This window comes from Calidris pugnax, unplaced genomic scaffold (genome assembly GCF_001431845.1).
Source record: "Calidris pugnax isolate Ruff unplaced genomic scaffold, ASM143184v1 scaffold364, whole genome shotgun sequence".
Taxonomy (NCBI): domain Eukaryota; kingdom Metazoa; phylum Chordata; class Aves; order Charadriiformes; family Scolopacidae; genus Calidris; species Calidris pugnax.
Window position 1 is genome coordinate 89,136 of NW_015091109.1, and position 71,714 is coordinate 160,849.

The 71,714-nt window shown below is 39.2% G+C and overlaps 2 protein-coding genes and 1 long non-coding RNA gene across 5 annotated transcripts in view; 2 read left to right on the forward strand and 1 right to left on the reverse strand.

Moving 5' to 3' along the window:
- Positions 1-843: 843 nt before the first annotated feature.
- On the reverse strand, positions 844-35,653 carry KIF15 (kinesin family member 15). The gene is made up of 33 exons (XM_014958033.1): positions 35,450-35,653; positions 34,237-34,313; positions 33,080-33,117; positions 32,078-32,175; positions 31,505-31,684; positions 30,596-30,805; positions 30,357-30,482; positions 28,594-28,716; positions 27,735-27,858; positions 25,502-25,593; positions 24,495-24,704; positions 23,237-23,414; positions 22,682-22,820; positions 19,715-19,856; positions 19,226-19,423; positions 18,147-18,254; positions 17,098-17,203; positions 16,370-16,535; positions 14,734-14,884; positions 13,388-13,473; positions 12,874-12,949; positions 12,520-12,606; positions 11,484-11,588; positions 10,514-10,636; positions 8,860-9,006; positions 7,787-7,891; positions 7,327-7,491; positions 6,760-6,857; positions 4,528-4,600; positions 3,930-3,967; positions 2,308-2,473; positions 1,742-1,873; positions 844-1,269 (listed from the first exon to the last, which is right to left on the reverse strand). The coding sequence occupies exons 1-33, from the start codon at positions 35,651-35,653 to the stop codon at positions 1,198-1,200; spliced, it is 4,143 nt and encodes a 1,380-aa protein (XP_014813519.1). The 3' UTR covers positions 844-1,197.
- Positions 35,654-39,003: 3,350 nt separating this feature from the next.
- On the forward strand, positions 39,004-57,849 carry KIAA1143 (KIAA1143 ortholog). Of its 3 annotated transcripts, XR_001413773.1 has the most exons (5): positions 39,004-39,218; positions 40,656-40,815; positions 48,034-48,116; positions 51,835-52,038; positions 55,156-57,849. XR_001413773.1 is itself a non-coding variant. In XM_014958048.1 (4 exons), the coding sequence occupies exons 1-4, from the start codon at positions 39,111-39,113 to the stop codon at positions 51,847-51,849; spliced, it is 366 nt and encodes a 121-aa protein (XP_014813534.1). In that variant the 5' UTR covers positions 39,004-39,110; the 3' UTR covers positions 51,850-52,311. The 3 variants fall into 3 exon arrangements, 2 of the variants coding, with proteins under 2 accessions (XP_014813534.1, XP_014813533.1); XM_014958048.1 differs by lacking the exon at positions 55,156-57,849 and having other exon boundaries at positions 51,835-52,311; XM_014958047.1 differs by lacking the exons at positions 51,835-52,038; positions 55,156-57,849 and having other exon boundaries at positions 39,008-39,218; positions 48,034-50,117.
- A 13,467-nt stretch (positions 57,850-71,316) lies between these two features.
- Positions 71,317-71,714, forward strand: part of LOC106897432 — a 16,236-nt gene continuing 15,838 nt past the window's right edge. The window contains exon 1 of the long non-coding RNA XR_001413772.1: positions 71,317-71,437. This is a non-coding gene — a long non-coding RNA (uncharacterized LOC106897432). The remainder of the gene's footprint in view (positions 71,438-71,714) is intronic.

Here is a 71,714-nt window from a genome sequence, read left to right on the forward strand (position 1 = left end):
AAAGGAAGGAAAAAAGATATTTATAGTTGTATTTACAAGCCTATTACTAAATTCACATTCATGCTTTACTGAACAAACTTCAACACGAAAATTAATTTTTAAGCAACCTCTAAGTATGAATAGTTAATAAATTTGACAAATTCATTTAAACCCAGTAAAAATACTCTATGTTTAGCAAAAAAAAACCCCAAACCCCCAAACCATAAAGAAATAGTGCTTTTTAAAATTTGGCTCTGGTGGAAAAAGTACCAATTCAGAAGAGGTAGGAACCTGAATAAAAGCACAAAAGGAAACAAAAATCCAGATGCATTTCCAGTGAGAAAGCTTTTCCTTGGCAAAGTACAAAAGTTTCAAGGAAGTATCATCCAGCACCTACACAAAATCGGTTTTTGGAAAAATTATAGGAAGGTGTTAATGTGTCATGGAAAGCTGCCCACTTGGCTGGCATAAAATTCTTCACTAAAAGTTATCACCAGCAGAAAATCCAGGAAGAAAAATACCTGATTAATCTAGGACCACAGCAAAAGTCAAGTTTGACAACTGGCTTTTGCTTATTCTGTAGACTTTAAAAATATGGCTTTGCCGTTTTGTTTGTGGTATTACAGCATTATAATCTACATACGTCACATTTTTTTAATTCTTTCAAAAAAGCGTTTTCAACTCGCAGTTTTTCAGTCTCCTGTAAAACAGAAAAAACACGGGGGTATTAAGGAAATTATACTCACTTCTTTCAGATTTCTAAATTGACTTTAACCCAGCAAAACCACCCTATGTTTAGCTAAAAAGTAAATCATAAATAAAAAGTGGTTTTTAAAATTTGGCTCTGGTGGAAAATGTACCAATTCAGAAGAGGTAGGAACCTGAATAAAAGCACAAAAGGAAACAAAAATCCAGATGCATTTCCAGTGAGAAAGCTTTTCCTTGGCAAAGTACAAAAGTTTCAAGGAAGTATCATCCAGCACCTACACAAAATCGGTTTTTGGAAAAATTATAGGAAGGTGTTAATGTGTCATGGAAAGCTGCCCACTTGGCTGGCATAAAATTCTTCACTAAAAGTTATCACCAGCAGAAAATCCAGGAAGAAAAATACCTGATTAATCTAGGACCACAGCAAAAGTCAAGTTTGACAACTGGCTTTTGCTTATTCTGTAGACTTTAAAAATATGGCTTTGCCGTTTTGTTTGTGGTATTACAGCATTATAATCTACATACGTCACATTTTTTTAATTCTTTCAAAAAAGCGTTTTCAACTCGCAGTTTTTCAGTCTCCTGTAAAACAGAAAAAACACAGGGGTATTAAGGAAATTATATTCACTTCTTTCAGATTTCTAAATTGACTTAACCCAGCAAAGCCACCCTATGTTTAGCTAAAAAATAAATCATAAATAAATTGTGCTTTTTAAAATTTGGCTCTGGTGGAAAATGTAGCATTTCAGAAGGGGCAAGAACTTGAATAAAAGCACAAAAGGAAACAAAAATCCAGGTGTGATCCCAGTGAGAAAGGTTTACTTTGGCAAGGTACAAAATTTTCAAGGAAAAGTGTTTTATACACTATAAAGTGGGGTGATTCTTGTCTGGGGCCTGTGAGGAGACAGACCAGCCATGACCTACACAACTGCATGAAACCAGAGGTATCTATTACTTTCCAACAGAAAAGCAAGAATTTTAGGTTTCCTTCTCAAAGCTTTTCTCTCTTCTATCTCAGGCCATTACTTCACCTGATTTCTACTCTGCAACTCACCTCAGCAAGTTTAGCGTAATCTTTCTTCAGTTTCACAAGATACTGAATCTTCTGGTTTACGTTTTGATGACCAAGTAATTTCCCGTTCTCCTCAGCGAGAAAGTCAACTTGCTTCCTCAGCAGGTCCGCTTCCTGTAATTAGTAAATACATTGTGTACCTCTTAAATGTAGCCCCTCCTCCTCCTCTTTGCAGAAGAAACAGCTTCTTTAAAACCATTAAGACATTAATGTTGAAGTTCATTGTAACATATAATGCAAGAGTTGGTTCATTCAGGAAACATGTATTTGTTTTATTTTATGCCTCCTTAGGTACTACGTTTGATCCCTCTAAAGGGCAAAAGCACCATTTGATTTGTATTAGGAACTGCAGTAGTGATTTCCCTACCCAGACTTCCACTAGCACAGGTAACAGCACTACAAATGCAACTGAACCGCAAGACAAAACATTTTCAGAGGCAGGATTTGATTGCCAATTAACTCTGAATATTCTCCAGTTAACACCAGCTCTACCTCTGCTGAGTAAGATTCTATTGTAAAGACAATAAAAAAAATTATACATATAGAACCTTTCTAGATCTGTCTCTCTCTTCACACGTTTCCTCCAGTTTTGATCTGATTTCTTCTTTTTCATTAAATGCTTTCAGCTCCAAAGCTCTCGTTCGTTCCATCTCCAGAGCCATGTCAAGACAAGTATTCTCCTTGATTTTGAGGGTATTTTTGGTCTCTTCTAATCTGCCAATATAAAAGCATCATATAATATTTAAAAAACAACTAAACAGCATACAACTGAATTAGTAAGTCATCCTTGGACATGTAGGAAGCCTCTTCTAAAAACACCCTTTTAAGACAATTTCTTTTCCCTAGAACTTAGTGCTAACAAGGAGAAATTACATTCTGTTTCACAGCTATTGAGTATGATACAATGTCTTAAGTGGTGGGTGTTTTGGAGTTGCTCTTGTTTTTGGGAAGTCTGCTGCTTCCATACAGGTCAGCTCGTGAAAGAAAACAGAAGCTTCACCTGCAAGAACACTAAGATGCCAGATGAACTTCACAGCTCTTCAAGTTTCCCCTAAATCCCTTGTTTGTATATAGCTTTTCCCCAATAGCCTTGCTGCTCAGAAACATCTCTGAGCAGCCCAGAGATGGTCTGAGCCTCGTTGGCCTGGTAACAGAAGGACCACCGCTTTAGACAGATGGCTTTTCTGCTGACAATATTTTAATTCCATCAGGTTGAAAGAATATTAAGCTGTGCCATCACACTTGGCAGCCTGTCGACTGATTATATGGACTTTAGTATAATTTTGCAGGTCCGTTGAAATATTGCATAAATGAAAATGTTTTTGTCATCAGATTTGTTTCACTGAAGCCTGGTGTTTCATACCTGCTGTATGAAAACAGCATTCACTCACTGCATTTGTCAAGACATTTTCTTGATGACAAAAGAATCCTTTTCCTCTTTGTACATTATTTATTTTTATGACACTAACACTAATAGTAGTTATTTCTATAAGCCTATTTCAGTGACCAGACAGGTGTGAAAACTCAATGCATCGAATAGCAAAAGAACTCCTGATCAAAACTAGGGCTTCTGAAAAATTTAGTGTTAATCACTTTGGAAATGACTACATTCATAAAACTTACTTTCATCCTTATAAGGATGAATTTCTAGAACTACCTGTACAATACTGCAAACACAATCTAGGAATGCTCTAATAATAAACAATTTTCATTATTCAAACTGAAGTGCAAAAAGAAAAATAGCATAAAAGAGCAAAGAATGAGATTAAGTTTAAAATGAGAATATTTCCAACCAAAAAAGAAATGAATAGTATTTCCATTTAATTTGTGAAGGAACGTGCTTAGAATTCACTGCAAATAAAAGAAGTCAAACCCCTATGCCATAGATAATTTTAAACAATTAAAAACTCCTTTTCAATTTAAGTTTTTCTATGGTTCCACCTGTATTTCCCAATATAATGCTACCCTTTTAGAAAATGTAATAATAGGTGCTACTACCACCTACTGATGAGAAAGAGTAAGAACTTAATGTGTCTTGCAGAAGTGTAAACATTTTTAAACTACATCTTTTACAATTCCAGATCTTGGACTTCAATTGCTTAAATAGGCCTTTTTGGTATTAACGAGTTTGATACAAGTCTCCAGTTAAACAAACAATATTTAAACTTACTCTGCTTTGATTTTCAGCATCTCCTCCATTGCTTTATTCTGTAAAAGTTCAAAAATAGTAGTTACATTCTTAATGTTTAATATACATATATTTAAAATTGTCACAACTGATGCTACATATCTCATCCCAGATCCTACCAAAATCATCCTACTTGTCCAGTAGGTTCATGTCTTTGCTATATGCACATATTGCCCATTTTGTACCAGTCCAAGTGCCCCACAGCAATATCTCTGCCCATTCATACACAACAGAGCCCTAACGGGGGGTTCTCCTGTCCAGGAGATCCACGGCAACCTCTGCTGTGACATTAACTTCCCCTTTGGCAGAGCCCTGACATTAGCAAGAGACACAATCTTCACTTTCCAGCTCTGTGGAAATGAGTCAGATTTAGTGATCTGAATGTGGTTTTGTTTATTGCACAATCTAACACCCAGTTCATCGGTGCTAGACCAAGATAAAAACCTTAAGAGAGAAGTATCAGGCTCCGTGTCTGTTGAAATTCACTAGAAATCAGTGTTTGTTTTACTGCCATGAAATAGAAAATATGTTAATATTTCACAGCAGGGAAACCACAACTGACATGAGAAGGGTAACATACCTTGGCAAGTCGTTCTTCAGCAATCTCCTCCTCTTTCTTTTTGAGATATTGAACATCAGTTTGTTTCTGGTCACTAGGAAATTCAATAATGAAGAAAGTTTCTTACAAACAGAGGAAACCAGTTGTAAAAACAACATCTTACCAAGATTAAGCCAGTAAGTGTGTGTAGTTGTCTTGATACACACTTGTACTCAAAATACTAAAAAACTCTGGAAGGGTTTAAACTTTATATTCCAAGAACATCACATTTTCCTTTGTTAAGAGTATAGACGAACTAATGTTTTAATTAAAACAATTAAAAATGTAAAAAATATGCAAGTGTATATTAGACAGCTTCAGGATTGACGAAAACATTTTATTAGTTCATGATGTCCACATGCATATAGAGTGCAGAAAGCAACTCCTTCCTACAAAATCATTGCTCAGTGGGCTTGGCAAGCTAAGAAGGTAAAAGATTTTTGTATTCAGAAGACTTGGAAACTTTTTATTTTGTTAGTTTTAATAAACATGATATTGGATGGAAGTAAGCAAAAGCAATAAAATTAAAATAACCCCAAAACCAACACATCATTGCAACCACTTCTTTCTTGTAGTGTGCCATAAAGGAAGAACTTAATTGATTAACAGTTATTATAATTTGATGCAATTATAAAAGATAGCTATTATCAGTAACTTAAAATATTTGTCAGCATATCTAGCCAGGGTGATTTAGTTTTTATATCTGGTATAAACGGCCTCAGAGAGTAAGCAGACACTTAAGTCTCATCTTGTATGCTCAAACATCCTCCAACGCAGTCCCATATCCTCACATCTCATTACCTTGTCACACCAATGATCAAATCATCTCACTCTCTAACACTGGGCCACACAGAAGATAACTGCCACCTGCTGCCATCAGCTGCTCCTATAAAGCATGAGGCATGTGTCTCGTGAATACCCCCACCTGAGACGTATAAAACTGATTTTGGAGAGTGCATGCAATATACTACTAGCCTTTGGCCTATTGGAAACACAGCTCTATCAATTAACAGCAGCTGGAAATTGTTAGTGCTAATCAAAATTGTAACACGAGGTCCCAAGTCAGGAATCTAGCAAGTGAGGAACAGAAAAGTAATGCTTGGGTCCAAGTAACCTGCTCAATAAGCTGTGAAAAACAAAGCCACAGAACCCAGTTTTCCATGGCAGGGCAACTGCTGCTTGTTTTTCCATCGTTCCCATTACAATTCACAACAGACTTTCAAATGTCTGTTGCAAACTAAGCAAAAGGCCCTAGAGGCATCATCATCGTTCAATATCCAACCTGGTCTGCCACACCTTATGCACAGAGTGTTTTCCACAAATTAATCCCTTCCTAATTTAAGATTACTGTATAATACATATAAAGCAAGGACAAATTGCAGGCACCTGCAATTACAGCATCTTTTAATCAGAATAAGTATTTAATGCAAAATTAAGTATCGAAAAGTCAGTTCTAGAACTAACACTTCATTGAATAAAGATAAAAGTTCTGGAAAATATTTTTGATACATTTAATAGGAAAAAAAAATAATTAAACCCCTACCTAGCATTAAGTTACTGTTTACTAAGTTGCCCCTTAAAAAAGAATCATCATTAAATAAATATCAACAGAATTATTTGCTGCCAGTTAAGATTTCTTTTCATGAGATGTAAAGCAGCAGATTTAATTCTTTACAAAATTGAAAACAAAAAAGGTAAGCCATAAACCAAAATATTTTCTGTCCAAAACTAAACTGTACAGATTACAGCTTAAACCAAACCTCAAGGTATCTCCAATCTGAGGTACACAGCTTTTGTGAGGTACCATCTTCTCAGAGGAAGTTCATTTTTTACCCTTAAAACCACAAGATAGGGAACTCCTTCCATTTATTTCTATGTTAAAACTTGTGTTGACTTTATTGGGACATTTCCTGTCCACTGAAACCATAACTGCGCAAGCGATATGGAAATACAACAGTACGCAGGAAGGGCTACGCATCTAATTAGTTTACAGCCCATTTCCATTTCCTTTATAAAACTTTAAACCACAAATTCTTAAATACAACAAAGACAAAGTTTACAAGCCCGTAAGCAGTTTCAAAAGAAATGGCTGAGTCAATCTCTAATTATACAAACAATATGTAAGATAGCATTTCAAATAAAACCTGTAAATCTGTTTATCTTACTTAATTGCTTCAAGTGAAGACAGGTTTTTCTTGTTTTATTTTACTTTACCTGTTCTTGCTTAGTCTCTGAGCTTCTACGAGGCTCTGTAAATTCCTGTTGTTCTCCATCAATATCTGCATTTCCAGACGCAAATTACTTACTTGGTCCTAAGTAAGTGAAATAGGAAACATTTTAACTGAAGACCAAATTGCAATTCCCGCTTTCAGGAATTTCAACTTGCAACAATTTCCAGTTGAACATGTTTTTGAGTAAAACAGAAGACAAAACTATTTCTCAGAAAACAAGCACAGTTCTCTGACAAAGATCTGCATCACCCTTCCATTTACAGTTTCGTTAGAAACTTGATTTAGAGTAAGTCAGAACAGTTTAATGAGCAAAAATGATGTCACTATTTGATATGCATGAACACAACTCAGGCCTTGGGAAAATGTGATACAGGGACATCTCAAGCAAGTTGTCACCATTCGTTACCAGCCTAGGTAAATAGAAGACCAAGAAGTGCCTCCTGCTTTAGTGGACCGACTACTGAGCAGAGCTCATTAAAAATCTGAACTCTGCATTCTGTCTTATTTTAACTTTACAAATTGCCTGTAGAGATTCTCTCATATACGGTACCTTCAGCCTCAGAATTTCATCGTTTTTAGCTCTGCGTTCTTCATTCAGTTCATGTACAAGGTGCTCCAGATTTATTGCAGAAGCCCTCCGATCAGCCATTTCCTGCTCATGAGTTTCCAAGAGCTTTGCCAAATTCACATCAAAATTAGGGGGAGTCTTTGGACACTGGCAAATTAAAAGAAATAAACAAAACCACCCACAAACCATTAGTAAAAAACTGTTTCCCCTGTGTATTGGTTACATGTTTTAATACTTAATTGAAGACATACGCTAATAAATTCCTGGCAGACAGATCATCAATAATACATTTAAGTTACAAACAAGGGGAATGGGATTTGACCACTCTCAATACATTGTCATTTCTGTTCCCAGCCTGAAGCCATGTTGTAAAGTTTATTAGTCTCTTTCAATGAGTTTTAACAATCATTACAATGAAAATGTTCTCTCACAAACGCCATACCTGGGAAAATGTTACTGAGGACGAGTCCATAAAGCAATCTATTTGCTTCATTTTTATTTCATATTCATTCTTCCTCTTCTCCATTTCTTCTGACATTTTGTCCAACTATTAGAAACCCAATTAGAATTAAATTAGCTCATAATACACACAAGATAATGAAGAAAACAGAAGCCAGATACCTGTTTTGAGCAAGCTTAAGTACACCATGTTATTTTAGATTACCTCAGACTTCACTTTCGTGATTGTTTGCTATATTTACCTAATAACTGTTAATCATTCAATAGTTGCATGTAATAAGCATTTTTTAAAATCATATATGCTGCATACTGCGTAGTTCATCTGAATTTTGTTCTTGGTGTTGGTATTAGATTTTTTTTGCCTTGCTAAAACAATCTACCTTTCACAGGGCTTGCCAGCACAGAAAAACTATTATGAACTTTGTTGGCAGACATTACTGCTCAAAACATAAATTGACACAAGCTAGGATTTTACTGGTATAGATTTAATCAGTTTCCTCAAAGTGAATACGCCAACATGACATAAGGACTCTTCTTTCCAAAATAACTTATCCTTATTAGAGTTTTTGCCAATACAAATAAATCACTTAGCACTATACTATGCCAGTTGTGGCAACTAAAGCTAAGATTTGGACAAAGGCTTAACATAGCTATTTGGTCTGCAAATGCTCCAAATCACTCTCAGACTACATAATTTAGGGAGCTCAACAATTACTTCCATTAGTTTGTAGATTAGCGTTAAGCAGAGGAAAAAGTAACCCCCTAGGTTACACTGCTTATAACCTCAGGTTACTCTGTTATTATAGGTACTGATAATTTTGCTCTGCTTTCAAGAGCAAAATATTTCAGAGTAAACATTTTTATGATCTCTAGACACCATTTCCGAAGTTCTTAAGGGTTATCTAACCCTTGTTTAGAAGCTTTTGAACTAGTACTTTGCTTTACAGGAAAGAGCAGGAGTACTGCATACAAGATGCTCCAAACCCAAGTCAAATCTTTTCCAGAAGCTACAATTAACCACAGTTCCTTTCAAGAAGAACAATTTCCTTACTTTACCTGTTCCCTAAGTTCCTGGATGAGAGCTTCTTTTTTTGTTATGTCTTCCTGAGCACAGTGAAGCAACAAATCATGTTTCTTAGAGGCCTCTGTCAGTCTTATCAGCTGCTCAGTGGTATGATTCAAGTCTTCACACAGAAGGTCTCTCTATTTTAAGTCAATGGATGAATAAAGAAATGTTCAAGTTATTACTCTAAAGCAGTTGTTTCCAGTTGTTTTGTCATTGGTGCTCAAATTGCTGACAGCTACAAGAATCTCCCTTTTCCCTCCACTTTTTCATCGTGAATTGTAGAAAGCATTCATCTATAAGTTTCTTATTGTAGCACATTTTCTGTATCCATTGTCTTGGTTGCAGAACAAAAACTCTCCTACAGTATAATTACGATTAAGATACTCGTGGGAGATATTTGGAATGAACCACAGTTTGAAAGTATAATTTATACTTAAAAAGAGATACGATTCTTTAAAATAGGAAACCAGAAAAGAATGTATAGATTTAAATCCATGCTGAATCAGTGATTACAGTTTTATTGCACTGCTATTCTGTAGATACCCCTGGGTTTATTCTAGAATCTAGACTCCCATCTTATCTGATAAGGCATCATACCTACACAAGGTGTGTTACCCTCAAAGGAGAAACAGTACTTAGCATTTTAAATGCCACCTTGGATTAGTTCTTCTTGTGCAGCCAAGAAAGCATAAGGGAAATTAGTAACTGATGCACATTGTCAAAGAAGGAGAAACACTATGACTTTTTCAGGAGCCAGATACACCCAGGGATAACGATCGAATAAGAATTGTTACTTCATTTAAAAAAAAAACCCCACAAAAAACCAACAAGACAACAAAACCAACCAAAACCACAATCCCCTCCCCCTCAAACTGAGTGGTCCAAATGGATCTTAGTTTAGGATTCCAGAATGGCAAATTTACATACACTTATTAATGAAGATAGTCTATTTATTAAAGGTAATGGAAGTCCATTTAAGAATAGTTTTTCAGAAGCAAAAACTACTCTGGAGACTCGACTGGTGCTGTATGATTAGACTACAGTATATGTAATATGACAGATGACCTTGTAGAAATTGCTTGTAAGGAGAGGCTGGTGGTTGTGACTGATGGACGCGTTCACCAAAATAATGGTGAGAGCAGTAACAGGAAAGACAAAGTTAAAAAATAAATACAAATTTAAAAAGCAAAACCACAGTTGAAACAACCGTGCATCTTAGACCTATTTCCAGCAGGTGGAGCTTTTAGTTAAAATTATGAGTAAAGAAAAGATGTTACTGAATATGGCAGTGGTGGGGGAAGGGAGAATATTAAAAATAACGTATTCTTCTACCTATTTTAATTTCTCAGCTGCATCACCTAATGTTGCCATTAAATTCACCTGATGACTCCTTAGTGGCCTTAAGAAAATTAAACCAAGCTTTTAGCATAGGCTTTTTTATGAAGTAGCTTATAAAATATTTATGTCAAGTAATGTGATAGTTTAACACAATTTGTCAGGTATCCCATTCCTTTAAAGGACAGCTTAACTAGCTTTAGTTTGAACAAAAATGAGGTTAAGTTTTACACAAGTATTTTAAGCAAAACCATATGCAATTGGCCTGGTGCACAAATAATCGTAACATACAAACATCAATGTTTTTACCTCAATGCTATCAGCTATTTGTCTTCTCTCCAAGGTTTCCCTCAGTTCTTCAATCTTCTTTTCCTGATCCTTTATGATTCCTTTGCTTTCTTCTTTTGCAGCCACAGCAAGGTTATACTTGCACTACAAAAAGGATTCAGTTAAGTTTTAAAATATTTTAGGAAAACATGTTATCAAATAAAGTTGGCAAACATAACACAAATAAATGTTTATCACAAATCTCATGACAACTACAAATATTTAAAATCTCAGTGTCAATGACTAAAATCAGAATGATATACTTGCTAAATTGTACAAACTGTTATTAGAAAAGAATTGTCAGAATAACGGAAAAAGATTAATTTTCTATGTACTAGCCACAATATATATTAAGCACTAAAACCATTATTGAAAAAGAACCCAGAGAACAAGATTATGTAGAAATCTGTCTCATTGATATTTTGTCTGTAGAACCTTTTGAGTTCATAGTTCATACACCTACAGTATCTAAAGCATTCTGTGGGTTGCTCTATCAGTTTGCAAACCAGACCTATTTTAATAAAAAGGATGTATCATATTTATTCAGTTATTCAAATACATAGTTTTAGTTCTTTACACTTATGTTTACCGATGTAGAACATCGTAACATCAGCAACATAAAAATTCACTCCCTCAAAAATAAATTTACAATTCAGCTTCAATTGTTGAGGTCTTAAATTGCCAATTTCTGAGAAAATCTAAATGTGACTGTCAGCTGAGCGTAGTTTACAGGACGTGAATAAGTCCCTTTAGAGACACTGCTCTTTACCCACCACATGGAAAGAGTTCAGTTTTCAAGACAGCCTTAGGCATAAAATGTTCAGAAGATTTCAACATGTCAAAACAAAGAAGTTTCCTTCTAAAATGCTACAGCAAGTTATGCTGTTTGAGACCCACGATAAGACATGTCATTGCCTTCCATTACCATGTCCTTCAAAATGACAGAACATACATTTATATCCTCGAGCTCTCTTGTCAGCCCATCTATGGTCTCAGTTTTATGATTAATTGAAGACCTCAGCTCCTGGATCTGTCTCATCAAGTCAGTTACAACTTCCTGCAACATAAAAAAAAAGTTAATCCTGATACATTAAAGATATACTATATATATTTTATTACTGGTCTGTCTTTGGTATGTAATTTGTCAATCCCAGATTTCAAACAGCCATTTGAAAACAAGGCCTCAATGTGCACGTGTAAAAAAGTAATAGGAAATTTGTTGCTAAATCTTTGGTTTGTTCTAAGCACTTACATAAATAATTAAATGAACTGCTGTCTTCATTAGAAGAGAAGACTACCCCTCTGATTTAGTCTCAGGCTCTAATGGTTTTCTATGGTTACATTAGTTTGTAATGGAAAAAGGCACATTCAAGAAATGCCACTGCATTGACAATACCAGCCAGAATACCAGATTCTTCTGACCTTAAAAATGGCAAATTTGGGGGTTTAACATGAAAAAGACTTAATGCATCATGCTGGACAGTAAGCACACTATATTTCTTGTGCCTGTTTTACATACAACGTAAGTGCTTGTACTATGGAAAATGTTACTATTTAAGCTTTCAGAACACCGGAGCAGTCTTTTCATGTAAAAGTGCTTTGATTTCATTAATAAAGATATCCACAGTCACATTCTTACATCACCTTTCTTACCTTTTCTATTAGCCCATTACAAGATGACACTGACTAGAAGGCCCTATTAATCATCAGGGGAATTATGCATTGTTTACGTTCTGTCTAGTAGACAGCTTTACCTTGATTTTTTGTTTTAACCTTCAGTTATTTTGTTTTCTCTGAATGCATACCTGTTTCCTACTATTCTGCAAACTCCATGCCAGTAAAAGGTAGGATTTATTTTACCTAGACACACAGCCAGGATTGCCTAGAATCACCAAATTACTAGGTATGATAGTCTCTGGGCTTTTAACTCTACTACAGAAAATGGTTACCCACAAAACTAGGTATCAGTAACAGAAATAAGCCCAAACCTTATCTGCGTCATTTGTCTTCTTCAAAGAAACAACAGTCTCTTCAGCAGCAGCCAGCTCCTGTTCCAATTTCTGCAGTTTTGCTTCCTAGAATAAATAATAATTGTGAAGGAGAGACTTAATTACTTTTGAAGTATGTTTTGTGAAGCACAAAGCTGGGGGGGGGGCAGGAAAGAACTCAGTTGTTTACCTTACCAAAAAAATTAAGCTTAATAGTAACTTAACAAAACAATCTGATACTTGAGAAATCTGTATTTATTTTGCTGGTAATCTACAGAACAGTCAGTTCACCAATAAAATTGCTATTAATACAAAGGAAATCCATGACCACACTATTCAATTTTGCTGTTATACCTGCTGCTCACACCGTGTCACCATTTCAGAGGATGGTTTCTCCACCTGTGCTTTTTCAAGTACTTTCAAGAGCTCTCTGGAGAAGAAAACATTTCCAGTGAGAAATATAATCAGAACGCATGGCATCTTTAACAAGAATAAAGTCATGTAAGTTTAGTCTTACTTGCACTTTATTTTTCCTGAAGAATTCTTTAGCTATTACCTTCTCACTGCTATACAAAAGATTAATAGCTCAGTTCCAAGCCAGACACTGCTGGCAGTAGTGGAACTTTATCTTTGACATGAAGAACTATACTTGTCATGAAATTACTGTTGTCACGTTAATTGAATACATTAAAATGAAGTGTTGTTCTAAGTTGGATAAAATGAAAAGTCCATTATGTAATTATCTCCACCCAGCTGGGGAAAAACACCTCTACAAACAGTATTCCCATCTGAATACAAAACCTAACATAAAACCCCTCCCCACAATGCAGTCAGATGAAAACAAAACCCACCGCTAATTAAAACTTACTTTGAATTGTTTTCTTTGTCTTCTTGTAATTGTAATGTTAGTTTTTCATTGTGTTCTTTTTCTGTTTTCAGGAGTTTCAAAAGGTTCTAGAATATCAAAATATATATTGTTATAATAAATGACAATATAAGGTCTTTAGAATAATTTAAACTAAAACTATAAGACTCCTAAAATGAATGAAAAAACCCACAAAACCTTAGATGGAAAGAGAAAGATATTTAACTTTGTCCTGGACAAGGTCAAAAGTAAACTCTTATTTATATTAAGGAATCAGGTCTTTTCACTTGCCATTGATAATGAATTCATATAGCTGTAATGTTCCTTAGTATCCAAGGCTTTAAAGGAAGAAATTAGAATTTTCAACTGTAGATTAACTGGGGGGGATTTTTCAAATTCTAACAAGTGATTCAAGATACTAGACTATAAGGAGTTTAAAATAATAATTTTCAATCTGTCGGTATTCCTTTAAATGCTAAAAAGGAAAATTTGGAGCAAACTTGCTGAGCAGGCACAGCGTACACTGCAGAAAAGCAGGCAAAATAATTTGCAAAAGCCCTTGAGCAACCTTACTGCTGTTTTGCAGTCACTGCAGTCTGACAGGCTTTCAAGGACAGCATCAACTAAACTGCAGGACAGCGATCCACCACAAAAAGGCACAGATCATTTTAACAAGATCACATCCACTATGGAAATTTTAAGAAACTGCTTTGCAAAGACAGAACAAGCAAGCTGGTCTTATAGCTAGCACTGAGATGAAAGGTCACCGGCATTTTGATGGCAGGATTCTTTTCCAAAGCAGTTTCTTATCTCTTTACTAATTCTGCCATCTCCCTCAACGTTTCCAGAGCACTTCCTTCAGCTGAAAAACAATATACCATAGAATTGTAGAATCATAGAATGTTTATAATTGGAAGGGACCTTAAAGATATCGAGTTCCAACCCCCCTGCCCTGGGCAGGGACATCTCCCACCAGACCAGGTTGCTCAAAGCCCCATCCAGCCTGGCCTTGAACCCCTCCAGGGATGGGGCAGCCACAGCTTCTGTGGGCACCCTGTTCTAATGCCACACAACCCTCACATCAAAGAATTTCTTTCTAGTATCTAAATAACACAACCCTCGCATCAAAGAATTTCTTTCTAGTATCTAAATATCATGCTATTGGATATTTCTTGTAGCCTGTGGTTGCAATAATCTTGCACTAAGTTTTGCATACGTCTTCCAAATGATATCACGAGGAAACCAATCATTATTGTGGAATCTATTATCGATGATACAGTAACAGGAATTAAGTGATTTGGCTACACGAGTAACTGTATAAAGTCCTTTAAAAGCCTTGGCTCTCTTACACAAAGCTCAGTTTTCATTGCTTCTGCTTCTTGTTTTCTGTCCTCAAGTTGTTGCTTCAGTTGGTCTGTCTCAAATTTTGCTACTTCCTGCAAGTTGTCATAGTCATCCTGCAGGCTTGCTTTCTCTTCAAGAACCTTCTCATGTTCTAGCCTTTATAAAAAAAAAGCAAACAAAAAACAACCCCACCCACAATATTAAGACGAGCATTTGTTTCATTATAAAAATACTCCAATCAATTGTACCCACAATATTAAGACGAGCATTTATTTCATTATAAAAATACTCCAATCAATTGTATATTAGAATCTTCAGATAATACACAGAGTACAGTTATTTTATAAAGAAGTGACTGACACAACTGGTAAATTTGTTTAAAGTCGGAAACCCCAAATACACGAAGGGCACAGGAAATTTAAGCAGCAGTGGCTGACTGACACAAGTGGTAAATTTGTTTAAACTCGGAAACCCCAAATACATGAAGGGCACAGGAAATTTAAGCAGCAGTGGCAGAGAAAGCAGAGAATTCTGTCTGATCCCTAGAAATAATTTACTACTTACAGACGTTTCAGTCACTGTATCTTAATAATGGAGTTCACCCATTTTTTATTTAATTATTTTTTTTGTCAACAGTTGGACACAAAACTCTGACAGAATGATTCTGACTACCTATATCTGCTTAGTTGATATCTGAGTTATTTATCCCATATAAAATCTTTATATATTGTATGAAAGTCTGGGTTATTTCCTTTGGGAAAGTCCAGGTTATTTCCCTCTAAAAGGTTGCCTCAAAAACTTACTTCATTTGATCTTTCGCAAAAGCAAACGTCACTGATGGAAAGTCTATAGAAAGAATGCCCTCCAAGAAGTCAGTACTTTTGCTGAGACAGAAGACATCAGTGAAACCACAACATTTAATTTCAGTTCCCCGTTCCTAGTCTCACAATGCATCACTCAAAAAAATGACTCCAGCTAAGACATGACCTGCTAAAATGCAGTAAGTTAAGCTTTTCAGGAAAAAAACCCACAAAACCAAAACCCAAAGAACCAAACAAAACCCACCACTAACAAAACTTAACATGACTAAGTCACAGTAATGATTAAAAATCTCACTGATTTTCATCTCCCAATAAAAATGTTAATTACTGAATACAACACAGTGAGCTTTTCAGGCTTCAATAATCAAGCTTCAGTTTATTTTTATGGCTTCTTTCTGCTTGTATTTTTTGAGCAGCGTCACTATGTCACCTGCTTCATTTGACCAGACTGAGAAGTAACAGTTAATTTTTAAGACTAAATTGGAAAAAAACCCAACAAAACTATGCATCTTCAGCTACCTTACTTTTGGAGATCAATAAGGTTATAGGTATATCCTACTTAGTGGGAAAATGCTATAGCAAACCAAAATGAAAGAAGCCTTATCTTAGTTCCTTTCTGCTAATTTCACCATGTTTCATCATGGCCCTGAAATAGGGGTGAAAAGAATTGAGGAAAAAAAAAATAAGCAAAGGACATAAACACAAAATAACAACTTTAAATAAGAGATGTGAAGTGCAAGTTCACATGCAGAAAAGAAGAACTAAATCACTTGATGCATCCAGAAGGAGGTTAAGGCATTTTACCAAACTGTCAACATACCTGACACTGTCCAGCTGGAACTGTACGTCCATATGTCTACCAGAAAGCTGACTCATTTCTTTCTCTTGCTTTTCCCTGAAGGCACCATATTCCAGTTTTACAGCAGACAGCTCCTTGTCTGCAGACTGCAGGACAATGCGCAAGTCACAGACTTCACTCTTTAATACTGTCAAAAGCCAAACAAATATTTTACATGTTATTTGGAAAACTGGGCTAGATGCAGGATGTCTAACACTACAGAACGTCCCGGGAGAGTCTCACTAAACTTTACACCTTTTCAGTGGAATTAACCTTGAAGGTTACACACAAAAAGGATTTGTAAATGGAAAAGGTCAATGAAACATCAACTTTTAGAACTAAAGAGTATACAGGCACAATAAAAAACATTCCAGACAGTATCACTCCATGTCCGTAGACCAATAGAAGATTTTCCCTTTATTTATAGTTAATATTTTTCTTTATAAAATACTGTATACTGTAGTCCCTTCACATTCCAAGTTGAGAGAGAACAGTTATCAGTATTGTATATTGCACAAGACTAGGCAGAGAAAAGCTATTCTGCATTACAGACTTTTTCTAAAAAAAAAAATAATTAAATAAAACAGTATCAAACCAGTATGACTTCAACTTCTTAAGCCCAAATAGCTACTCAGTATGTGCTATTGTTGATTCAAAATATTAAGACACCTCAAAACTTCATATGGAATTTCAGTGCTGCTTCAACTTACTATCAGCCTTGCTTTGACTGTCTTGAAATTGCTTCTCAAGTGATTTTATCTGTTCAAGGAACTCCTGGCGCTCTTTATTCCAGTCATTCCTTTCAGATGAAAGAAGCTTGAGAAAAGAAGTAAATTTTTTTAAATGGAAGGAAATGTAGGAGTGGCTAAGTCACAAAGCAGTAACAATAATAATGTAATCATAATAATGTAATCAGGTATTTCCAGCAGCTAATTATAAATACAAGATGCATTTTTCTTTAAATCTGATGTTTGGTTATTCTGAAATCCATAGTAGTCCAAGAACAAAAATATTTCAACATAACTGAAGAAATTACCTTATCTAAAAAAGTTAACTTAAAAGCAAGCCACAGCATAGGACCCAAGATCTACTTCAGAACAGAGCTATCAGAAATGAGACTGATCTGGGAAGGAAAAACAGGCCTTATTTCTTTTCCTGTGTTAAATGAAAACTAGCAATTAAGTGAGACTTGTAAATATTTTATAGAGTAAGGATGTTTCAGTTCAGTTCCAACTGAGACAAGTAGTATTTTCAGCATTCCAAAGTTTAAAATTTCCTTGTGACTATCGCTGTTTTCCAGAAATCATGAAGTTGGCCAAAACCAGGCATAGATATATTGAGTGTCTATTTGCTTATGTTTAAGATCAAGCAGGCTCAGAATCACAACATTTTAAACAACAAACCCCAAACCTCCAGTGTTATGGTAAATGAAATCCTTGTCTTCTTTTAAACAATAAACCCCTGACCTTCAGTGTTATGGTAAATGAAATCCTTGTCTTCCTGCACAACCCTAAGCTAGGATGCTGTGTAACTTTTGAAAAAGTCAAAATGTGACACTGTAGACCTCATTAGACAACACAGTAGTAGGAGTGTAGTACATATCATCTTGTCATACATACACACTCAGTATAGCCCTGTATGATATTGTTCTCTCACCTAACACTGTAGACCTCACTAGACAACACAGTAGTAGGAGTGTAGTATCATCTTGTCATATATACACACTCACATATAGCCCTGTATGATATTGTTCTCTCACCTCCTGTATTTGTGCAGAATGATGCTCCAGTTTATTAACATGCTGCTGGAGTTTTAGATTCTTGCTTTCCTCTTCATCCAGCTTTGTCTGCATTGTGCTCAGTTGTTCCTGTGACACAACAGACACTCAAAATTAGAACAGCCACCTTCCAGTTATTTTCACATACCATATGGCAGCCTGTGCATATTAAATACAAAAGTGTCAGCTACTTTCTTTTTTCATAACCTGAACCAACCAGAAACAGAACAAAAACTTATCTTAAGTAGCTGATTTCTCCTATTGCTAAATAAACTGCCAGAACACAAGAAAATCCATGAGGGAATGCACAGACTGAATCCAGTAAACACTTAGGTTTCAGACACATGTTTATCTTGGAGAAATAAGGCTTTAAAAAGAAGTTATTTAAAATATACACTAGCTAAATTCCTGACAGGATCTCTGCACTATGATAAGCATCAGAGGGGTTTTGGCTGTTGTGCCAGGGTTTTACATTCACTGAAGTCAGTTCCAGCTTCTAGACAGTAGCTCAGAAAACTTTGGAGCACTCTTCTCTGTGAGAAAAGTCCTTCCCTGCCTTTCAGGAAAGATACAATACAATTAAGGTATAATGGTGGATAAGCAGTATTTGGCAGGTTTCTTCAAATAATGCATTATAGGAAAGATACAATACAATTAAGGTATATAATGGTGGATAAGCAATATTTGGCAGGTTTCTTCAAATAATGCATTATATGTTAAGCCTGGGCATGGTTCCAAATTTACATGTCACCAGAGACTTATGAAGAAGTTTCCTCAGAAACAAGTTAAAATAATAAAAGGTTAAATGCCCTGTGTATCTTAAACTACTTGCAATACTCAACTCTCAAATCCCTTTCAATATTTTCATTGTGAATCCTCTTAAGTACAACATATAATTAGAGATCTCTTTAGTAAATCTTTAAGTATTCATCAAGAGCTTCAGTTTCCCATGCAAATTAAAATATATGGGAGGGATGGGAAGGTAGGGAACACTTATTTCATGCCAAAACCCACCTTACAACAAAGTTACACACACTTGAGTTTTTATTCAGAACATTCACCTGTGCCACTTTAAGCTCCTCAGCAATGGCCTCATGTGCTTGTTCGTTCATCTCTGGGGGAATTGGCTCTTTCAAAATGTCATCCACCATCTCTCCGGAACACTGAAAATCTTCAGAATGATAATCTAAGATTTCTGGGCTGATTCGCGGCACTAGGCGAGATCTGAGCTGGTAAGCTTTTGTTGGAGTGGTTATGTTCTGTTACAAAGACACAAAGCAATCTTTATTTTAACTGTAAAATGGAATTAAGACTTTGTCTGGTATTGCATTTCATAGTTCTATAAGCAGAATGATGAAATGAAATGCTCAAAAGCTTTTTCAGATTTGTCATTTGATAACAGCAGCAGCACAATTATTTCAGAACAAAAAAGCAGGGTATCTGCTTTATCACATATGGATTACATGCCAGAACATTAGTTAGGTTAAGGGATCATCCAAATGAAACTCTGTTCTTACTACGAATGGTTTTAAATAAACTTATTCTCATACCTGAAGAGTTTCTCTGTGTAGCTTATGTAATTGAGAGACTTCTCGGCGCTTGTGTGCTTTGGTTGCCTCCAGAATGTTTTCGAGGTGTTGGTTTGCTTTCTGAAGGGACTGAAGTTCTGATTCCAGTTCCATATGCTTTTTCCTGTTTAGGAAATATTTCACTACTGTCAAAACCACTCCATCAGCGTGGCCTCCCATCAGTAAGAATAAGCTGCAGTATTGCCAGCGAGTAAAGCAAAGCTGAACTCTTGCCCAAACACTGAAATACATTATTTTGCAAAGAAAGCCACCACTGCGCTGTATTAAAAAGTTAAAAAAAAATATTAAAAAGTTAAGAAGCTTATTTGTGCTTGCATAATGAAGCAAGCAGATGGATAACTAAACTTGTCAGAAAAAAAATCCATTACACGGTAAGAAATAAGCTGAGAGCTCTGCAATTCCTTTTATGAGAAAGTGACATCACCCATACCAATATGGTTTTAAGCTTTTAAAATGTTATCCAGTTATATGAGAAGTCTGAACTGGTGCTTGCTAGGATTAAAGAAAATCCTTTAAAGATTTTTTTTTTCGTTAAGTGCTGCTCTGTTAAGATTATTTTGCCCTCTAAGAGTACTTTGACTGAAAACCAGCAGTTGAGCAGAAATTTAGGAATAATTTTTGTTAGGTATTTTGCAGAGCGACATGCTCTTACTGTGATAGGTGGCCTTACTGACATAATTATAGGGTCAAAGTCTACAGACAAAAGAAAATATACTATTTAATCTTTTGACAGTTTAATGCTATCACTTTCCCCTATGTTTTTAGCATTTTTAACAAAGCTTATGTAACAGAACAGAACTTTAGTTCTGACCGCTACTGGACAACAGAAAAATTACGTTTTTAGCATTTTTAACAAAACTTATGGAACAGAATAGAACTTCTGACCGCTACTGGACAACAGAAAAATTAGCAATACATTGATTTTGTGAAACTTAAATTTTACTCTTATCCAATTATGGCAAACAGTTACACTTGCAAGTCAAATTCAGCATCCAGTTATTCTGAAAATGGAAACAAGTTTAAAATTTGGTGAAATCCAGAGGTAAAACTAGAAGCTCAAAAGCACACTTCTGTTTGACTGCACTCCGCTACAAAAAAAGTCAGTAATTGATAATAAAAACGCATTCATACTATCAAGAAAGCAAGACATGCACAAAACATGGAATACATTAAATTGGAATATATCGAATGTGCAGGAAAATAATCAATATATGAACATTCAAATAAAACAATGAGTAATGATACAAGGTTGTTGAATTGATAAATGGAGTAGATAATAATATTACCATCTATAAAGTTCATAGGATTTGCTACATTGTTGAATTGATAAACAGAATAGATACCATCTATAAAGTTCATAGGATTTGCTACACAGAAATCTAAGGATAAAAATACTGATTTGTACAATTGACTGAATAAGCAAAAAGGAATTACAAAGCTACTTTGTAGAAAACAAAAAAAAGTGGGGAGGCAAAAATGGAAATATCTTGGGCCCAGTGCTTTTAGAATTACTCCTTAGATTCACTGAAATCGATAAAAAACACTGATGGTAGGTACAAGCTAAAAGAACCCCAGTAATTTTTTAAAAAAATCAGGTCCCTCTTGCCTTCCAGGTTCACATTGCATTTGCTGGAAATGCAATTTTTTTTTTTTTTTTCCCCCATCTCCAGTAACAGGAGCTGAATTTTTCAGAAATGGGTTTGATCAAGTTCAGTCACTGGCATGTATATATACATGTACAAACACACCCCCTCTTTATCTCATGTTTAGATGCCAAAGCAAATTGACATGAATGAAATGAACTGCTTCTGCCCCCTCTGCTCTGGCGAGGCCCCACCTGGAGAACTGTGTCCAGTTTTGGAGTCCTCAACACAGGAAGGACATGGGCCTGTTGGAAAGGCTCCATCAGAGGGCCACAAAAATGATCAGAGGGCTGGAGCAGCCTGGAGAAGAGAAGGCTCCGGGGACACCTTATAACGGCCTTTGAGTACCTAAAGGGGACCTACAGGAGAGTTTGGGAGGGGTCTTTATCAGGGAATCTAGTGATAGAACGAGGGGTAATGGTTTTAAATTGTAAGAGGGAAGATTTAGATTAGATATTAGGGAGAAATTCTTCACTGTGAGGGTGGTGAGACGCTGCAACAGGTTGCCCAGAGAAGTTGTGAATGGCCCATCCCTGGAAGTTCCAAAGGACGGGGGGTTGGAACTCAATGACCTTTAAGGTCCTTTCCAACTCCAACCATTCTATGATTATAACTGATGACACCATGTCTTTAACTTGAATTAAATCCCTGTTCCAGTAACAAGTCTCAAGATACTGGTATCATTGCCTTCTTGAACAACTTTGAAGTGCAAACAAAAAATTAACCAACAGGTTAGCCAAAATTTTCTGGGGTGCTTGGATTCTACATTTATATTGACTCAAACTTGCAGTTTTAAAGTTATTATATTAAAAACTACTGTTGCACTGAACCAAACACAAACCCCAAACCCATCAACTCTTTGTCACTGCTTCCATCTGTAATATTTCAGTTGCTGAAAAATACTTGCTCAACATGGACACTATGCCAAACTCTCCCTGTCCCATTAAGGAGGTGACTATCAGAATTCCAGGATATGTGCCACCACCTGCATGTTGTGAAGCGTTGTTTTGCATCTCAGCATAAAAAAGAGCCTTCAGAAAGACAAAGACATTTGCAACAGTGTAGACATGTCTACAGATTGCATTGTGATTGTTCCATAGTGTGAGAGTAACCGAGTTCAACAGGAACATACTCTACATGCCATTCTTCTTAACCTGGCACTGTCTTACATGCTAAGAACATAGTTAAGACTGTATTCAGGATCTGAGATTCACTTTTAAAAAAACATCAATATAAGTAATTATTTAATGATATTTCAAGACATTTATATACTGTTTTGTCTCACTTGGTTAGTTCTTTGAATTCTTCATATTCTTGTTTTGAACTTGCCAGTTCACTTTGAGTCTCTAGCAGGCGTGCTTTCAGCTTTTCAGATGCCAGTGAATTGCCTTCCACTGATAAGGTGGTAGAATATAAATGATGACCTAAAGAACAAACATACACCCTCTGAAATCACAGAGTAGCTCAAATATTGTTAAGTTTTACTAAAATGAAAGCATTTGTAGGCTTTTGAACAGCATAGCAGCAATTGAGATTGAAAAGGGTATTAGCAACAGTCCACGTGAAAACCAGTAATTAATATTACTCCAGTCTTTGCAACAACTAAGGACAATAATATGAGATTATGGTGTTCACAAGATGCACAAGAACCTCAAATTCCCTACTGCTGTATTCACTTAAAGGCCAATGTGAATAAAATGAAGTAAACCTGTTTTATCTGTCTTCAGGTATCACTTTGAAAAAGGCAAAAATACATCAGACAGACATTTTCAACACTACGCTGCACATAACAGGAATACAGCAAGCTTACTTAGCTGAGAAACATTAGCATAATTTTTACCTCCAGTATTTTTCTCTGTGGCTGAAGCTTCCAAAAAAGCTTTTTCGAGTTCTGCAATGGTCTGAGCATCAATTTCTTGGGCCTTTTTAACTGACTGTAAAGAACGAAGTCTTTTATTCTCCTCTCTGAGGTTATGGTTCTCCATGGCATACTTTGCAATTCGTGGGTGTTGCTCCATCTATGATAAGCAGTATTTTATTCAACAGTTTTGGTTTTCCAGACAATACAATACATAACTAGCTGTTGCTCTACTACCTTTAATAAGCATTAAATTGTAATAGACAAGGTTGGAGGGAAAGGAAAAAAACCACAAAGTATTTCCTGCAGTGGTTAAAACTGCCCCATTTTTTTTTTTTTTGCTCCCTTGCTCTCAAAAAAGACACTGGGTTTACATTTTATGTGTTTGTTCTTTTACTGGTAATAAAGCAGTAGAAGCTTTTCTTGCTGCTCTTGACATCCCTTTTCAGTTTCAACTTTGAGCTTTGGCTTTCTTAACACTGTCCCTGCATGCCATAGTCATGCTTCTGTAGTCCTTTAATGACTGTCCTGACTTTTCTACTGTTTTTTTTCCCCCCTTCACTTTGGAGCTCAGTTACGAGCCCCAGATTCAAGCTGGTCTTATAATACATCTACTCCTTTTTCCTACTTGTGCTCAGAAGAAATTGTTTATACAGATCTGCCTTCTCTCTTGAGCTTCTTTATTCTTCAGAACTGCCTCATAAATGGTACCACACCTACCAGACACCTGAATAACCCAAAGCTTTAAGATATGTACTTTGCTACTTGCCTTCCTCAGACAGCCCCAGGACAGCACCACCCCTGACTAGCCCATCTAGCATGTGCTATTACCCCTCAGAAACCCACTGTATTACTTGCATCCTGCTGTCTTTCCCTTTCAACAGATGTCACAGAGGTTAAAGTCTCCCATAAGAATGAGGATTTGTGATTTGGAGACTTCCTTGAGGTGCTTAAAGGAGACTTAGTCCTCTCTGCCTAACCCAGACCAGGTGGCCTGTAGCCATCTCCTACCAAGACATCACCCTTACTGGCCTTTCCTCTTATGCAAACCCACCCATTGCCCCTTCCATAGGGAAACTCCATGCATTTGAGATGCTCCTATAAAGGGATCCACCACCCATCCACCTTTTTTCTGCCTGGCTTTCCTAAAAAGCCTGTATCCACCCATCACAGAACTCCCATCGTGTGAGCTCTTCTCACAAAAGAAATTTGTTTTAAAAAGGAAAAGCTAAAGACTTACCTGTTCCCTGAGTGTGTGCAATTCCTCCCTCAATTCACTGAGGAGAGCATCTTGCTCTTTTGGCAGCAGACTTCCACCAGCCTCTTTATGTAATCTTTCCAAGCGAATAATATGGTCTTCGCGGAATTTAACTATCATTTTATTGGACTGAATAAATTTCTCCTTCTTGGCACACAGATCTTCTAGTTGAGCAATTTTTTCCAATAAATTCTTTGAAAGTAAATACACAGATCGACGGAAAAGCAACAGTTACACTAGGTGAATTTTTAAGGTGCATACATCACATTCACACACAAATAACGCAAAACTCAGTTAACAATAAGTTTGTGAATACACAGACTATCATTCATTTGGAGCAGAGATGTAGAGAGCAACAGTTCATACCAAGAAGCCAAATTAGACGCTATATTGCAAAAACTTAGAAGCTCCAGTATTCAGTTGCACCCCTGGAGTCCCTGTTTCAGTTCATTTCTTCAGTAAAAACCCCACAAAACATTTTGGATGATTGGATTGCCATAACATGAACCAAAGAACATTAAAATGGGGATGACTGGGAAGTCTGCTTCAAAAAACACGCTGTTGATCCAAACATCAAAGATGTGCTCAAAATAAAACACAAGTTTGCTCTGTTCAAAGTTTTGAACTACTTAAAACTAAAACATACTAAGAAAGCTATCCTATGGCTTGTCTGAATTCGAAATAAAACACAAGTTTGCTCTGTTCAAATTTTTGAACTACTTAAAAACTAAAAGAAAGCTATCCTATGGCTTGTCTGAATTCGAAAGATTTTATCTTAGATGTCATTTGTCTAGTTCCCTTATTACTAAACCTTATCATCTTTGGACAGAGTATTTTTATTCAAAAACAAAGAAAAATTATGAAGAGAGTCAGTTTCAATATGCTCTCATCCGACAGTACACAGAATACTTAGAACACTTAGAAATACTAGTGCTTTCTTACCTTAGACAGTACACAGAATACACTTAGAAATACTAGTGCTTTCTTACCTTCTTTTCATCTTCTGATTTCTCCCAGAACAACATTGCTTCAAGGAAGTTGTTCATGTAATTCGTGTTGTTCTTCCGTTTTTCAGCCACACCTGTAGGGTAAGTCAAAGAAACAAATGCCATATTTATTAAAATACCAGTTAACCAAGTTCTCCTAAATACATAACATGACAGTTGCGTGAAGAAAATTTAAATCAATTCTTCAAACAATATAATTCCTCTAGGATCATGTGCTGTACCCAGAGCAAAGAGGTTTAGGCTGTAAGTCTTAGTCACCTGCAAGTCCTGATAAAGAACAAAGTCATTATACATAATTGTATAATTAACAAAGTTGTTCAAGCATTAAATGGCTTTACGATGAACTTTAGTACAAGTAGAAGAATCAGTCTGTGCAGCTGAGTATATCTATAAAATGCAAAACCCCTCTGAAATTAATTTGATAATACTAAGCGATTATTGGCAATGTTATTAGTTTGTACATATTAAAAGTGGACTAACTGGTTTATGAGAAGGATATTCAGGAAAATAAGTGTGAATTAAGTGGATAATTAGTGATTTCATCTGGAAGGAAAGTGTCCATACGAGGGATTAAAAGGTCCTAACTAATCCACTTCAGAAATTAATTCAAAATAGCTCTTCTGAATATCCTCATGCAGGCAAAACTACTTATTTATAGAATACTAAACATCCTAGTATCTAGGAGCATAATAACTACCCTATTGTAATTTAATATATTAAAAAACACCATCGTGTTTTATAAGTAGCTAGTAAGCAGATCTCATATTTGTGTGATCAAATATCACAAACATAATTTAACCGCATAGATTAAACACAGCTCTAATCTATTAGGTTCTGCATAAAACCTCTCTTCAGTGTTTAAACGTAATCTGCTTTTCCTCAGAACTCTGTCACAGGTCTAACAACATTTTTGAGCCCTCTCTTGATACTGGTGTATTCACAGACAGTGATTCAGTGTCCCACATAATCACTGACATGTTTTTACTGGTTAAATGTGCATGCTCACAAAGAAATAATTTTTCCTTAGGAAAACTCAACCACAGATGCTTTATATTACATAAGTCTTTAATTTCTGTAGTAACTTCTATTTCTTGGCAAGGTCAGGATAACAATGGGAGTTACGAGACCACGTCTACTACCTGGTAATCAAACAGTATAAGGTAAAGCATTTCAGTGAAACACATACATAGTAGAAAGCTGTGCTGGGATCAGTATTGCAGATACAACAGCCTAGGGAAAAGCTGCTGGAAGGAAAAGAATTACACATTGATAATAACCCCATTACCACCTTACATTGAAATTTATCTTTTACTGAAAGATAAATATCTTTTATCAGAGCGCTGGAGCACCTCTGCTATGAAGACAGGCTGAGAGAGTTGGGATTGTTCAGCCTGAAGAAGAGAAGGCTCCAGGGATACCTTACAGCAGCCTTCCAGTACCTGAAAGGGGCTATAGGAGAGATGGGGAGGGATCTTTGTCAGGGAGTGGAGCAATAGGACAAGGGGTAATGGTTTAAATTGAAAGAGGGGAGATTTAGATTAGATACCAGAAAGAATTCTTTCCTGTGAGGGTGGTGAGACACTGGAACAGGTTGCCCAAAGGAGCTGTGGCTGCCCCATCCCTGGAGGGGTTCAAGGCCAGGCTGGATGGGGCTTGGAGCAACCTGGTCTGGTGGGAGGTGTCCCTGCCCAGGGCAGGGGGGTTAGAACTCGATCTTTAAGGTCCCTTCCAACTCTAACCATTCTATGATCCTGTGATCCTTCTTCCTGAAGGGGCAGAAGGGGAAGAAGAGGAGGAAAAAAGAAAATAAATCCAATCCTGAGCTTAAAAAGAATGCGGATTCAATGAGAATTATCAACACCACAGTGTTCTCCCTCCAGCCTGAATGTACAAGCAATCCCTTGTAAACTGTTGGTTATTCAAAGCATTAGGCAGTGTACCTCTTATGGACTGGAAGTGTATTCTAGGTGTTCCAGAATAAAAACATAACCCTGGACACAAACTTATGAAAAGGAAGAAAATAAAATCACATTAACAATTTCTGCAAAATATTAGATACAAATACAAACAATGGGATCTGTAAGAAAAATGCAACCTCTGTAGGTCAGTCCCTACAAAAGTACTAATTGTTCAGAAACTTAATGAATTACATAAGGCTCCAACACTCCAGGCAAATAAGTAGCAAGTTCTCTCTCCCCTCACCCCCAACTCTTACCTTGTGAGACAGAAATACCATGCATTGATGGCACTGAAGTAAGCTGAGCAAGCTGCTCTTTCAACTTTTTGACCTCAGCTTGCAGTTGGCTCACATTTCCCTGTGTGTCTTCATTTATCACAGCCTTTCATAAATTAAGAGAAAAATTAAGGGAAAATTAGGAAGAGGTACAAATAAAAAAAAAATCTTATATTTTATAGGATATAAAAAAAAGTAAAAATTGCATAACAACAAAACTGCTGAGAAGTTTTCTAAGTTAGGAAAGGAAGAACTCATGGAAAAAGCACTGGTTTCTCAGTAAACAAATCACTGAGTTTGATTGAGTTTGCCCTTCAGCTAAAAATATTGGTTAAAAAATTCAGTGTTTTCTCTGGAGCTTTTTTGACCAGGAAAGCTAAACAGCACACAAAGGCAGTAGTTTCCAGCCAGATGCCAACATACATTCAAAACTCACTCAGGAGAAACTTCATTTTGGGATTTAGCATATATAAAAACTAGATCCACTAAAATACTATTGAATCTAATTTTTTTAATGACAATTTTAATTTTTACTACAGATTTACTTACTTTTTCCAGTGAAGTGCTCAAAGAACAAGAAATGAACACACACTATTATCAGCTACTACCTAGTCCCCAGCTGTTGTACTCTATTCATAATCAAAAGCAAACAAGTTGTTTACAAAAACCATTTACTACAAACATTTAGGAAAGCAAATTTAGGTTTTTCAAATAAGTTTAGTTATTTAAATTAGCAAAAGCACAAGAATATTTCAATGAAGTTATCCTGTTTGCAGATGTGCAGTTAAAATGACAAGAGATTGTTTGTTGCAACAATAAAGACATTGGATAACTCTCTTACCTTGTTTTTAATCAACTTTGCTCGTTGGGCAAAATTAAGGGTGGACAGTGTTTCGCCAAAACACCTGGATCCTGGATGAACATTTGCAATTATGCATGTTTTTGCATTACCACCAAGGGAATCCTATGTAAAAACATAGAAGTTATATTTATTTGCATAGTTTTGGCTACAGGAGGAAGCCATCACCTAAAAGCTACTGTGTATAACTTCGAACAAACTGTATAAGGGGTTTTATTTAACAAAATCTCCATGCTTCTTACATTTCTGAAATTTTAGTTCAGACATGGGTAAAAAGGATGTGACTGTAAATAAAGACTTTATTTGGGTTTTCAAAAGCCTGATTCTACATCACTAATCAACAATTTGAGATATTGGTTACAGTTGAACAGCGGGAAGATGAAAAAAAAAAACCAACAGGGAATAAAGTAGATATTTCACTTGAATTTTGGTCATCAGCAGATCATTCGCACTATTTTGAACATCCTCCAGCCTGTCAATTGTTCCAGCCTATCTGCTGGTGGCAACTGCCAAACAAACTAAATCACAAACCAAGATTCTTGACCAAGGATATAAAAAGAACCTCTCCCTTTTACATGCATGTCTTCAAATAAATCCATGCTGTTAGATACATAGCTCTCAAATCTCTGGAGAGGGCAGCAGTTGTGCTTAAGACTCTGGAGGTGTGCAAGGCCAGGCTGGATGGAGCTTTGGGCAACCTGGTTTAGTGGGAGGTGTCCCTGCCCATGGCAGGGGGCTTGGAACTTGATGATCTTGAAGGGCCCCTTCCAACTCTAACCATTCTATGATTCTGCTACGAAATAGCCCCCAAGTCTCAATGACTTTGTCTAGTACAGAAGGTCATGTCTGTGGATTTCTTTACAGTACAACCACCTTACAAAGACCCCAAACACTTAAAGTCAGAGCTCACACACAGTTGCAATTCTCTTCCAATTTCTATGTATTTTGGGTTGCATTGAAAGGACATAATTCTTCAGAGGTTCACAATTCTAAGATATACATGGAACAGGGATGGAATTTTTTGGAAATTTTGCTGTGATCACAAAAATGCTGTGTTGTAACACAAATATTATGTGTAAGTACTATATTATACTACAAAAATATATTACAGATATTATTTATTGCTGTTCACAGAATTTTGGCGAGTGCTGGCCACCAATAAATCTTTGACTGCTTCCATCTTTGTTTTCTGTTACCAAAATACTGTGTTGTAACACAAATATTATGTGTAAGTACTATATTATACTACAAAAATATATTACAGATATTATTTATTGCTGTTCACAGAATTTTGGCGAGTGCTGGCCACCAATAAATCTTTGACTGCTTCCATCTTTGTTTTCTGTTCATCTTGAAAAAAGCCCATAAGCTATCAGAAAACTGTAAATTCATCCAATTATTAACATCTTACCAACACTTAGCACATATAGGCTAATTGTGTAAATCTTGTCAAACATTTCAACACATCTCTAAATACTACATTGTGATACATGGTATTTCCAAAATTATAGGGATTAAAACATATGCTTATTTTTCCTTTAAATTTGCAAATATAAGGAGATTATGAGCATTAATTTCTTGTCTTCAGTTAACAGTAATAAATCCCCTGGAAGTCTGTTTAGGTAAAAACAAGTTTTTAAATGTTGCGAGTTCAGCTTTGTAGAGTAAAACAAAAAAAACCAACCCAAACAAATATTTTTTTCTACACCCCAAGTAGCATGTAAAATCCAGAGCATATACATTACCCTTAACAGAAAAGTGAGCTTGGAATCCCGGTAACAAATGTGTCTCTGTTTTCCATTACCCACATCAACAAGTGCTGTGATTACTTGGCCCAGGCAACTTAGTGATCGATTTATGTTACCTGCTTCCTGGAAAAAAAAAAAAAAAAAAAAAAACCAGAAAAAAGGTGAATAGATTTGTTGGATGGAAGAGGGCAGTAGATCTGAAAGCAGAAAGATGCTACAGATATTACAGAACTAACCTTCAACCTCAGTCCTTCTGTGTGGGTGTCTTTCTGTCTCTCAGATCCTGCCAAGTCTACCAGGTTGAGCAGGGAAGACCGAATGTTAACAACCTCATTGTTTTTCTCCATGGATTCCACTGTGATAGTGAAAACTGCATGAGATCTTGAGGACTCTCTGTTCATTGAGGTTGATGCTACACGACGGTTTCTCCAGCCCGTAGTTAACACCTAAGCATGAAAAAGACATCAAATAATATCAAGTATCTCAGACTGTACTGAGTATTTACATACAGGTGACAAAGAGTAGTAAGCATATTTCTGTGTAACAGCTTTCAAAAATCCTAAGGACAAGGATTTTTTTTTACTTTTTTTTCCCCCAATAGAACTATTGTAGAAGTGAAAAAATATAGCTACAGTCCATCTCAATAAAACCACCAATTATAATATTCACTTCTTTCCTTCAAGAGTTCCATTGCTGTTTGAAAGCATAACTTATCCAATACTGGTGGATGTTAGTTATACATAAGGAAAAAAAAATAAATTTCAAGTCACAGAAGTACTATGTGTACGTGTGTCATTCCTGGAGAAATAAACCTGACAATTACTGGAACACACATGCTGCCTAATTAGCAGATGTAGCTTTGTGTCACTATTTCAGCGACGTGCAGGGCAAGCATTAGAGAAAGATTACTGTAATTGCAATTCATATATTCCATACTCCAGAACTACAGGATTTCTTACATGTGTGGGGTAGTCAGGAAGCATTTCCTAGAAACAGCTTTTTACACTGTTTTTTGGAGATGGAGATAGGAGAAGAGGGTGTCACAGACACTGTGCAAAAAAAATATGTGCTTTCATCAAAAGGGAATATTTATCAATAAGCATCAAGGTAAATAGTCCAAACATTAAAAAATGACAAAAAAATACCTGGTACGCTTCAGCTGCAGATGACAACACCTGTTCAACAGCACCATCAACAAAGACTCCCTTCTTGATGTGTTCTCTGAGAAAGAGTCCAGCTGAAGCAGAATCTAGCAAGTCAAATATCTGTTCATTGTAGATTTCGATAAATGAGCATTTGCAGAGAAAACTCTTTCCATTGCCAGCCTGAAAAACACAGTAATTTACACTATAAACAGATTGGTTACACGAAGTCTGGCATTGTATGGCAGCGAGTATCTTTTTATACATATCTAAAGCTACTCGTTTGCATAAGTATTCTGCATACTGTATATATCTGATGCCCAGATGACAACCGACACCCAGAAACCTAGATGCATTTTTAGACTCAAAATACAAGCAAGCTTGTGTCTGAAGAAAGTGTACTATAATTTCGCAGCGTACAGGACACAAGTGTTCCCCATTAATAAATTTGATGCAATAGACAGCAATAATCCTGGAAACTTCAATTGCTCCACACCGGGCTCACCAAACAGCCTTAGCTAATCTTTAACAGGAGAGGTTACTTTGACCGCAGTAATAAGTATAAAATAAACGTACCTTTTCTTTTTCACGTTCAATTAGAAAAAATAAGTATTCAAAGCTCCGTGGAATTACACCTCTCAGGCAGTGAGTGAAATTATCAGAATCAGATGGTCCTAAAGAGATTTTTAATTAAAAAAAAATTAATTAATACTACTCAAGAATAACGGTTGATCTTTTCAAGATGTCATTACAGAAGACTTCAGCAACAGGGTTTTATCAGTTTATGGCAAAACCACAGAAGACATGCAATAAAATCAAATTTCAAGATCTAAGGTAGCATTCCATAATCAGCTTTATACGTAGTCTAAATGATGCTTGTGAAAGTTTATTTTACCTTGTCCATAGGTTACCAAGGTCTGAAATAGTGTAAACTACTTCAACTTCCATAGAAAGCATGTACTCAATACAGCTACTTGAGCCTTGGTTTGAGGAACCAGAAGGATGGGGTAATTTGGCCCCATGACTAATTAATATCTATGTAGTCCTTGAAAACACATCAAAGTGGTTTTGGTTATTTCCGTAACTTTCTAATGTCAAGTACAATATTAATGCATTTAAAATCACCAGCGTATGAAGAACAAGATTACACAGGGATCCCTTTGTATACAGAGAGGCTTTAAATTACTAATTGGGGAGGAATCAGTTATTTTTAAAAACTCACTGTATTTTATCATAGAAAAATAGTCTAAGGGTTTTCCACACATGCAAGTGATATCAGCCAAACAGGGAAACCAGTACAAAACTCATTTTTGAGAAAATTTAGCATTTGATTTAATTGAGAAGCTTCTCCCCTGTTAGAAACAGAAACTCTGCATCTTCAAAAAGAGTACATATACTTCACTCTTTTAATATAAAGCAAGAACTGTACTGAGCACGTCACCATTTCTTATAATCGTAAAGTTACCAGCAGGAAGACAATTCTAAATCATCTCTGGTGTTTAAGCAAGACAACATTTCAATTCAAGACAAAAAACCAATAAGAAACCACTGAAAGATTGAGCTCTCTCATCCACTTACCCATCATAGTAAAGGTTTTTCCTGACCCAGTTTGGCCACTAAAAAAAAAAAAAAAAAAAAAGTCAGATAAAGCTTTATTCTGGCTCTTAATTTTTTATTAATCTGCATCGTTTAAGGAGAGCTTGTAGCTTAAAATGAAAAAAAAAAATAAAAAATGAAGATTAAAAAAGAGAGGCAAGCTGAGAAATCAGAGAGCTAAAAAGGTATAAAAATAGAATAGCAAATTTGACCATGAAATTCTGTTAGATAAATCACCTTTTTTGGCCCCCATCACCCACCATTTTCCTTCCTTTTTTCTATTGGAAAGGGAAATAGTGGGACTTAGCATTAAAATATATACATTAAACTATTTTTTGGGTCAAACTTCTACGTTTTCTGTCACTCACTAGTGCATGTAAACCTAAAACGAGAACAATACTTTTAAGTTCAATATATCTTTTTTTTTCCTAGCAGTAGTTATTAATCAGGCTAGAGAAACTTCAGGGCAACCTCACTTCATTTTTCCACATTTGTATATTTTAACAAAGTCAACTTCCCTTCAGTTTTGCAAATGCTGTGATAGGCTAAAAAACCCCAGTAAGGTTTTGATTAGATCAGTCTTTCAAGTTAGCATTTTTGACCAAAGTGCTTACTCAGTTTTCAAAATGAAAAAAATATTGAGAGTTAATATAATGATATTCATGCTACTAGTCATGGATATATTTCTACCTTCAAAAATATTTTGAAAGTTAAAATTATCATTCATGAGTTTTCCCACAGGCAGCTAAGACTCACTAAAGAGTTGAGCTGGCCAAATATAAAGTTAAAGCTATTTTCATTCCATTTTACTATGGACATACTGAAAACAACCAGCTTTCTCTTTAACAGTACACCACCACCTTAAGTTTTTAGACAAAAAATAGTAAAATTGAAATGAGTTACAATCCACATTATTGACCTTAAGTGTTAGAAGCATAATACCTACAAATAGATTGCTCTGAAAGAGGAATAAGAAGTACTCTTCAGTATTGCAGAAATATTATCTTGGGCTGCACTAATGAAGCATTTTGAAAGTTTCCTTAACATGAAGGCAGCTCTGGCACTTAAAACCACAACTACTTCTTAACACAATCACCTCAAATGTTGCAACAGCTATGAAATACCATTATGTGACTTACTAGGCAAAGATGGTTCCATTGTAGCCATTCATACAAGATTCGACAATATTTTTGGCCACACTTGAGAACACTGACTCCTAGGGACAAGGGAAAGAGAAGGCACTTGACATCAGTTATTTCAGCATCTCTTCTATCGGTATTTTCTATGCCATAACTTTATAATGTATAAAATAGATGCATTCTTTATAGTTAGACACATATCATGACCCCCCGGAATTCTCACAGCAAAACAACGCATCCTAAGCCATTGTGACAGAAATCACTCCCTCCCTCTGAAAAATTTTATTCTTTGTTGATAACTGTAAGAAAAATAATAAAATCGTGACAGAAATTACTCCCTCCCTCTGAAAAAAATTTATTCCTTGTTGATAACTGTAAGAAAAATAATAAAATTCAGCATCATAGTGATGACTTTGTAATACATATTATGTTAATTTTGGTGCAGAGGTTTTGATTACATTGTGTGGTTTATACAATCAGAAGGTAAACACTGAGCCTATGACACTCATCAAATCTAGGTAACTTTCAACATTTGCCACTGCACACTCAACAAATCTGCACAACTGTTATTAGCCTCATCTATTTTCACGTATTTCTCTTAGGCCTGCAAGAAAAGCCTCGCTACAAACAGTGGACTACAGTGGGTGGGGGTTCTGGGGGTGGTGGTGTTGGTTTGGTTTTGTTAAACAAGTTAAATGGCATTGAAGTCTCAGAGGAATTGAAATTGTGTTCAGAATTTCAAACACGATATTATTGAAGATTAAATTGCCAGTATTACCTGTCCCAGGTGAACAACACATATGTTTAAAAGGCAAATGTATAAGAAGGAAATATAACTAATAGAATATAAACTCGTAAGTTTCTAACATACAAATTGCACGTTTAATATCAGTTACTGAATAACAGCTACTTTTATACCTTTGTCTCAACAGAGGGGGTTATTTCTTGTATATGGTGCTACTGTAACATTTACAAATAGACGTTTCAATTTTAATGCAACCTTTAATTAAATTAATTAACAATTAAAAATACATTAAAACTATTAGATAGCAGAATTTAGTGCAACGTTTCTGTACTATAACTGCATACTACCATTCCAACTACTGTAAAAAATAAGACCTAAGGCATTACATCTTTAGAAAGGTTTAGTGTAGCAACTGCCAAAATTTTGGGGAAAACTGCAACACCATTATGAGATTCAGGAAGTTATTACCTGTGTTGTTTCCATATTTGCAACATAATCAAAAGTAAAGATCTTTGGCTCAGGCTTTGAATGCAGACGGATGGTATTTGATGACAGGACAGATAAACACAAGCCTTGATCTCCATCGTTCAACGCAGCTCCCTCCGAAGGAGGACGTACCCTTACGTAAACTTTGATTGCATCACCTTCAACACTAAATGAATATTTATGCATTAGATTACTTCGAAATAGATCTGTCAGCTCTTTGATAAAATTAAATCACACAAATCAGATTAAGCATGCGAAGTCACACAACACAAAGGCACTACTTATAGCTGGACACATCAATTCATTATAAGTCAAAGATTTATTAAAGGTAGAAAAGCTGCAGATTTAAAACCAACGCTAAGTTGGTGGAATCTATTGCTGTTGCATTTAACTTCAGCTCTAAAAGAACACATTTCACAGTGAACTTGAGATAACATAAAAACAGTGTTACAATAAAGGTTTTGGTAGTTTCCAAGACTACAGGCTTCAATCATCCTTCTTACTACTAGAAGCTATAAATGACTTTACAAATAGAGCAGGTGATGCTACAATTCCAGCAAGAAAGTTACTAGCATTTTTCTTTGCTGCTTGCAAGGGAAATAATCGATTCTTGATCCATGGGTCCAATAAAGTATAGCAGCACCTACATCTAAAAGGTTCCTAACCTATTTAATCAGATTTATCAGTGGATGCACCAGTAAATTTAGCTTGAATAAGCAGTTCTGCATTATTATTATATTAAATTTTTGAGGAGTTTTGGAATAAATACCAATACACCTATGTAATATTAAGAATTAAATTCTTACGTGAAGTGGCAGCAAACTTGGATATACTTTACTTAATTCTTTCCCAAAGAGCAGTTACAGCACAAGGGTGTTGTAACTATTATTGATTTTTACTTTCAGTAAACAAGAGAAAGAAACAGAATAGTTTTAAAAGTGGGGGAAGGACTTCAGGACTGAAATGTGGGGCTGAGGAGGCTAAAAAAAAGGAACAGGAAGCATCTGAGAAAGGGAAGATGTTATACCAGATTTAAGACAACTCACTAACTTGCTGAATATTTTTTCATTAGATAATATCAGTTGTGGCAGAAGCTGTTTATATGTGGAGGGCTTTTTTTTTTTTTAGCTTAGGACTTCCTCGTAGAATTGAAATTCCTCATGGAATATCTCTTCAGAGAAATTCTGGAGTCCAGCTGCAGAGTTAGTGGACAAATGAGAATTTACTGCACGGCAGCATGCCAACAGGAATCTGATGCCTCAGAGCAACACTTTTATTAAGAAAAGTATATTTTTAAAACCTATAAGGAAGTTCAGAAGCAACAGCAATAACCTTGTGCAGGAAAACACTGAAAAGAAAAGAACCTTTAAATTATGGTAAAGAGTTATATTAGGTTTCTTTGCACCTTTTGTGTAATGTGATTATTCATATATGGAAACTGGCCAATACTACTTTACCTTGGTGAGTTCAACGAAGGTAATGCAGATTCGCGTAAATCTCCTATAAAAGTGAAACATGGACAAAGATTAAACAAGATAAAGTTAATGCTCAAAATACCCCATTTAAATAGAAAATACTGTAAGCAGTGCTGAGTGAGATAAATGGAGAGCCTTATAAATATCCGTTTCTCATGCATGAACTGCACAAAAATATTTAGTAACTATCTTCCTTTGACAGAAAGTTTGCAGTTTCTGAGAAAGATAGAGAAAGCTCCAGTCCCACAATGTAAACATGCACACGTGTGTAAATGTATGTGCAATGAGCAATCTCTTAAACTAATGCACATAAGATTTTGCAGATGTTTTGAAGAATTAGGAATATAAATGTTAATAATATTATATGTTGCCATTCTGTTTTAAAAATTGCTAACTCGCTGCAGATTAAACAACGCAGCATGAAATAGTTTTACTGACACGACTGCAAAAACTCAATTTCCTAAACTTGCACAATTGAGTAGCTGCATTGCTTTCACTTTTATGAAGCAATATAGAGCACTCTGTAACGCATACAGCTTCCTTGTGTGTATGAGCACTGTTTTGCCCAGCTTCACATCTCAAGGAGATGGCACGTTATTAATTACCCCACAGGTAGATATGGTGACTTTTACTTAAGGGTGAATCTGACATGGAGTTATTTCACATAGGTTAGTCAAATTATTAACTTAGCACAATCAAATTTTTAAAATAAGTGACAATGAAAATTGATTTACCAAAATATTCCAATAATAAAAATGTTATAAAGTCTCTAAAAGTGCATAATTCTATTGCAGGAAGATCCCTTTGAAAGTAGGATTAATAATGGTGTGCAAAGGCACTAACCTTCTCATTAACAGTCATTCTACATAAACATTGTACTGATGCTGTGCGAGTCTACCTGCTTTGAGCCACACGGTAACGTCCAAGAAATTAGCTAATTTACAGTCCAGTTATTTACTCTTAAAACACACAAGGTACCAAAAGGAGCTGGGAGGAGAAAAGCAGTGCGTTTTAAAACCCTAAAACCAGACAGCCGCACTGCTTGTGCCCCGGGAAAGGGACGCACTCTCTACAAACCGTCCTTCAGTCCCATTTCAAAGGGCCGCTTTCACTTCAAGGTTTGTAAGGCGAACACCACAGCTGATGAAAATCCGATAAAATTACGGAAAACGAACCGAAAAACGCGGGCCGGCTGAGAGCCCGGGTGGGCTGCTCGCCCCTACCGACCCCGAGAAGCCCTTTGGGGGACACCGGTGCCTCAGGCGCTTCTGGCAGCGCCGGGGTCCCCCCTCCCCAAGCCGCTCCTCACCCCCCTTCCCCGGCACCACCGAGGGCGGCGGGGGGACCGCAGCCCCTGGGCCTCGGCCCCTCGGCGGGGCACCGAGCCCAGCCGACACGGCCATACCCGTAGCCGACCCCATTAGCTCTTACACCCGGGTAACACTCCTCCTCCGGAGGGCAAAGCTGTCCCTCACCCGGCCGGGGGGCGCGGTTAACTCTTACACCCGGGTCAGAGCTGTCCTTCAGCCGGCCGGGGGTCCTGCCTGCAGTGCGGCCTCCCTCACACAGAAGCCGCCACAGTCCCTGGCTGCTGCCCGCGCAAGTTGGGGGGAAATACCCTTCAGGCACTTCACGGCCGCACAACCATCTTCGCCTCACCCCTTCCCATCCCGTCCCATTTCCTTCTCTCACCTCATGAGGAAAGAAAATACCCTTACAGCTACTTCACAGCCAGACAACCATCTTCGCCTCACCCCATCCCGTCCCATTTCCTTCTCTCACCTCTCACGCCGGGCGCCATGATCCTCACCGGCCCTGCCGACCCCACCACCCTCCTGCCGGCTGACGGGCCGACCGACCACCGCTCCAAAATGGCGGAAGATTTGAATTTGGCGCTAAGAGCCGCAGGCAGCGTGGCCCCGCCCCCTCCGGGAAGCCAGCACGGGGGCGGCCATTTTGTTCTTATGTCCTCCTTCCCCTACTCCGGCCTTTTTCCTGCCATTGGCCAGAGGGGTCTTCGCCTCCTTCACGTGACGGGAGGAGGAACGGAAGGGAGGAGGCCTTTTGTTTGTGTCCCACTCGGGCTGCCGTCCTCCGCCGGGGCCCGGAAGCGGGCGGGGGGAGGCTGAGGCGGTACCGGCAGCGCGGCTCGGTGGCGGGCAGCGGCCATGAGCAAAAGGAACCAGGTCTCCTACGTGCGGCCGGCCGAGCCCGCCTTCCTCAGCCGCTTCAAGCGGCAGGTCGGGTATCGGGAGGGGCCCACGGTGGAAACCAAGGTAAACGGCCTGGCCTTCCCCTACTCCCCTCTGTGTTTCCTTCCCTCCCTGTGGGCTTGTGTCGGGGCCCTGCTTCCCTTCCCACCGCCGCCAGCCCCTCGCCGGGGGTGGGAAGGGGCAGTGGCCGCTTCACGGAGCCGCCACAGTCCCCCCCCCACCATCTCCTTAGGGCCTAAAATGAGGGCCCCGTCGCAGGCGATGGGGAAGCGGCCTTTCCAGGCTTTGCCCCCGTCGGGGTGAGGGGTAACAGTAGTTACTGGCTTAAAATTAACTGAAATTGCCTTTGTAGCTTGTTTTTGCCTCTGTGTCAAGGATTCAAAATGACGACGACAACACCAACAACCCAGTGCCCCTCCCCGTTGCTGTTTTTAATAGCTGTGGTGAATGTGGTGCCCTTTGCAGAGCAGCCAGTGCTGGGAGGGGCAACGGGGGAAACGGTGATGATGTCACAAGTTTAATTTCTTTAACTTCTGCCCTGGCAGAGATTTAAAAAAAAAAAAAGCGTTTTAAGAGTATAAAAAAATACATTGGAAAGGGGATACCACCATCTTAACAACATGTCAGCAGACACGAACTCTGGTGTGGTGGCAGGGGCATTGGGCTTTGAGCCAGCTTGTTAAAAGGCAGCCTTTTCTGAGGGCATTCTCTTATTTTCGATGTTTCCAGTGTGCTTTTGCATGTATTTTCTGCTAACTATTAGGTTTTACAGGATGCCTTAAGAAAAAGGTCTGTTATTTGTAACAAGCTGGAATTTGAGATAAAAGTACTCATGTAGTACAAACTGTTTCACTTCCTAAGGAAGATTGCCTTTTGTCTATCTCTTAGTAACTTCAGTGGATTACTGTACAACTATCTATATTTATCCATTAGAAGATGAAGTTTCCAGTTCCTGTAATGTTGCCACACTTCATGGTGTTGCACCAGTGTTTCCTTGCCAGCAAGTTTACTTTTATATAAAAATCTTCTTGCAAATGATTCTTCTGTCTCGGAGCACAAGTTTGAGAGAGTGGAAACACAAACATCATCTTCCTTGTGTTAATAATGTTTGCAATGATTTGGTTTGGCAGATTTAATAAAAAAGCCACCATAAGCTCCCTGTTCAGAGTACAGCATTGAAAACTCAAATTTAGACCCACGCATTTAAGATTTTCTTAAGTGTTGCATGGCAAGCAGTGCTTGTACAACAAAGATAATGAACAGAACAAATGAAATTCTTGCCTTCCAAGTTCCTACTGTTTTGGTCTTTAATTGAAAGAGCCCATACTGTTTTTTCCTGAGTGCCATTTGGACAAAGCTCGTTGCAGGGCCAGGCACTGACAGCTGTGCCAGGTCTCCTCACTAGCCTTATTGCAAAAGAAACCAAAGAGTACCAAACAACCCTCAGCTGTTGTGATTTAATGTGGTCATTAAAATTGCTTTTATTTCTCTCCCATCTAGAGAGAGCAGCTTCCACTTGCAGATGATGATAGTGAGAACGGCAGTGACAAGGAAGATGAGCAGCCTCAAGTGGTAACATTGAAAAAAGGGGACTTGACTGCTGAAGAAGCAATGAAAATTAAACAGCAGATTAAAGAGGCCTTAAAGACAAATGAATCAGGTGAATTTCAAAGTATTAATTTTTTGCTTTGTATAGTCAAAGAGAGATAACTCATAAAAGGGAGCCTGATGTTTGTTCAGTTTTCCAGCATTTAATACTACCTTTGATTACTTGTTTTGAATTTTTTAGCTACATAAGTTAGACCTGTGATTCCTAATCTGAAATGGTTGAGTACATACGCAAGCTGTCTGGCATTTTATAGTGTTGCAGTTCTTTGCTGCTTTGTTGTCCACCATCCTACCTCCAAATACCACCTTAAATCTCGTTTGTTTGTTTTGTTTTCGTGTGTCATTGTCCTAGTACACAGTCTTTTAACATCACCTGTGATAATTTCAGAACTCATTAATTAGTTCAGCCAAATTTGACAGTGGAGTAGATGTCTTAAAGGTAATTGCATGAGTTTGTGAAAAAGAGTGGCTGGGCAGATGGAGGAAACTCAGGTTAGTGCTTCAGTAGAAAAAATGGCAGGTGTGTAAGTTCAGTAAGGTGTTCCCCTAATGACTGGTCCATGTTATTACTTAAAATCATCCCAGGATGTGTTGTGACTTGCAAACATGTTAAGCAAAGCTAAATTGATTAGTTGAAAATAACATGTGATACAATAGTGCCAACGAACAGCAAAATATAGAAAAAAATTTTCTGTGCTACAAAGAGTTACAAACCTTTATCTTAATTATTTAACAGGCTTTTCAAGAATGGAAAGATGGAAGTAGTGTGGGAGAGGTTGCTGCAGTTAGACAATGAAAAGGTGAAACTATAGCTTATTAATATAGTTATGTTAAGAATTTTTGTCAGTATTCATCATGCAGATATGATGGCTGACAAAAATGCTTTGAGTGTCCAAAAATTTCCATCATTACACAAGGTGTGATGAAGTGTAGCTTTATTTCTGGGGGTTTTTTTGTTGACAGAAGACAGATTAAAGGTAGGTATTGCAGTCTCTAGTGGAAATGTCTTGACAATTAAGAATATAGAACTGGAACCTCACAAGTATAAAATGGAAAGGTGATTCATAGAAGCTGTGGACTTTTTATTCAGCCACTGTGGCTATTTACAGTGGCTGTACATAAAGTTCAGAGCAGATTGAGAGGCTAGCATACAGCTATCAGTGGGAGATCCTTAGCTTTTGTCTTTTTCTGCCATTTGAATTTGACAATTCGCATTTCTCTTGTCCCTATATAGAAGTATGTGTTAAAAGCAAAAGGGTATCAATGGAGAAGTCAAGTAACAAGTAAGAAGTCAAGTAACTAGGAGAAAATATGTTGAGAATCTTGCATTTTTGAAAAGCAGATTGATGAAAAACTCTTAATTTTTATAACGTAGGTTAGCTTGAAATTAAATAAAACTATGTCTGATTTGTTTCTGCAGGTAGATATGTGTATGTAAGGTGTAACCAGCCAGTGGGCTGAGGGCTGTGTTTATATAATTTGAACTTCTCTGAGAAAATTTGTCCAGCTTCAGGCTTACTTCCTGATCTCTTATTGTTGAATGTATTGGTGTTGCTCTTTGTAAAGATGTCACATGATTTCTTTTCAAAAGTGGTATCACCCTCCTAGTACTGGGAGAAGTTTCAGCCTGTTGGAAAGAAATGGCATGATTCTTTCTAAGCATTGGTTTCCTTTTCATGTAAGCAACTTGAATTTTGAATGATCACAGTAGGAGGAAAAATTATTTTGTAAGGCTGGGCAAAAAGAAGTCGTTGTCCATAAGAATCTATTGAGGTGGAGTCCATGCTGTGAAAAAAGTCCAAAAGAGCTACTAAGTTGAATACACAGTATGAAATGGAAGTGTATTTGAAGAGAGTGACTGAACTTCTTTGGTGGAAAAAGACATTCCGAAGACATAATTGTATGTAGTGAGGACGGTAATATTGAGTCCCTGTGGAACTGTGGCACCTCTGCTTATTACCCCTTCAGCCCTTCAGCAGTAACTTGCATTTGGAGGTAGAAACCCCACAGTAGTAGGTAGCAGGAGTGTTGAATCACTGTGCTCTGGGGACTGCTGCCCTCTGTTCTACGCTATTGTGTTATTATTCGTTCATCTGCCTTTACTGTTAATATGAGGTCTTGGCCTCCTTTTCCTTTTCTTGGCTTATGGGAATAAACAGGGTAAGCACTACTACACTCCTCTGCTATGACAGGACCCGGTGTGAAATTTTTAATGAAGGTGTGGGTATCTGCTACAGCTTGTTGAAGGCTTTTTTTTTTTTGAGTCTTTGTCCATCTTTGCACTGTCAGTCTGACCTCTAGATTTAAATTCTGATTTCTAGTCAGAGACGGGCATTGAGACAGCTGGTTACTTGCAGTTTAATAAAGAGAGTTTTGAATAATGTGTTAATTTCTTTTCTTGTTTTGGATAATTGTCAATTCTGAAAATTGGAAGTACAAAGAAAGCTTGATACTACATGATTTGATTACATTTCTTGTTGCTTTGATTTTTTTTTTTTCCCAGAGTTGGAAGTGAAATTAATTTCACAGGTACTAGACCATAACATATAGCTCCAAATTGTATAATTTGTGAAATTGTAAAGCTGAAAATGTAGCAGGGAAGTAATTTTTCCAACTGATAATCTCCCTTTCCACCATGCGTCAATGCTGAGGCACTTAGTTAGCAGCACATTACTTATGATCTATCAATCTGTTGTGAACAGAAATTGTCAGTTTTTCAAAACATGGAAAGTACTCAGTTTTGAGATTCTGCTCCCTCCTCTTTTATATCTGTAGTGATTGTCTTCATTTAAAGGCCCTTGTCTTCAGCCTTTGATTTGGGATATTATTCTAGGATTTTTCGTATCTCATTTACATCCATTCCCCTTCATTTTCTTCTATAACCATTTTGACACGGATACACTTTTTTTTTTTTATTATTCAGGCACCAGCAGTTCCTGTGACTAGCTTTTTTTTTTTTACAGAAACATTTCAGTAATGCTTTTGCATTAATTTGGCAAAAACAGCTGATTAATGTCAGTTGCACTTGGCTGCCTCCTTAGGCAGAACAAAATTTAGCGAGGCTTGTACATTAGCTTTTTAACTGTAGTCACAGGGAACTTAAATATTTAGGATAAGAAGATGCCCTTCCATATTGAAATATTTTTCTCCACGGAGGACTAACTTACAGGCTTATGCAGCATTTTATGAATCTTTACTGTTGGTTCAGAGACAAAGAAAAACGATCGTGTGAGTAATTCAATTTGCACAAAAAATGGCAATTACTGCAAAGTGCTTTATTCCAACATTCATTATAGTCTATGGAGTTGCTTTTTCTACTGCTTTTCTAGTTCACCTGGCCTCTGGGACACTGATACGTGCAGGTGACCAGGGTTGGCAGAAGGAGTCCTTAACTCATTCCAAGTCTTTTAATATTATTCTTGTCACGTTCTATATGCTGGGGTTGGAGGAGGGCAAGAGAGGGGAGAGGCAAGGAGAATACAGTCCATGCTGGCTTGACTATCCAAGCTCTTTCTTTAGCCTAAGCAGCCATTTTATCGGATACGTATCACAGAGTTCACACTACTCTTCATCATGTCAACAGCAGGAATCTAAATTGAAGCTAATTTTATAGTACTTAAGTAACAAAAACTTTCCCAAGTGTCCTCATGAATGATTGAATATCTGAGCCTTTTTATCTTCCAAAGGCACACATAGAGATGGGTGGCCAGAAAGCACTAGAGGGAGCTTCTGGAATGGCTGACCTGAACTTCTAACCTTAGAAACCAATAAGAAATTTGCCATGTTATAATTTTTCTTCCTACCTTTATCACTGAATAGGCATATATCTTGAAATACTGCTTGTACTGCTCCTTCTGTTGTTCCTGCCAGTTTGGTGGTGTTTCCAGCTGTTGGCTTCATTGACTCATGCAGACAGACATTGTTAAAAAATGGTGATGCTAACCACACAAATTACTAAATAAAAAAATACAGTAAACAGAAGAGCAGTGTTTCTTTTTAAGACCCTCATTTCTACTTCTCTTGTAATATATAACTTGCAATTAAAAGAGACGAAAAATTTTCTGAATGTCTTAATGTCATTTGTGAGGTGAGTTTTCAGCTGAACATCTGATGGTGCCCCTCTTAGTTGACCAGTGTATAAGGTTTGTGATCCAGGTAAAAGCAGCAGTGACTTAAGAGCAGTTAGAATTTCAACTGCTACTGTAGTTTATTGACTCTCGTCAGAAGTGGATTTTATTCCGTCTCCTGTAATGGTTTTATGTTGGTTGTTTAACTTTCTGTGTTGCAGTGTGTTTATCAGAAATCCTGCTTTCCTTAATTTGTAATACTGATACAGTCTTTTTTTCAGGGCTCTGTTTTAAAAACAACCAGTGCTGAGATTACTTCTTCAATCTCTTCCTTGTATTGCTTAATACAAGTCAGGCTTTGGAGGTCACGGATGAAAACAAAAAAGACTGCTGACACGTGAGGGTCTGGTAAAATTAGTAAGGAGGAGGTGAAGCTTTTACCAGCTGGAAAAGACAATCTTAACAAATCAACACAAATTTCTTGAGCAGCTATATCAAATTCTTTCAAAAAGCGTAATCTGCCTGTTCTGCCTCTTTCCAGGAGCTGCTTAGGTGAGGCTGGGCCCGCTGTGTTTCTTCATCTGCTTCATTCTTTGTCAAGCACTGCCAACACATCATCTCTCTCTGAAGCTGGCCTGGGCTTCCTGCTGAAAGGAATGTCCTTGAGCATATAATGAAATTTTGACAGTGTTTAACCAGGCCAAGAGCTAAAATATTTTCCTTTGATGCAGAATGGATCCACAAATAGTATGAGGCCCTGGAGGTCATAGCTAAGCTAGTTGCCATTTTGGTGGAGTTTTTGAGCTTTTTCTGTTTATACACTTTGCTTATTAAGAGCTTAAATTCACATTGCAAAGATACCTATCAGTTTCTCCATCTGGCAGAAAGATGAAATGATTTTGTGCAGTTCACAATGTGGGTAGCAGGAGACTTGGGGGTAAAATTGAAAACTTCTGCAGGAGACTTGGGGGTAAAATTGAAAACTTTTACTTCCACTTTTACATGGAGTAAGAGTACGTAGTTGTTTATCTGATTTATTTTGTGGATGTGCTTTTGTTAGGTTTCATTTTTCAATTTACTATTCTAAGAAAATGTAGTAATTGCTCTTTAAAAGAGTGTCCAATGAGATTTTTTTTTTGATGCTTCTCATACTTACGTGGTAGCTGATTGAAGTCCTGTTTCCACAGCTATCCTGGCACTTGTAGGTAGTCTGTGTGCTGATTGGCTCAAGTATATGGACAGTTGGGTCTGCTTATAAGTGGTTATTTTTTTTATAGGTGCTTTTTTTGGCAGAATTTGGCTTATATCATATGCCTCATATCTTGTTTAAGTTAGAAGATCAGGGTTTCCAAATAAACAATGTAGTTAACCAAAGATTAGTAAGGGGAAATTACTTTATATTTAACCTCAGAGTCCCAAAATGGAGGCAGTTACGTGAAAAAACACTTTAGATTTTGAATTTTTAATCCAACTTCTGAGAAAAATGGTACATAGTGCATTTTGATTGGTTGTGATTTGTTTCCAGAAATAGTTATATTTCTCTGCCAGAATTTACCATAGGCACTTCCGAAACTTCTGTATCCCATTTAGAGCATCTAAACACTGAAAGTTTCCATGCAGAATTCACAAGAGATCCATTTACGAATATGCTTTTCATATCTACCATTTGTTATTGCTGGTAATTCCTTGTAACTGTAACACTTTTCTAATGCACCAATACTGAAATATTTTCCCCAAACCTGGTTAGTTATTTTCTGCAGAGTAGTATTCTCCCAGAAAGTACTGCAGAAGCCTGCATTCTGCACAAATCACAGACAGAATTGCTGCTTAGGTTTTTTAAGCTAGGTTTCTTCTTAAAAAGGGTCTGTGAAACTTAAGGAATTATGAGTAAGGGTTCCTGATGAGGTTGATGGTCTTAATTGGTATCACACAACCCTTAAGGCACCAGATTTAATAGTTGTGGTGTTTGGAGTTTGGAGGCTACCCAGGGAAGTGGTTGAGTCACCCATCCTTGGATGTGTTTAAGAGTTGTTTAGATGTGGCTTTGGGGGATATGGTGTAGGAGAGAACTTTGTAGAGTAGGGTGGGTGGTTGGACTCGATGATGCCAAGGGTCCTTTCCAACCTTAATGATTCAATGAGTGTGCACTGAAGAGTGTGTCAGCCAATGCTGTGCATGGTAACACTGAAATGTTATTCTTCTGCCATAATGCTTATGAATTGAGGAAAGAATTTGGGCCAAAGGCAAAAGATATTTATTGGTTATGAATAAATAGCACATAATCTTGTCAAACACATGTACATTGTTAGGAAATTTCTGTTGAATAATGGATTTCACAAAAGTACTTTAGGAACAATACCTTGCACAAAACCTACAGTTCTCTAACATCCTGTCACATATACTTTATACAAATTGCAAACTACTGAAGCATGAGCCTTTCTGTCTGATTCATGATTTTACAATTACACTTTTTTTCCAGAAATACTTCCTTGGTGCTGTTACTTGTGCAGTAGCTTTTGTCCTCTGCATGATAATCCCGAAAGGACTCCTCTTGTTTTTAAAACTGTTATTTGCCCTAGTACATGCAGAGGAGCAGAATTAGTTGGAATAGTTCAGTGATTTTGCAGATACAAAGAAACCCTAAAACTTTCATCCTACATGATAATAAAAGGCAGGTTTATGGCCATGTAATCATTTTAGCTGCCTCAGCGGGACAGGGTATATTGGAAGAAAAAGAAAAGCTTTGTCTTGCATAAGTGCCATTTTGTTCTTTAAAGAGATACCATAATTCTGCAATAAGTGCATTTGTTGTCATGGATTTTACAAATAGTGAAGCACAATTAGAGGATCCTATAAAGTTGTCCTGTCCATTTTGATAAGTGGATGCAGCTGGATCATATGGTAACAGCTCTGCAGCTCACAGTCTCTTCTAAGTTAAAGCTTTGGTTAGTAAGAACCCATTTCTAATACTAACTGCAGGAGAACCGTCTTCAAGGGCTGGTTGCCATGGAGCAGATGTTTGTGCATGAAGGACATTTATCAAAGCAGACTTTGTGGCCAAAAAATACATTTTCATGATTGCTGCATTGTATTGGAGGTCTTGCTGATCTTGGGGCTGGGGAAGAAGAAAAGATGATAGTGAAAGTCTGTATGTGTGTGTGAACATGTGCAGATGAGTTCTGATTTTACTGTGTTTGTTATAGATGGCGAACCAGAACCTGCTGATGGGAAAATTATGTTCAGGAAGCCAGCCAAACGTTCCTCAGAGAAGTCTTTGGATTTCAATGTAAGTTCAAGTAAGAAGATGAAAGAGGCAAAGAAAGCTAAGAGAGAAGAAACTGCTTCTCAAAGTACGGCTAAGCAAGTAAAAAATAGCAGTCTCCTCTCATTTGATGATGAGGAAAATGATGATTAGGAGCTGTATTTTTTTATATATATATTTTACTTGCCCTTCTGGGGATCTGAGTAAGAAGTTTTCAAACTGTGTATCTGAGTTGCCTCTTACTTTGTTATAGTCCAACTAGAGAAACGGAATCTAAAAGTAGCAAGAGCTAAATGTTTGCAGTTCAGATGGAGCTGTATGAACAGTATTTCATGTCTTTAGTTTAAAAAGAGAATTTAACTATGTATGTAAAAGCTATTTGAGGTCACAAATGATTAGCAAAATATACCTATACGTATCCAGCTTATCTAAATTTTCAATCAATGATTTTTAAAATGTCCTCCTTTACTAAAAACATATTTCTTCTCTATTTATTGGACTCAGTTAACAGTTGTCTGGCTTTTTTACCTGTTAATGTTGACTTGACATTCAAAAGTGAGAGACTTCATTGCAGTGGAACAGAGACTAAAGTTTTCTGTCTCATAGCTTGGCAAAACTTTGCACTAAGTTTTGCATGTGTGGTTTAGCAGATCAGCTCTTTGCAGAGCCCTTGCAGTAAGTCAGCCTGCAGTTGCTAAAATCTTAATCCTATCTTTAGTGAATGCAGTCTAAGCATCAAATTCATTTGAATTGTGCTAGCAAAATATAAACATTTTATTTTTGTAGTTGATTGTATCAACAAATCTAAAAGAAAGATGCCTAAACCCTTGGGGATCACGCATTTTGGTTATCACACTGATGGGCTCAGTGTTTTGATGGTGGGTTTTTTTTGAAGTATATTTGTTCAAGTTACATATGTGCTTATAATTATTTGGGATCTCAAACAGTTTACTTAAAAAAATGTATTTAATCTTTAATCTGTGGAAAAGCATTATTTTGGTTTTCTTCAAGTAGGAAATTGCAAACAGGAAATTTAAGTCAAGAAATGTGATAGCTGTGATACAAAGTTTTAAAATTTTTCAGTTGCTCATTCACAGAGCACTGAAAGTGACCTTTTCTGTAACAGGATGTGCTGAAATTGAAAATAACACTGAGAGCTGATGGAATTGGGGAGAACAAGGTGGTGGAAATGGGACTAGTGACTTTGAAATTACTTGGAAGAATGGTGTGTTCTGTAACTGTATTTAAGCAAGACCTGAGGCTGCTGCAGAATTACAGGGTAGAAGGCAATGAAACCAGTTCTGCTGCGTGACAGGACATCCAGAATTATTTGGGCTGTAAAGCTTCATTGAGGAGCAAATTTGAAGTTGCTGTGTGAAACAGCTGGTTTTACTTTGTTAATCTGGTATTAAACAATAAATTATGTTTTCTGTACGTGGTCCAAAGATATTTTAATGAGAATTTCAGTGCATAAAATGGGATTTTTTTGTCACCTGATAATGTAGCCTCTTACCACTACTACCTGTATATACCAACTTCCTGCAGTATCACATGCAAATCTGCATACTATTTCACACTAATTGTGTGAGTGCATGTTACCCTGATTTGAAAATAAATAGATCTGTTGTCCTTTCAGAAAATTAAAAACAGACCTATAAATGTATGTTAAAGTCATCTTGTAGCACTGGCCTGATATTAGAACTGCCAGAGAGGTGCAGTGTGACAACCTGGTTATTTCCATGAGGACATGTTACATCTGTAAGTACATAATTTTTCGTTATTCTGCATGTATAAAAAGAAAATCAAATGTAAGAGGAAGAAATACAGAATCAAAGGTTCCCAGAGATTAATCTTTCCATTTATTTTGTATACTTAGAACTTGTTTGAATCCATTAAAAATATATATATATACACCCTCCTGAGAAATCTTGTAGCATTAGAGTATACTGAAGGGATAGTTGAGCATATTTCAACAACTAAGTAAATACTCTGATTTGCTGAGACTCCTCTGAAAGAATGAATTAACCATTGACTGCTTACTTAAACTTTTCTGGTTCTGTTCGTCAGCACAAAAATATACTTTCTTACATTTTTCTTGCAGAGCCTGAAAGCTCTTCACTTTAGCTGTGAGGCAGTTTAGGAGACATGGCTATCAAGAGATAAATGCTTGCCAAGGATCAGAGGGAATTTGGATTTACCTTAAAATTAGAGAGGGCCTCCCAAATATGCAGCTGATTTGGCATGTTCAAAATAAGATTGATGTCTTGTTTGAGTCTAGTTAGTCATTTCATTTAAACAAAACTTGCTGCTTCTCGTGAAAGACTTGTGAGACTGAAATCCAGTAAATAGAGGGTTTCCTCAAAATAGTGGGTGCAGTACTTTTGCTTAATCATGCTTCTTGCCCTCCAACTTCAAATGACAGATGTCTGGAATGCAAATAAATTAATTGGATTTACGTGGAAATGATATAATGAAAGGCATGTTGTTCTTCAGGCAACACAGCAGGGGAAAAAAAGGTGGATACGGAAGCCCAGTTTCTTTCCTTTATTCTGACTGATTTGTAGTGCTCTGACCAGGAGGAGACCTTTGTATTCATTGTATTTCACTCTGAGTTGCCCTAACAATAACTAATTGGATGTATTTATTAAGAGGTGTGAGTGATGCACCAAAGCATCAAGTAGTCATGTGAAAATTCAGTGCTCTTAATGTGACACACCAGGAAAATTACACACGCCATCAACCCCCCATGAAACCTGTGACTAAAGAGAACAATTACTTTTTCCTGTAGGGAAGAAACGTGAAACTGTCTTAAGCAATCACCTGCCTGAAGCAGTGGGTCATGGAAAAATAATAATCACAAGAACTTTCTAATAAAGGGGAAGCCAAAGTGAGCACATGGAACATGGGGCCAGGACTGGGATGGGCAATTTTCCTCGCTTTTTCTGTCTCTTCCTAGCCCCCATCCTCTCTCCTTTTCCCCTCCTGTAGTGGGGAATGTCTGTGTAGCTTTCTTCTTGTGGAGCTTGCTCAGCGTGAGAGAAGCGAAAGTCGCTGTGGCCTATTACCTAATATGGGAACCTTGTACAGTTTTTATTAATAAAAAAAAAATCTTTGACATTTCCCAATTCATTAAGACTCCAAAACATTTCTTGATGGTGCTGTTTGTTCTGGCTCGTCTTAGCTGAGCAGTGAGCCAGACCAAACCTGGTGAACTGTGGGAGCGTTGCGGCAACGGATGCTTGTAGTGGAGGCTGCTTATGTTGCAAAGGTGCGTGGATGTCATCAGGAAAGGTAAGATGCTCTGTCACCTTTCTTCCTTCTGAAGAAACAGGATCTTTCTCGAAATGATGGGTGAATCACCAAGAGTGCTGCCTTATTGAGATAGAAATTGCGAAGATTACGGGACAGAATGAGCAAGAAAACGCACGTGTAGGCACGGGGTCCAGGAGTTCTTACTCTTGGTTATATTTCTAGCCTGTCTGATATGGTTAATTTTTCTCAAAATCAAATTTGTTTGACTGCAAATGGTCATTTCATTGGCCGAAGCAGGAAGGGATGAGTCAGAATTCTGTTCTGATAGATTTTGTTTCCGGCACTTTTCCAGGAAGTATCATTTGGAGGATCAAAGGCTGTGTTTTGCAGACACTGAACACAAGAAGCCCATATTTAGCTGTTTTAATTCCATATTTTTTCAAGTTCCATCACGGGACTTAATGTCTGTCTTTTTTTTTTTTTTTTGCAGTGCTTCAGTACATAATCCTGTTAGGAAGCTGCAGATTGATAATGAAGCAGGAAGTAGCAGTGTCATCGCTTCAGCTGATTGTTTCCCTTGCGCTGGAGTGTATTAACTAAATAATGCTTCACTTGGCTGCCTGGAGCCAATTGCATTCTCAAGGACACGAGGCGTGCCTGAAGATGAGTCATTACCTTTGGTACAGCACAGGAGGTATGAGATGCAGTCTCAGCAAGTGTTTGCCCATTGAAGTTGGTTAATAACCTATAGCCCTCTCCCGTGGCAAGATGCCATGAATCAATCCTTTGTGCATTCAGCAAACAGAAAGGCTGCTGTATCAACTGCCTCTTCGGTATCATCCCTTTATTCCCATTCCTAGAGCAGATCTCTCTGCAAAGGCATTTTTCATGTTGTAGACCTCCCCTTCCACCCCGCTTAGTTGCGAGCATTCCCGAGGCAGCAGTCACAAGGAAAGCCATTAAAACTAGGGGGCAGAAACCACAGGGTTTTATATAAGTGATTGCAACCTCCTGTAGACTTCCTCAAGATTTGGAGAACCTATAAAATCTCAGAGCCAGCCCCTGGGAAGTAACTTCCTCTTGGGGGAAAATGGATGGGACCAGTCAGGAAAACTACACAAGACTGAATTCTACAGTGTTTCCCCCGTTATCACTTCTTATTTCTTTCTTGGCGGTAGAGCAACAGCTGGCAAAAGCAGTTCTACCTCTGTCAGGAGATGTAAAGTGTCTTTGGTGCCATTCCAATCCATATGGCAAACGATTCCTTTTCCTTGACTCCTGTGGCAGCCCTCAGTGCAACGCCTGATCGGTTAGGGCCATGGGCAAGAGGGAGCTGCCTTGTAAGAGGCAGAAGTTATTAGAGGAAGGTGTTGTCGAGCCTCCGTGGGGTAACGGTGATCACTGCACACTTTTAGTTTTGATATCATGAAAGAGTTGTTCCCTTAGGGACAACACAGTAACAACGAACTTTAAAAGGGCAGATTATAAAACTATGAGGAAAATGGTTAACAGCAGGCTGAAGGGCAAAGAGAGGTACTTAAAAAACATAGAGATCTGCCTGGAGGCTATTTAAGAACGTGGTATTAGAGGCACAGATGGTTGTATACCTCTGAGCAAAAACACAGCGTACGGAGAAGAAGGAAACTCACAGGGTTACGTGGGAGAAAAGCGTGACTAGAGAAAGGCTGAAAATACGTCCCTTAAAAATGACGACTGTCTGAAAGACAGACTAGGAAATGTTACCTGGAGAGTGGAAAGAGCTGAAAAGTGTCAGTGCTAAGAAAAAGACTATAGCAGCTGCTGACTTTGCATCTCCAGGATAAAACACCGAAAAGAGTGATTCTAATGATGTCCTGAGCACTTTGCCTTTGAAAACTGGGCTACTCCAGATGAGACTTCCCCAGAAAAACAAGGATGCTCTTAATCTGAGTTAGCTAGCGCAGAACAAAATCTCAGTAAAGCCCAATCAGTCTGTAGTTTTAATATGTGACCAGGCCAATTTTAAGAGTAAAGGAGCCCATTCAAACATAGTTTCTCTGTATTAGGACTTTAATTTCACCTTGTGTTAGATTCAGTGCCAAAAATGATGTTTTTATTCTTTGCCAAAGAAGGTAGAGAATTCTAATGATGTCCTGAGCACTTTGCCTTTGAAAACTGGGCTACTCCAGATGAGACTTCCCCAGAAAAACAAAGATACTCTTAATCTGAGTTAGCTAGCACAGAACAAAATCTCAATAAAGCCCAATCAGTCTGCAGTTTTAGTATGTGACCAGGCCAATTTTAAGAGTAAAGGAGCCCATTCAAACATAGTTTCTCTGTATTAGGACTTTAATTTCACCTTGTGTTAGATTCAGTGCCAAAAATGATGTTTTTATTCTTTGCCAAAGAAGGTAGAGATAAAGAAAAAAATCAAACACTCCTAAAAATTCTAATTTTAGTGAAAGCAAAAAGCCTATACTTGTTTGGTACAGCTTTGGGCTGGGAGGGAGACTGTCTGATTAGGATGTAGTCACGTTTGCAGAGCTTTTTCGCACCAATGTGTAATTGGGCAGATGCAGCATTTTGTTGTCATGTATCTGAGAACAGGAACACGCCGATTATAAATTAGATGGGGAACATCTCAAGTATCACGAATCTGATGATGCGGGCAAAGAAAGTGTCCTTGTGAAATGAATGAAAGTTATTTTCTGGTTTAAAACCAAGGCGAGGCAGGGGAAGGTTAGAACATCTATTTTGGCAATAAAGGCTTGATGCACCACGGTCTCAGTGGGACTACAGCCCTGGCATCTAGGCTGTTTTATTCTGCCCTGTTAAATTGAAACAAACAATTCAGCTGCCCGAGTCTCTTCTTGTCTCCTCTGACGTGCCAGCTATCTTGAGAGAAGAGATTAAGCATTGTTCTGATCAGTGCTGCAGCAGCAGCAGCTTTATGATTTAAGGGCTGCATAAAATTTATGGAGCACTGAGAAGAGCTTAAATCAATTTTATGATTTTCATAAATTATTGCAGGCAAGACCATGTTTGTGTAGAAAGCCAGTGACGTTTGCGCTGTTTATCCAATGGACAACAACATTCAAAACGGGTTTTCAAAGGCACCTGTAGGAATTATGCATTTGAGTTTGATGGGAGTTGGAAGACTTGTTCCTTTGAGCTACTTAGTATTCCACTATTAATTTTTAATCATGCCAAATTGTTTCAAATACTTAGTAAAAATCAAAATTAGAGGAAGGTCAAATTCAGAGCAATTTTAAAATTTCATTTAAATTCCTAATGTGCTTATAACAGTGGGTGGGTAACTCTTAATTCTATTTCAGGTGAAAACCCCTTTGGTACTTGAAGAGTCAACCCCTCCCTTACCACGGTGTCTTTTGGGGTTGTTGTTTAGGCCCCCATTACTGTGAGGAATTTTGCTCTTTCTGTGCTTGAGGCTGTATCTGCAAATTACTCCAGCTGCTAGAGAGAAGGATCTGCCTGTAAAGCAGAAAGAGGAACAATACCTGGTTCCTCATAGCACATTTCAAGATTATATAATAAGACAAATATAATTCCTTCCATTACAGAAATGACTAGAGCTTGATCTTTCCTTCTGGACAACTAGCCAAGGTGGAGATGATAAGATACAGGTCCCATATCATCCTAATTTGGGTGTTACTGGTGATTGAAAGAGCCCTCCCCTCACTGGGCATTATGCCCATCAGGACACAGATAGGTTGGAGACCTTTCTTTCTACCGGGATACCTCTGAGCTATAATATTCGGTATTTAATTTTCTGTATTTTAAACTTCTCTGAAAAGAAATCATTGTGTTTCAGGTTATTGCGGACTGAATATGCTCAATGGTATTAATGGGAAGAACAGTTGCTGAATTCCTCTGTGCTGGATGGGCATCTTGGGCTAATTTATTTTCTGACATTACTCTATTGCTCTCAATGAAATGACACCGATGGATACACAAGCTTCTTACTAGACCTACTAGAACAAGGTAGTCTGAGACAAACAGGTTTAAATTCAAGAAGTGAAACATCTTGCCACTGAATCCCATAGTCAACAACATATTTAAGTGATGGGAGTGACTGACTCAGTGGTCATTCTGCAGGAAGGGGTCTGTGACTGCTGTGAATTAAAAACTGAAGACGGGCCTCGGTGTGAGGAAAGCCAATGCAATTTTGGCTCTATAAATAGTGTGTCACTGAGAAGAAATGTGAAGTAGTCCTGCCCTACTTATTCTCCGCTTCAGACTTTAGCTGGAGTAATGTGTCTACTTTTGTGCACTATACTTCAAAAAAGAAAAACGTAGACCGATTGGAAAGTCCAGCAGAAAGTACTGCTATTGATCCAGAGTCTAGAAAACACGACCTGTGAGGAGAGATTGAAAGAAGTGGGTTTATACATCTAGAGAACGGAGATGCAGGGGAGGGAATAAGAATGTGAAACCAGTCTTCAGATATGTAAAGCTTGCTGCAAAGAGGAAAGTAATAAATTGTTCTCTGCTGGGAATACAAAAAGAACTAATGATTTTAAATTGCAGGAAAGGAGATTTAAGGAAGACATTAGGACAGGCTTTCTAGCTGTAACAGTAGTGAAGTGCTGAAACAGATTGCCCGGGGAGGTTGTGGGATCTTCATTGCCAGACATTTTTAAGAACAGGTTAGACAAACATCTGTCAGGAATGATTTGGGTATAATTGATCCTGCCTTAGGGCAGAGGGCTGGACTGGGTGACCTCATAAGGTCCCTTCCAGCCCTATTTTCTATGGTTCTCTCGTTAGGAAGGCTGATGTGATATTCCTAGGACCTTATCATTCCTTTTAAAAGCAAAAACATGCTATAGCAATGCCAAGAGTCAGATTTAAAGTGACAACATCTGGGAAAATTCAAAGCTTCAGGTTGATATCCCACCCTTAATTACTAACACTTGAATGCATGCAACACAGTTGGACTTGTTCAAAGGCTAAACACTTGGAGGTCACACAACTGTCTTTTGTGACCAGACTGGGATCTTTTAATAGCATAAGAATTTGTTTCTTCTAAGGTGTATTAATCTTATATATTGCAACTTCCATTTTGTCATTTAAGTAGCAGGCATTGGTCTTTCTCATCTAACATGTGCCAGGTGGGGTCACTCTCATTTCACATGCCATAGCCAGTTTGGCCACACGCTCTGCTTCCACTCACTTGCTCCAAAGCTTGTTCTTCCACTCCAGTTCATCATGACACCGGTGCTCAGCTTTATTACATGGCTGTGTTTAATTCACTAATACCGCTGTTAAGGCTCTTGGTACACTCCTCTCTGTTCTCAGACACTGGATATTCCTCCTGCTGCTTTCTGCTGACATGTTCTTTTATTCCTGTTGATAAATTTCATTTTCATCTGTCTTTTGCTGCTTTCCCTTCAAGCTGTGCTTGTGTTACAAACTGCGGTTCAGCAGTTTAACAATTGGATTGCGTCCAAATATTACCAAATGCCACATCTTTTAATATCAGGCAGAGCAGCTTGAATTTTCTTCCTCAGAGCGCTGTCAAAGACACACTGGCGTGTTTTCTGTGCAAATGCCAAAATAAAAAAAAGAAGTTTAACAAAAGATGAGGGGTGTGAAGCAAGCTGAAATGTCTGCATTCCCAGAATTTTGTATTTTTGCTGATTTCAGATTTTAGTTCATGACCCAGCTGCTGATTTATGCAACTCCGTGGAACTATGCCAGTTTCGAGCAGCCAAGAATTTGGCACTGTCACTTTTGTGACTGTTGGTACCTCAGCGTTCAGTGATGTGACTCTGTGTGTTTTTTTCCCCAAAGGTCATGCCTGTCCATTGGTGATTGCAGTATTGCAATCCTATGTCAAGTGGAATTATAATATATATACATGAAGTTATAAGTGGGGTTATAATATATAGAGAGACACACGTATATATATGTATGTATGTGTTACATATTTGGTTTGAGTTTGGCCCTTCAGGTTTTATGGTTGCAGAGCTTTTCTCTACGGCTACATGGAGAATAGAAACTAAAGTAAAAATAGAGACAAACCCAGAATAAAACTGTGTTTTTCACATAATCACAGAATGCTTCCAGAAGCTGAGACTTGAAAAAATTCAACATATACCATGAAATTTGGTAACATTATGACTGGATACTTGGCCGTTAAATTGTTTTACTGCATCCAGCAGAGAAGGATGCTATCTGTTGTTTTTCATAATGGTGAAATGCTCATCAGGGTGCTGTAAGACACCCTTTGCCCTGTGTATATTTGGCATTTCCTTGTTACAGACTGACCATATTCACTGAAGCTGTGGGTATTGCATGAGGTCTGCCACAGAGGAGGACTCCTGTTCATTGCTGGGGGCCTTGGATGAGAGTCAAGAGTAGCTTTTGCCATGGTTGCTCATCTGTTTCACTCCAGGCTTGCCTTTCATGTGTTTTGGAGATAGATGGACAAACGACACAGATATTCTGGATCATCCAGATCATGGCTGCCTTCCTTGTCTGTATTGTACATTCTTTGTGTGTATTCCCAGCTTCTGCTGTGTCTGTGTGTGTAGGCGGGTGAAGTGGTGTGCTCCAGAACCCACATGCCCCCAAAGTTTCCACTTCAGATGCACTGGCTCAGTCCAGGCCTTTGTCTGAGGATGGATTTCCCTCACGTCACTTGTTTCTACTTTGTGCTTTGCATTGCTCAAAACACTCATTTTTCTCTCCCCTGTGGGTACAGTCCGTGGCAAGGGATGACTTGACCCTGAAATGCAGTTTCATTCCTTCTGCCTGCTTGGTTAGTGCTGAGATGGAGAGGAAGGTAAGCCTTGTTACTCGGACACTGCAACAGGGATCCCGCTCCTGTTGTGTTTCCTGGGCAATACTGGTTCTTAAGATCTTGTTTTCCCATATTGGCAGTTCCCCATATACCACAGCATGAGGAGAAGAATACTTTTTTCTTTCTGCTTTTGTGTCTAACTTGCCTGTTTACATAAGGTGGCAATTTTTGTTGGATTGTGAGTGCCCAGTGTGTTTTTTCCTGTACCTCTTTGGCCATTTGCTCTTTAGTTCTTCCTCCTCCTGCTTACAGCCCCAGCACTGAGGCTGACGGGTCACCCAGCACATCTTCACCGCAGGATGGGAAGGGACCTGTTCATTGCACCTCGGGAGCAGAACCAGAGCGAACGTTTCCCATACAAACCTGTCTCAAATGAGTGAGGTAAGGTGTTTGCATCCCATCGCACCTCTGCAGACCTTCTGAGTTGCCCTCTTTGCCCTCCGCTTTGGGTTGGCACAGGCAGAGGCCAAAAGTGCCTGTGAAAGGTGCTCCACCATTCCCCCGGCTCCTCTGCACCTCTGAGGAGTTCAGAGAGTCCACAGTGGCTGCAACACCAGCTGGATGTGGGGTTTGAGTGATTCAGAGACTTCTATGTGTAGATGCTAGCTTTTTTAAGGCACCTTTCAGAGCCCGAGAGCCTGTGTAGGCTTTAATAAATGTTTTTTATCTTAGGTGTCAGCTTTAGTGCAGTCATTCAATACCACCTGCACAAATTCATACCCATGGGTCTGGCTGAGCTGTGCAGTTTAGAAACCCAGTTCCTGGGTGATCATTTGAAGGGACAACACCCTTGTATCATGAGTTTATACAACACCTACCCCAGAGGAGCCCTAATCTGTGCTACAGGCTCCAGGGTACTGCTTTAGTACACAAAATAATAGTAATTTGTAAATGAATCAGGGAGATTTTAAAATCAATTTTCTTCAGCAAACAGCAATTATTGAAATGGCTGCAGTTATCACTGAGGACTGAGTGTATAAAACACTTCAAGATACAGAATCGGATTTTATAAACATACAATTCTTTTATCAATAATTCTTAAAAGCAGGTTTCTTTCTGCACTCTCCCTTTTGCCAAAACTCTCCTCTCTATTATATACTGAGATCATTTCCCTCCTGGATAGCTGCGGATTTGTTGGTATACAAATTAATTTTTTTATTGACTGGAATGAACAGTTGGAGGATAAGAATGCCATTGCTGTTCATACCTAAAGGTAATCAATACAGGTACAGAGGAACAAGTATTTTCTAACCGAGTAAGCATCCTCTCTAGCCTTATTTCCTGTCTCTAAAACCCACAGGACCGTAGCCTGGCTGTTGCATGTGTGAACAAAGCAGTGAGAGGCAACAGCATTTAAATCTTGTTACCACAGAAGGATTGCGGAGAGAGAAACATCTCTCCTCCTCTCGGCTCTTCCCATTCTCCAGCTCAGCAGTCACTCACTCCTAACAATCTACGCCAACCCTTTGACTGCAGTGGCAATAATTGTTTGTCTGTCACCAATTTATAACCCCCAAAACAGTGGAGAAGAAATAAATTCCCTACTTGAAATGGCTTGATGTCTGCGTGGGAATGGCAGACACGGTGTTTAAGAGAGAGGATGTGAGGGGATATTACGATGATAGAATAATTTTGGTTGGAAGAGACCTATAAGATTATCAAGTCCAACCATCAACCTAACACTGCCAAGTTACCACTAAACCATGTCCCTCAGCGCTCTATCTACAGGTCTTTTAAATACCAACAGGGATGGTGACTCCACCACTTCCCTGGGCAGCCTGTTCCAGTGCTTGATAACCCTTTTGGTGAAGAATTTTTTCCTAATATCCAATCTAAACCTCCCCTGGTGCAACTGGAAGCCGTTTCTGCCTGTGACTTGGGAGAAGAGAGCGAGGCCCATCTCTCTACAGCCTCCTGTCAGGTAGCTGTAGAGGTCGGTAAGGTCTCCCCTCAGCCTCCCTTTGTCCAAGCTGAACACCCCCGGCTCCCTCAGCCTCTCCTCATCGGACTTGTGCTCACCAACTCCATTGCCCTTCTCTGGACACAGAATCACAGAATCTTCTAGGTTGGAAGGGACCTTAAGGATCATCTTGTCCAACCGTCAACCTAACTGACAAAAATAGACATCCACACAACAAACAAGGATCAGCCTGGGCCCTGCCTGCAAAGTGAATGTTATTGCCATGTAAAAAGGAAATTTCGGGGAAAGAGGAGCAAAAAGTGGTGGAGTTTGCCCTGTTCCTGGCCTATTCCACTGCCCAGCTCCAGCTACTCCCAACTGATCCCTTGGTGCCGTTTCTGTGGCATTTCAGGCTTTTCTTCCTCAGAGACACCCGGGACATTTGCACACCCTTGTAGCCAGATTCTGCCTTAATTTACGCCTGAAATCGGGGCGGGTGTGGTGTGTGTGACAGAACGCCGGAGCTAAATTTCGCTTTGCTTCAAGTGGCTGGCCCCTTCCACAGGGTTCGCAAAGGAAATGCCGGAGCGAGAGGGAGGAGGCCGGCCCCCTCAGGAGCGGCGGCCCAGCTGCTCCAGCGAGCCCACCCTCCTCTCGCAGAAGGGCTTCCTTCAACGCAAATCCTCCAGCCAACAACCCGGCCGAGGCCGCTACCGAGCCCCCGAGCCCTCCCGCCGGGGCGCCGCAGGGGCCAGGCGGCGGCGGGGACCGGCTGCAGCGCGGTGGCGGGACGGCAGATGGCGGCCGCGCCTCAGGCAGCGGGGCGGGGAGGCCGCCCCCGCGGCGGGGAAGGGAGGGCCGGGCCGGCGGGGCCGGGGTTTCCTCAGGGCTGTCAGCAGAAGGGTTGCAGGGTGGGGGGGTTTGGGGTTGGTTTTTTGGAGGGTTTTGTTTGCCTCTTTGTTTATTTTGTCCTTATTTCGCAAACTCGCAGAACGGTAGGGGTTGGAAGGGACCTTTGGAGATCAGCTAGTCCAACCCCCCCCCTGCCAGAGCAGGTCCACCCAGAGCAGGGGGGACAGGAATGCATCTAGGCGGGTTTGGAGTATCTCCAGAGAAGGAGACTCCACACCCTCTCTGGGCAGCCTGTTCCAGCGCTCTGCCATCCTCAAATAAGTTTTTCCTCATGTTGAGACAGACATTCCTGTGTTCCAGTTTGCGCCCGTTGCCCCTTGTCCTGTTGCTGGGCTCCACTGAGAAGAGCCTGGCCCCATCCTCTTGATACCCACCCTTTATAAGAATTGATGAGGTCCCCTCTCAGTCTTCTCCAGGCTAAACAGACCCAGGTCTTTCAGCCTTTCCTTACAAAAGAGATGCTCCAGTTCCCTGATCATCTCTGTAGCCTTCCGCTGGATTCTTCCCAGTTGTTCCCTCTCTGTCTTGAACTGGGGAGCCCAGAACTGGACACAGTAGTCCACCAGGGCAGAGTAGAGGGGAACAATAACCTCCGTCAACCTACTGGCAACACTCCTTTTAGTGCACCCCAGGAGACTGTTGGCTGCCTCGGCCACGTTCTTGGTGTAAGCTTAGTCATGTGAAAAGTCTCCACTGGGTTCAAGAGAAGCCTCCATAACCAGCCCTGTGGGGTGTCAGGGAGGCGTTAGCCCAATTCTGTGTGCCACTGAACAAACTGTAGTATCACCAATGTCTAAATCGTTCAATTTCTCTTTGATTCAGCTGGCTCTATTTGCAGTGCCTGACCTGCCATCTATTCCCGTTATTTGGGTGTTCTCTCCCAGCACAGGTGTGCCCACAGCTTTATTAAACAAAACAAACTGGAGTTTAATATTTTGGCCGAAGTGCAATCTGAAATGCAAAAGGAGAGGCCCTAGTAAGGTGCGATTTCTAATATGTCACAAAGTGCAAAAGAGTTCAGGTCAATTAATCGATATTTGTGGAATTGCAGAGTAAAATTTCCAACTATTGGATGTTTGGTAACAGGGATATTTAATCATTAGACCTTGTATACTTACACTCAGCCTGTATGCATGGACAATGTTTTAGAAAGGCACAGTGTGCTGGAGATGTAAAAGTAATTCTGGAGGTGAGTTAGGTTTTCTGAAATCTCTGAATCTGACCTGTTATGGGAATAGGATACAAGTACACATCAGGTAATGAAACTTGCACAATATGATATGGGACCAGAGCTCATTTAAATGGATCTGCCATTTGATGGCTGCCTTACTGCTCACGGCTTCTCCTCTGAGTGCCAGCCCCCTCCTTTCTGAAATGAGAACAGTAAGATAGCCATCCTTTTAAAAGCATTATCAAACCTGCTGGTGAGCATTTTCACATGCTGTTTCCTCTTTGGTTTGTAACTGTATTTTTAAATAGAAGTGGGCAGCAACTGTGATTTTCAGCCAAACACTTAGGAATGTAGACGTAGGTAAAAAGCTGTGTCTGCAAGGTCCACCTTCCCTCCTTAAACTACCAGTTCCATAACCTTGAATGCTTTTTTGACACCTCTGTAGACTTAACTAAATAAAACCAAAGGAGGAACAAGCTGTTTTGTTTCTCAAGCAAATACATACGTTTTTATTATTAAACCTGAACATCTGAAGTTAAGAATCAGATTTTTTATTTGGGAGGAACAAGCTTTTTGTTTTTCAAGCAAATACATACCTTTATATTATTAAACCTGAGCATCTGAAGTTAAGAATCAGATTTTTTATTTGGGCTATGAGTATCTATTCTCTCTACTCTCATCTTGGTTTAGGTGGTAGATTTTTAGCTTTCTGAGGCAGAGGCCAGTCCTTTCTCCATGACAACTTCCAATTTCTCAGCAGTGTATGCAGTGCAGAGTACGAGGAAGGTGAAGGAGACCATCGCACCTGCACTTGCTGCAGCAGAGCAATTAACTTATTTAAGCATCATTTCATTGAGCATTTTGAGGCAGTGAGGAAAGGTTCCCCAGGCCCACAGTTGGCTGCTGTGGTCCTGCTGATGGGGTTCCACGAATACAACACGGAGACACATAGGAGAGAGCAAGGAGAGGGGAGGAAGAAACGTGGTCTGTCTCTAGACACGTTTATTCTGTCTCACCTTCATTTCCAGCCTACCTTCATCCCTGAGGGAGGGAGACAGTGGTGAGCCAGACACCAAGGTGGCGGAGCCATCACTGCTCATTATTCCTCGAGAAGGATGGGACCTGTGGGAATAAGCCATGCTGTTGCCACTGAACCAGTGCAGGCCAGGGATGATGCTATGAGTAATCAGGTGAGACCTCACCTAAAGCTGCAATTTTACCTTCTCTCCTTTCTCTGCCTACCTGGGCAACATCTCACCATCCTTCTGCCTCCGGTTGGCACTCCCCAGTGATGACAAGGGGCCCCAAAGTGAAAATTATTACACATAAATGGGTGTATGTAAATATCTGTTAGGAATTACAGAAAGCAATGCTCCTGGTAATTAAATTGGCAACCCCATCTGGGGTGCAGCAGACCAGGGTTAGCTTCACTTTGCTTCAGCAGCTGTGTCCACACTGTCTGGAGGTGAAACTTGAGTTCCCCGTTGCCCGTCGGGCAGGCAGCGAGCCTGTAAGCGTAACTCTTTGAAGCCAGGCCTCTTTACATGGCTCGGCACGTCCAACATGCTCCAGTGCCACCAGGCACACACAGGGGAGCTGGGCCACAAGCTATCTGTGGGGGCAGCACAGCTCGCTGTAACTGAAGCCATTCCAGAAGCTGCTCTTTCAGGGAGGTCCAGATGAAACCAGAGAGGCTGTGTACTCCACGCAAAATAAAGGTTGAAAGGCTCAGGCATCCTCTCTAATCTATAGCGAGGGGGGCTCTGCTGGTGGTATCATGGATGTTACTCTATTTCAGGAAGTCTGAATGTGGGGCAGTTGTCCCCCTTCCTGGTGGGGGATCACAAACAGGTGCCAGGGTTTTATGACCATCCGGGCCTTCTCAGGTTGCTAAACGGGTGGGGGAATCCCTTCCAGATCCTGCCCAGCTGAAGGGGATTCCAGGGGGGTTCCTGTGGTGGAAAAGGCTGGCAACCCAGCTCTGCTCTAATTATAGAATCAGAAGGAGGCAATAGTTGAGGTGCGGATGATGGAGGGTATTTACTGTCCCCCCTCCTTTCTCCAGGAAGCACTTTCTGTTCGTTGCACCCAGTTTTAGCAGCTCAGGAGTCCTGAAAGCTCAAGAGCTCCCGGTGCTTAAACCAAAAATGAAACAAAGCAAGAGTGAGAGAAGGTTGATTCGGTTTCTTGTATAACAACCTCCACCCTTCAAACTCCAGGATAAGCGTTTGCAGAACGAGACCCTTCAGTGAAACACACGCTTTGAATTTCAAGCCCAAACTTCTCCCACCATATGCAAAGACTTTGTCATCACACTGATCCTTGTCATCGCATCTGCTTGATCAAAGCGTTCCTGGACAGAAAGTGGGGGTTGCGATTGCCAAGCAGGGGAAAAAAAAAAAAAAAAAAAGTAGCTGTATGCCTTATCCCAGCCTGTCGTTGCTCTTGTGGCTGCACTCACAAGAGGTGCCGCCTTTGCCTGCAGAGCCAGTATTTAACACCTTTGTTTACAAAAGCTCCAGATAACCTCCTCTGCAGGAGGTGCTACAGAAGAGCAAGACTCTCTCCTAGCTTATTCAAACAGAGCCCCAGGGCTGCTGAAGAAAGTACAGGATGCCCTGTCCAGGAATTAACATTCCCACTATCCCTTACCGATTTGTCAAAACTTAATTTTGTTTAATGGGGTTTTTAAATCTGCGTAGTCTTTTCCGCATCCCTTCTCCTCCACCCCGTGGTAGTTCGTTCCTGGGCTATAAGCGTTTGCACTGGCCAAATGTATCTGTGGATTTAAAAAAATGAAACAGGTACTTTACATGTAATTAATTTAGTGATTTGCTCAGCTGCTGATTCACGTGCATAACCTCAATTAACATTAATGGGAGTTATGTAGGCATGTCAAGGGCAGAATAGACCCCTAATAATCTAACATGGAATGTTATTACATTACTGCTGTAATTATATCCTGCACACACATCATTTCTACTTTGCTTCATGAACTGCTCTTCAAATGCGGTGGCTGCTCATCTGTTATGCTGTACGCGTTAATGCTGAGGTTACACTAAGCATTGTCCTTCCTTTTTCATTGTTCCTCTGCCTGTCCCCAAAAGATACACAGAGCTAAATAAGTAACCAGCCGGTTGGGGTTTTGCAAAGCTAGAAGTTTCAGGTTCTTTGAAGGTGATATTGGAAGCTAGAAACAATCAAAAAACAACAAACCTCAGCAGAACAGCATGTCATCTCTCCTTCAGCATTTTATTTTTATTTATTTTTAATTGGAATCTGAGCAAGCATGGCTAGGACACCTTTAGCCTCGTGGTCAAAGAAAGTCGGGCGTATGTGAATCATATCTCTCAAGGAGGTGTTGAAACAATTCTGCTGTCCCAGAGGTTTTTTGGTTTTTGTTAAATGCTTCCTCTTTCAGAGGGGGAGAAAGAGGGAGAGTGGTCCTTTCTTGGTGCACCAGCTGGATGTTAGTGGAAACTAAAGAAATTGAGAAAAGTGAACCTTATCTAACCAGTATAAATTAGCAATTTTTGGGTGATCTGGCTTAACACAGCTGGGTCGGTCTGTTCTGCCTCTTGCTCTGTCCAGTGAAGTTGGTGTATCTGGACAACCGCTTTCCAGTCTTGGCTGTGGGGTGTATTCTGCCTGTGTGTTTGTACCACTGCTCTCTGAGCTGTCACATACACTCCAGTATTTTTTGTCTCGAGGCTCTCTCCTGCACTTCTGCAGCAGATAAGGCCTGATACGTTTCTGGGTATGTGGGCTACTGCTCAAACCTGCGCATCTGTAGCAGCAAAATACATATATCCCTGCAACTAATCGTCAGCTCCCTGTGGCCATCGTGCCGTGATAATCGTGCCCGGTGCCTTGGCTATGATCCTGCCGTGGAATCAGAGGTACACACAGCACGCTCGCGACTTTACAGGATCACACAGCTAAGCCAAGGAGTTCAGATTAGCTTGGCAATTAAGGGATAGCGAAAAGCAGCGAATCCTTAATGCTGACTGACAACATGGCACTACTCGATGGAAAGGGGGGGGGAAAAAGAAGCAGTTGCAAAAACTTGAGCATTGTGAAACAGCCAAAGCCCCCAAGTTAATGCACTTTTTATACGCTCGCCGTGAGGCAGTTGGCGTGTTCTGGGCTGAAGGTACTGGCTGATACCAACATCCACCAGTCAAGGAATTTGGTTTTACTCCTGCTGTTTGTGTAGGCCCTAGTGTTTGTTAAAGTGTTTGCTAAAACAGAGCTCTGTTTCCAAGGTAACAGCTACCTAACTTTATTACTAAAACTACACTAATTCAAACAGGGAGCTGAACAAACAGATTCATGTTAATTTCAAGCTCCATTAAAACACAAGGCAAAAAAAATCAATGTTCGCCAAATGGAAAAAGAAAAGAAATCAATAGAGAAATTTTATTTTCAGCCTTTTAAGTGGGGTTTTGTAAACAATAGGGGCTAAAAAAGTAAAGAGTGGTACACAGCATCCTTGCAAGCTGTGCTGTAAACAGGAGAACAAAAAGATTCAATGATAATGTAGGAATAATCACTAGGGCTGTAAAACCTTGAGAAACAGAGCCGCAGGAGTGGAATGACCTGTCTCACTCCACGTGCAGACAGGTCCCCTAACGTCTTGTCCAGTGCTGCCAGGCTGTGACTCGCGAGCAGTGACCAGAAGCCTCAGAGAAGAGCAAAGGTGTGATTCTGTCGTGTCCTACATGACTCTGAAGCAGTGTGGGCGACAGCAGCTGTGCCTGTGTTAAAGCCGGGGCTCTTAACGTTTGCTAGCAACCGACATACAAACGCTCCAGGGATCCTGGTTATATGTGGTTTGATTCCTAAGATATGCCAAAGCCCCCGCTGTCCCTGTTTTCCCCACCATGGTTGCCCTCGCCGGCAGCAGGTATACACTGGCACGTTGCTATGGGCAGCTCCTCAGAAGGCAGCAAGGCTTGGAGGGCACCGAGTGAGCTGTTTTAAAATCAGGCTTTTGGATGGTAACTCAGGCGTTGGCTCTTCATGCTTTACGTTGACATTTATCTGATCCCAGAAGCCCCAGTTTCTTTCCTTTCAAATGAAGGCTGTTTTGACAGGTCCGTGAGTTTTGAAGCTGTTAGAAAAAGATTTTCGCAAGCGGGCACAATGACTTTTCCCCTTCACTGGGCCATATCTTTTCCAATTCGCCACTGTTAATAAAGATTCTCTTTTCCAAAATCTGGATGGAGGATAAAGAGGTATATAGAGAGAATTTTTCTGAATTCTCCACACTAGTGTGTTCCCTAGACAAGATTTTGTTTTGTTGTTTAAAAGATTGAAAATAAGTGAACCTAACCTTGAAGTGCCTTAAAAGCAGATAGTGAGAGTTCCTGGTAGAAGTCAGTTGTTTGAGATCCAAATTATTTCATTATTTTCAACAACAGGATGTTTCATTCCTTTCTCTAGAGCATTAACTGAACGCTGTCAGTTTCCTTGAGCAGTGAAATTTTAGGTAGGTGTGTGATAGTAGATTTTACCTTCCTGACTAGAAAACAGTGAAGGTAATGTCACATTTCTTGCCCTTTGGGCAGAGCCCTACCGAGTTGTTCTGGTTCCAGCTGACACAGAGTTAATTTTCTTCCAGTAGCTGCTGTGTTTTTGATTTAGTGTCCATAACACACACATAGTGATTGCTAAGTGGTGCTTCTATTAAGGCAAGGCCTTTTCCAGCTTCCCATAGAAGCTGAGAGGGAGCATAGACAGGACAGCTGGCCAAAGGAATATTCCACACCGTAAAAGTCATGCTCAATGTATAAATGGGGGTTGGCTGGGGATCCGGGGATGGGATGGGATCTAGGATGGGCTGGACAATCAATTGTATTGCATCACTTATTTTTTATATTCTTTTACCATTAGCAGTACTAGTATTTTCTCTCCTCTTACTGTTCTCTTAAACTGTCTTTATCACAACCCACGGGTTTTTTTTTTTCCTTTTTCTCCCTCTTTTCCCTCCCCTGCTGGGGGTAGCAGAGAGTGAGTGAACGGCTGCGTTTCCCTAGTTGCTGGATAGGGTTAAACCACGATACATGTGAATAACGTGTGTTCTAACTTAATAGGGTTCTCCAAAAAAAAACAGGTAGGGCACAGAATATGTAGCCAGTGTTTATATCCCAAGTGTCTAGTTTTCAGTTTTTACTGTCTTTGGTAGCTGTAAAGAAAAAAAAATCTGAGAATGAGAAGATGAAAGGCAAAATCTGTTGGGCATACACTGATAAGGCCTATCTGGTAAAGAAACAGTGTAAACGGGACAAAAACAATCTACTGCATGGTATAGTTGTTTATTTGTTTTCCTCCTAAGGATAACTAATGATTGGAATGCTGTTCAGAATGCAATAAACACCGTCGCCAAATAAAACCTGAGTGCAACAGTCCTTTCAAAGAAGGGACTGATGACAACAGAAGTCCCTGGCAACGTTTGAGATGATTTTTGTCAGGACAGCTGGTTTCTCCTCTCATTAGTCTTTTGGAGAGGCACCCTCTATTAAAATGGCACGATACCCCTTTTCCTCCCCTCCTCTCCCCCTTCTCTAGCCACCTCACTAGTATTACATTGTTTGCCCTGTATTCTAAATGGTATTTACTTTAAATCGTCTTTGATTCAGTTGCTTCACCTTGGCATCCCATCAGCTGGCAAACAGAAGTAATGAAGTGAAGGGAACATAGTTAAGTTGGTATCTTAAATGCACACAAATCCCACATGCTGTGGCAACAACAAAATGAATAACAAACACACTGCATGAAAATCCTCTTAAGTTCCTTTTTTTTTTTTTTTTTTCAATTCCAGCCTTGCATACAACAGGAGGAACATCTTAAAAAATAATCCCATAATATTCCTGAACTAACAGCATTGGCATGAGGCACAGGATGGTCTTCTTGTGCTTCTCTGCATATCTCAGACAATCACAGCTGCTGCTAGTAAATTAATGGCTGCAAGGGGGTTGGGAGAGGGAGAAGGGGGAGAAAAAAGGGAAGCGGAGAGCCTGGTAGGTGGCCTTGTCTCCGCCAAAACTAAATATTTTCATTGGAGCTTTTTCCATTCAACAATTGGCAGCTTTACCCAGAGGCCTTAAACAGACAGAAAAATTCTTACTGTTGTAAGAGTGACTGCTAATGGGATGCAGCACTATCTGCTAACGTACATGAATGAATACCTATTTAATAATAGAATTGTTTTCTCCTAAGGTGCCTTTCTTCTTTCTTTCCTTTTAAATTCTTGCCTCCTGTGTCTGCCCGCTTCCCTTTGCCCTAGAAATTAAACCCTGGTACTTTCTTTATGCAAGATTTATGCTAGAAACGTTGGCTGGTATTTCATTGTCAGTCAGGGTGTGATTCTGCTGTGACATTTCCAGCTATATTTTTATGGCAGATGCAGTTAAACCGACATCAAGCATAAAAACAAACTTTTTTTTTTTTTTTCCCCTGGCAGAGTTCATTTACATCAGTGAACCAGACTAAAAGGTGCACTACCCAAAGCACTTTTGGCTTGTGTTACTTACGTCTGCCCTAGAGAGCTTTGCTAGGATGGATCTGGCTGGACTGCCAGTAGCTCAAATGGTGTGTCTGTGCCTGCATGTGTGCACGGAGGGTGGCTGGAGTGCAGAGCGAACAGTGGAAGGAAAAAAAGAGTTCAAGTGTGCCATTTATTATTATTATTATGGTGTTTGGGTGAAAAAAACCCAAAGTGCTGAAGTTTGGAGAAGAAAATAGCCGGGCGTCCTGACATGTTGAAGACCATCTGACTCGTGCTGTCTGTTGGATTCAGTGGAGGTGGCTGAAGAGGTTGCTGGCTTCTGCTTGCCCACCTCACCTCACCCAGAGCTTATTGCTGTCAGGAGCAGGACATGATAGAACAACCGACCTGGTTGTTCCTCAGCTTCCCCAGGGAACAACCTACCATATTAATTTGATTCAAAGGAGTTGTTCCCAACAAAGGCTTTATTCATAACAGTCCTGAAAAAGATCTGTTTTTCATTGTCAAAGCTTCCAGCCTGCTCTGGACTTTTCCAATTGGATTGGAAAGGTGGACAGAGCACGCAGGATGGGGACTATTAAGCTGGAAAGTGATTTGATAGCCACAGTCAGTACTTTAATCAGCAGGGACAGTTTTCCATGGCACTGAGGTCCTTATTGCTAATAATCAATGGGCAATGGCTCTTTTCCTCACCTACCTCCCGCCTTAATGAAAGCAGAGCCCACAAAATCAGTGGTGAAGGCACAGAGGAGGAAAGGAGAAAAAAAAAAAAACATAAGGAGATGCCAGGCAGGTCTTATGGCGGTGGGAGGGAGGGATCCTGGTGAGGCAGAGGGAGAAGAGTGAGGCATGGGGAGCCCCAGGATGCAGGAGCTGAGGAAGGTGCTGGAGCAAGGAGGGAATGGGAACTGTAATCAGTGAGCTCCCATAATTGTGAACCCATAAACTTGGCATGTAGAGTTGGAGTCCCTCATTTACTCCCTTCTTTTCCCCCTTCTCAGAGGTGGTGCTAGCAGTTCCGGACCGTCTAGCTGCAATGCCTTTTCCACTGGAAACTTTTCCCAGTTTCCTGGGAATGTCCTCTCTCTCTCCTTCTTCCTTCTCTGGCACGTAGTCTTTGCATTGTTAGATATCGATGCATTCTCATTCTGCAAGGCTTTCTGCCACTTGAATTTCTTTGGCCTTATATGTTGTTTTCTCTTCAGTGCTTGCTTTCAACCTCTCCGGACCCAGGGGGAGAGAAGGGGTGGGGGGAGACTGCTGTAAATTAGCCATCGAGTGTAAATCAGTGCAACTCCACTGCCTACAGTGAAGCTGCACTGAATTACTGTAGCTGAGAACCTGCTTTGTCGTGTCTCTCTCTTCTGTGTGTTTTCTATTGCCTGTTGTGAAAAAAAAAAAAAAAAAAAAACACCAAAAAAACCAACCAGAAAAACACTCCACCGAAACTCCAGTTCTTTCTGTTTTGCTCTCCTAAGAGGTGCAGCTGTATGCTAATACCCGACTTCTCTAGCGGGAAACAGAAAGGGCTGTAGCTTGCTTTGATAAACCAGGAAGCAGACTCTGACGCTAGTGTGCCAGGAGAGAAACATACGGAGCTTTTTTCCCCCCTTTTCTCTCCCTCGCATCAATTTCACACTCTTTTAGTTCTGTTGACCTCCATAGAGTCCCCTCCTAATTTACAGCGCCGTAAACAAAATTGGAACGATGCCCTCTGAAATGTGCAGAATTGTTTTCAGCTCGCACCGAAGAAGACTGCGTATTCCAGGGATTTGCAAAGGCATCTCGCTACTTGGTGAGTTTCTTGCATTACACACCTTCTCTCTTCTGCTGCTGCTCTTACTGGCCTGTTTTATTTGGCTGCATAAGAGAGGTGCAAACAGTGATGCAATCACATGGTGTGCTGCTTTGGAAGAATCCGGGGGACTCGGCTTCTGCCATATTTTCTTCTAAACAAACAGTTGGATATTGCATGGTCATGGTTGGAGCAACAGTCAGGCCCTCAACTATGCTGATACCCTGAGGGTGGCTTTGGAGTTGCTGTTTCTGCTGATTAATTTCACACCACAGGT

Coding starts and splice junctions, on each gene's coding strand:
- KIF15 (XM_014958033.1), bottom strand. CDS start 35,653: ATGCATAAATATTCATTTAGTGTTGAAGGTGATGCAATCAAAGTTTAC. Junction 24,705..25,501: donor AATCAGAAGATGAAAAGAAG/GTAAGAAAGCAC, acceptor TTACTTTCAAAG/AATTTATTGGAAAAAATTGC. Junction 22,821..23,236: donor CACAGAGAAAAATACTGGAG/GTAAAAATTATG, acceptor TTTGTTCTTTAG/GTCATCATTTATATTCTACC.
- KIAA1143 (XM_014958047.1), top strand. CDS start 39,111: ATGAGCAAAAGGAACCAGGTCTCCTACGTGCGGCCGGCCGAGCCCGCC. Junction 39,219..40,655: donor GGCCCACGGTGGAAACCAAG/GTAAACGGCCTG, acceptor TCTCCCATCTAG/AGAGAGCAGCTTCCACTTGC. Junction 40,816..48,033: donor CTTAAAGACAAATGAATCAG/GTGAATTTCAAA, acceptor TGTTTGTTATAG/ATGGCGAACCAGAACCTGCT.